Genomic DNA, 72,089 nt, shown 5'->3' on the forward strand with positions numbered 1-72,089 from the left:
CTTCCATTTAAACATTTTTCCATGTAGAAAAAAAAGATACTTGAGAAAACACTTATCTTCTCTCAAAAAACAGTGAAATTGTTATGAACATCATTTGGGACCGGTCACATCTTATCGCTACTCCCTACAGAAGACAATTAATGTTCAGTTGCTCTGCTTGATTATTAGTCACCTGCAACCTGTTGCAAGGTTAAGCGCAGGAAAAAACGAAACAGTAACACTCTATTATAAGCCCCATTGTTTTCCCTCTCTTGAAGACCAGGGCTAAGAACACTTTCTTCTGAGTATTCTGAGTGTTGCATTTACATATTTATACATATGTCTGTATACACACACACAAACTATGCACACACATTACACATTTCATTAGAATGTAATGTATATATAAAATATATGCAATATATACTTAATTTTATTTGTTAGCCAGCAATAGATTCATTTACTAAAGGCATGACATTATAAATAATTCACAAATTCTAAATACAGTATAATACATAAATTCATTAATGTAAACTATAAACAATTATCATTATTTCACTTAACTTATATTAACAAGGTTTCTTTAATCATAATTTTAACATAGTGATAGAGTGATTTATTCAACTGATTTTAAAAATATTAACTCTGGCTTTTGTAATTGGTATTGTGGTAAAAAAAATTACACACAGAATTCACCCATTTGGTTTCTTTATACAGCTCCTGTGACATGGCTTCAGATAGTCACCTGTGACCTCTAATCTATCTTGTAAGAGCCAAAAGAAGTGTATTCCATCTACAGTCCATTGTTAAAATCCATTTCCATGTTGGTTTTAATCATTTTACACAGTTAGAATATTATTCTCATTTGTTTCTAGCATTCACATTGCTATATAAAATTCAAATATTTCATCTTCATTAGTAATCCACACACTTGAAAGCTAGCATACTTGGATACACAAGGAAGAAATGCTTGGGATAAGTAGGTTATATTTTGGACTATAGCTGTTCTTTGAGATCCAAGATGTTTCTAACATCTTAGGAAAAAAAAACAAAAACAAACCCTTTTTTTCATGGAAGTGGCATATGTATATCATGTTAACACCATATTGACTTTGCAACTTTGTACATGCCACCTCCCATACTTGAAACAGCCACCTTGCTTTAATGGCCAACTACGTTGCAGCTGATCCATCTTTAAAATTAATTTATTTTATTTAGCCTTAAAACCATCCACCAGCTTTGGCTATTTGTGCTCTCTCTTTAATCATTTATTCACAACTTGCTAAGTCATTAAGCTTGTATAATTATAGCCACACCTTAATGGTACTAGTCCAGTGATTAATAATACAGATAGGGTGTAACAGAAGAGAGAATAATTAGGAGAAATGTAACAAATACATGCCTTCTGCTCTCCTTGCCTCTTCTGGGCTGTTTGGAAGAATTGCTACTTTAATATCCAATATATCATATGGATTTTTCTTCCAGATAGGTATAATAAATGGGTAGAATTAAGATATGAAAACTTGCAAAATAAATGCATTTTATTACCTTATGATTTCTCTGATACACTGCTTATCAGATTTAAGTTAGTTTTGCCATTCTTATTATAATCAAAGACATTTCACTTTGTCAATGCTCTTAAAAACAGATGAGATAAAATCCATATTGAAATCTATACACAAGCAGCCTGATTTCAAAACATGTCAGCTAGTACTGGCTTCTATGGGAGATGTCAGGTACCAAGAAAGCTTGAACAAAAAAGTCAGAATTTCAGGTCTTATCTTTGTCCCATCTTAAAAGGAAAAGTGGCAATCTCAAGTACTTATTTTTTTCTAGGTATAAAAGTTGAAAGAATTGCTTTAGAAACTTCATGAGATGAAGCAATTTGATTCTAATACATTTTTTGTATCCTCCTATTCTCCTTGATAGAGGAACATTTAGGGAATGTTAAACGAACTAGATACACACAAGGCCATGGGGCGTGATGGGATGCACCCAGAAGCGCTGAATAAAACTGGTTGCTGTCATTGCAAGGCTACTCTCAATGTTTGAAAAGTTGTGGTGACTGGGGCAGGTTTCTGAAGCCTGGAAGAAAGAAAATGCCACTCCAGTAATCAAAAAGCTCAATGCAGGAAACTACAGGCCAGTCAGCCTCAGTTTGATCCATAGGAAGATGGAACAACTAATCCTGGTGAAGATTTCCAAACACATGAAGGACAAAGTGACTGGGAGTAGTCAGCATGGATTTACAAAGGAGAAATCATGCTTAACCAAGCTGATAGCCTTCTACAATGCGATGACTGGATTGGCAGATGAGGGCAGAGTGGTGGATGTTTTTAGGCAGGCTTTTGACACTGTCTCCCGTAAATAAGATCCTCATAGACAAGCTGATGAAGTGCAGGCTAGATAAAGGGGCAGTGAGGTGAACTGAAAACTGGCTGGACTGCTGGGCTCAGAGGGCCTACAGCATCAAGTCCAGCCGGAGGCCAGGCACTACAGGAGTACCCCAAAGGTCAGTGCTGGGTTCAATACTGTTTAACATCTTCATTAACCTGGACAGTGGGACAGAGTGTGCCCTCATGGAGTTTGCAGATGATACAACATTGGGCAGAGTGGCTGGTACACCTGAGGGGCTGTGCTGCCATTCAGATGGACCTCGACAGCTGGAGAGATGGGCAGAGAGAAACATCATGAAGCTCAACTGAGGGAAATCTTCCTGGTCTGCCCTCCCCTTGCTCTCGCTGCCCATTACACTCAGGCCATCCCAATCCTTTCAGTGAGGCCACAGGCGGTGCCGGAGCATGGGGTCAACGCCTGCTGGTTTCCTTCTGTTGTTCCACGCTTCTTCTTTTCTCCTGCTGCTCCTGGCTTCTGACTTGGCTCCTCTGCTTTGGCACGGGTTTCTCCACGGGCTGCAGTCCCTTGGAGTCCCTCCTTGCAGGACCGTGCCTCCAGCCATGTCCCCAGCAATGTCCCCTTCTTCTTGCCTCCTCTGTCTCATTTCTCCAAACACACCTCATCACACTTCTCCTCCTGTGTTCCCTTTGGTGTCCTCTCCCATGTGTGCCCTCACGGGCACCCTTGCACGTCTCCTCCGGTATCTCCTGCCCCGAGCCGCTGTGGCCGTTTCTTGAATACATTTGAGCAGGGGCGCCATGCTCTCCCCTGGATGACCTCTCCCTGGCATGAGGGAGTTGCTACCAGCCGTTGTGGGGCCGGCTGGAACTGGCTGTGACCGGCCCGGGGCAGCTCATGGCCTCCCCACACACAGGGCGCCCTGCAGCCCCCACCCGAAACCGGCTGTTCATGCCTGGCACGTTCGGCCCCTCACCTCTGTGAAACACACGTTTAAGAGCTGCTTGATTATACATCAGTTATAAACGCTGCTTCCAGCATGATCGCAGCCACAGTGCCTGCATTATAAATGCTGCCCTTCCCCCCAGGCAGCAGGGACTGTCACTGCTCTCAGTAAAACTGCCCTCCCCTCGCCCCAGGGAGCGGATTAGCTGCGTTACCTCCACTGCAGGCTGAGCACCTCTTCCTCGCACACTGCACCCTGGCAAAAGGAGGGGCAGTTTCAACCACTTCCCCATATCGTTCTCCTCATCAGCTAGCTAACAAAGGAGGGAGAGGCTCAGGCATTGATCTGAGTGCCAGCCCAGAGCACAGCCGGCAGGGGCAGCACTTTGGGCAGCAGTTTCTGGGCTGTGCTCTGGCATCTGCTAGCTCCTGACACAGACATCCATGAGGACACCAGCCCGGGATGGCTTATCTCCAGCCTTCCAGCACCAGGGTTTTTGGAGCTCAGAGGGTGCCCAGGGGGAGCTCCAAGGCCATCTCCAGTCAGCTGCAGGCCTGGGTTGCTGCTGTGGGGCCTGTCCCTGTGCTGCTGTCTGGCACCGGTTGTGCCCCGGTGGTGTAACTGAGGTCTCCTGAGGTCATGCGGGGCCCCAGTGCTCCCAAGGGGTCACCTGCAGGGAGATCCTCCCCTCTGACCTCTGCTCCTTCCTTACTTTGGGCCACTTGAGCACCCAGCTGGGGGCTCACAGGGGAGCCCTGTGCCCATCCCAACTTTGTCATCTCCTCAGGGTTTCTCCCAGGTCCAGAGAGGCCCAAGTGGCGGGCCCGCGGCCACCCCCAGCAAATGCTTGTTGCTCAAGAGTCACCCAAGGCTGATCACAAGCTCTCTTTCCCCCTTCCCCCCTCTTTTAAACATGCCATCCCCACTCAGGTGCACTGAGCACTTGTCTGAGGTCAGGTCCGGCCTCAGCACTTGGCTCCAGCATCCCCTGAGATCAGAGCTGGACCTCATTTTCTGCGTAGGACTCCCCTGAGGTCAAGCCCTGGCTCAGCCCTCTCAGTTCAGGTCCCCGCCATCCCACAATGGTTCAGGACACAGATGTCCCCTCTGAGATCAGCCTTGGCCGACTTAGCTTGTGCCCATCCTCCAGGATCAACCCCAGGCTCTGTGTGTCCTGGGCGCCTCACGGGACCTGTGGCCTTTTCCATGACATCTTTGGCCTCAGACCATAAGCAGATGTCCAGGGCAGGCGGTGGCACAGGCACAGGCTTCTCCTTCATTTCTAGACTCTGTGGGGAAGTAAGAAGGGCATAGAGAGCAGGAAAGAGAAGCATGCCAGGGAAAAAGAGCAGTGTTTCACTGCCCATACATCTGGCCACTCTAAGATTTGCCTGAGAAATGAGAAAGCCAAAGCAGTTCTGCCATGGTGGGCAGGGACCTGGAGGGGGAACCTCCATGGTGAAGCAGCAGTATGGCAACGCAAGGGACTTGAATCTTTGGAGTCCTGATCACTTGTCTTTAGGGATACTTGAGGAGGCCATGGAAAACGCAAGGCTCCTTGCAGGGAAAGGGGGGTTGCCTGATGGATCAGGAAAGAGAAATAGAAGAACACCTTGTCTCTGTAGTGTTGCTGGGCTTGTTGTCCACATTCATGGTGAGGAAAGCAAGTGCCTGGTCTGTGGGGTCAGCCAGGGATCAGAAATGGGCCAGCATCCTCCTTGGCATGCTGCTGTTGTTCGCACTGCAGCTTTTGTCTTCTCTGGGAAACAATGTGATTCTCTTCTTCCTTTTGGATTACGGGGGTATTTTTGTTTCCTCTTGGGATTCTCAAGAGATGTGAACTCAAGCCAGACTGCGGGGCTTGAAAGATACAGCCCCTTGTGGTTGGTTTATTGGTTTGCTTGTTTGGTTACAAGCAGTAGTGGCCATACAGATGAGTTAAAAAAAGAAAAAATAAGCAACCCTCCCACAAGAAAAAAAAAAAAACCAAACTGCCTCTCCCACTCCCATCCAGAAAGAGTTCTTCTCTTCTTCCTGTGGCCATTCATTTCCCCAACTGGACTCTGCATTAATCCTGCCTTCCACATCTCACAGAATCGTTGGGGTTGGGAGGGAGCTCTGGAGAGCATCTGGTCCAACTCCCCTGCTCAAGCAGGGTCAGCTAGAGCAGACTGAGCAGGACTATGCCCAGCTGGCTTCTGAATATGTCCAAGGATGGGGACGTCACCACCTCTATAAGCAACCTGCTCCAGTGTTGAACCCCCCACACAGGAAAGAAGTGTTTTCTTGTGCTCAAGTGGAATTTCCAGTGTTTCAGGTTGTGCCCAGTGCCTCTTGTCCTGTCCTTGGGCACCAGCAGGGTCTGGCATCCTGACACCCTCCTATTTAGACACACTGAGAAGATCTCCCCTGAGCCTTCTCTTCTGCAGGGGGAACAGTCTCAGCTTTCTCAGCCTCTCCAGGTAAGACACAGGCTTCAACCCCTTAATCATCTGTTCAGTGCTTCAGCGGACTTGCTCCAGTAAAGCCATGTCTCTCTTGTACTGGGGAGCCCAGCACTGGACACAATCCTCCAGGTGGGGCCTCACCAGCACTGAGAAGAGGGGCAAGATCTCCTATCAGGTTGGTTAAGCACGACTTCCCATTCATAATCCTATGCTGAGTGGTGCCAATAACCTCCCGGTCTGTCATGTGTCTGGAAATAGTCTCCAGGATTAGTTGCTCCATTACCTTCCCAGGGCTCAAGGTGAGGCAGACCAGCCCATAATTCCTTGCATCCTCCTTGCCCTTCCTGAAGATGAGAGGGGTGACAGTTGCTCTTCTCCAGTCCTCAGAACACTCTCCTGATCACCATGACCTTTCTCAAACATAATCGAGAGTGGCTTTGCAATGACATTGGTCAGCTCCCACAGCACTTGTGGGTGCATCCCATCAGGGCCCAGGGACTCAAGTCTGTCCAGTTTGTTGAGGTGTTCCTTAACCTGATGCTCCTCCACCAAGGGTAAGTCTGCCTTGCTCCAGACTTCCCTGCTGCTCTGTGGCCCAGGAATGCTGAGGATTGATCTTACCAGTAACATGGAGGCGAAGGTGGCATTCAGTACAGGAGCGGGACCACCTTTTCCCTATCCTTTCTTTTGCTGCAAATGTTCTTCTAGCAGCCTTTCTTGTTGCCCTTCACATCCCTTGCCAGTTTCAACTCCAAGTGGCTTTAGCTCTCCCAGCCACCTGCGTGCATGCTTGGGGAATGTGTCAGGGTCACTCTCCTGGTCACCTGTCCCTGCTGCCACCTCTTGTAATCTTCCTTGTTCTGTTTGAGCTGAGGCAGGAGCTCCTTGCTCATGCATGCAGGCCTCCTTGCTTGATTTCCTGTTTGTTGGGATGGTTCCTTCTTGAGCTTGGAGGAGATGATCCTTGGTTATCAGGCAGCTCTCCTGGACCCCTCTTCCCTCCAGGGAAGAGTATGCCATGGGATTCTTCCAAGCAGATCCCTGAACAGGCTGAGGTCTGCTCTTCTGAAGGCCAGGCTTGTGATCCTGCTTTCTGCTTTGCTCCCTCCTCACACGATGCTCAACTCCACCATCTTGTGGGCGCTGCAGCCAAGGGTGGCCCTGACTGCTCTGGTGTAACTCACTGCAACGCCTGCCTGTCACAGGCGAGATGGAGCTGCAGTTGCTGATGCTGCTCTCACTGTGCCCAGCTGCCCTGGGACCTTTTCTCACTGCCCATGTCAAAGGCGGAGCTGGAGTTGCAGACAAACATCACTCAGTTGGTTTCCTCACTGGGTATGGGTCTTTGCTCACCACCAACACTCCTGGCAGAGCTGGAGGTGTGGATCCCGATCCTCTTTGTCTGCATCCTGGCAGCGCAGGGATCTTCACTCACTGCCAGTGTCCTCAGTGGGGCTGGCAGCGCAGCTCTTGTTCCGGTCTTCTCCTTCCTCATGGAGGTGTAAGCTTTTTTTCATGGCAGGGTCTTTTGCATCGCCACAAGACCCAGAGGTGCTCAAACTTTCCACCTCCAGGACACAGCTGGAGGCACAGCTTTCGCTCTTCTCCTCTGCATCCTCCCAGGGCAGGGAGCTGCAGTCCTCAGAACAGCTCTCACTGTCTGAACTGGCCCAGCTGCACGGGGAGCTTATCTGTCTGGCCATGTAAAAGCAAAGGGCGACCATGTGGGTCACCAGTACAACCTGTGTTTTCTTGCCAGCCAGGCAGCTGCTGTCCTGTCCTATGGAGGCAGCAGACTGCAGGGTGGAGGTGCTGCCAGGGCCCAAGGGGGGATGCTCCACCTCTTGCCCTGAGGTGGGGGCATCCCTAGGCCTTCTTGCCAGGGCGGGTGACAGAGGTGGATTCAGGGTCCTGCCGGCCTCCTGGCACCTCTGTCTGCAGCAAAAGCAGCCCCGCACTGCCTTCCACCAGCTCTGAGCCTCAGCAGGGTGCTGCTTCTTCAGCTGCCTGCCCTTGTGGACCATCTGTCACCCTGTGGGCTTGCATGAGGCCTCCCTGTCCCCTGGAGCTGCTCTCTCCGCTTTCCCTTCACAAGACAGGCCTTCTCCAGCGGCAGGCTGCATGCCATCTGCCCCTGGCCATGGGAACACCTTTGCTGTCCTCTTCCTCATCCATATCTTCCATCTCAGCTTCTTCATCCTGCAAGTGAGGGAAGCAGGCGTGGGTGTGAGCTCAGAACCACTTCTCCCAAAAAGCCTATCTCTGCACTCCCCAGCCATGCCCAGAGACCAGGACCTGCTCTACGCACATGCATCCACACATACGCACAGAACCGCACATGCCAGAGGAAGAAGCCACAGCTCCAAAAGAGCCCTCTCTGGCCACCCCCAGCCAGGCTCCTGCAGAGCCAGCCAGGCACTCACGCAAGTCATGGAACTGCCTGGGGATGCTCGGATGACTCTTGTGTCCTCCCCTCCTCCCCAGGTGCCACCTGCTGGGTGGCAGAGCTGCTCTGTCACAGTCCCTCTCTCCTGCACTGGCCGCAGGGACAGCGGGTCAGGGGATGATGCACGTGGGCTGTGAAAACAGAGGCAGCTCTCACTCACAGGGCAGAAGGGCTGTGGCTGCTGGTGCTGCATGGGGAAGGGTGCCTCCCCCAGCACCCAACACCTTCCCACAAAGACGCCTAGTCCTGGGCTTGGGGCGCCGTGAAGTGGGACCAAGGGTGAGACGCAGGCCTGGCACACATGGGGGGATGCCCTTCAGGAGACTGCCCCCAACACTGAGGCAACAGGAGCTGAGAGGCACAGGGGGACTCTTGCCCAGCACTTCCCCGCCACCTCTTGCAGGGTCTTCCTGGTGGAGGCATGGTGCCCTGTGTTGCCAGAGGCATGGGAGGAGGGAGGCAGAAGAGGAGGGAGGAGCACAAGGGAGAGAAAAGGAGAAGGCAGGAAGCATGAAGAAGGCAAGAGGATTGAGGACAACTGTCCCTGCTTTCAGCATTTCTAGGGAGGGCAGGGGCAGATATGGCTTCTGCCAGCTTCCCCCAGGGCTTTCCCCACCCACAGTGCTTGGCAGCAGCCCAATGTGCTCCCAGCCCCAGGAAAGCTCTCATCTGTCCACTGAGGGATGCAGCTCCAAACTCCAGAGGCGAGAGCTCTGCAAAGGCTACTTCCATCACGCTCCCGCCCTTGGATTTCCACCATCTGCAAGCCCAGCAACCAGGGAGAGTGTAGGGGCAGACAGCGAGGGATTGGACAAGACAGAGTTAAGGAGCCAAAAGGCTTGGGAGGAATAAATAGCAGTATGTAGATAAGGTAGTAGCCCCATGGAATGAGAAGGAGTGATGATGGGAACATGACCTTCGAGAAAGTACCGATCCAGGCTAGAGCTTATATAAAGGGCTTGCTTGCTTGAATAAAGTTGATTCTGATCCAGCACATCGGAGTCTGTGAATCAGACCGCCACAAATGGCGCCTGAACAGGGACTTGAGGACTGACTTCGTCCAGGGCTGTAGAGGCAGCGGTTAGCTGAACCGGTGGCAGAGCCTGGCTGAACAGAGAGCTGCTGAAAGGAAGCAGAAGGGGAGCCGCTGAAAGGAAGCGGCGTTGTGTGCAACAGGGTACCTAGCGCTGGATGGAGGTAAGCAGCCAGGAATGCGTGGGAGTCGTGGGAAACGGAATCTCCCTGCAGGATAGGTCCGTGCTAAATGTAATGCAAAAGACTTCGAAACAGCACGGCACAGAGATGCCCCCCCAAGATCTCAAAATGCTATTAGTGTGGGCACGCTCGAACTGTCCCGAGGTGAATTCCAGTACGATTTATAGCCTTGGTACGTGGGGCTCAATTGAAGTTAAACTCTCGGACGCGGCAACAAGAAGCGGTAAGACGGCAGCAGGACTTTTAGCCCCATGGCGTATCTTGCTTGAGACCCTGAAAGAGCATAACAAAAAGAAAACACAGGGACCGGCGGCACCCGCAGCCCCCACAGCACCTCCATCAAGCGACACGGTGGTGGGGGCGGTGGGTGGACGGGACTCCCCAGGAAACGACCCAGACAATCCATTTGACCCAGGGCCGATCGATCCGGAACAGGAGCCGGACCTCTATCCGCCCCTTAATGCGCCTTGCTGTGTCCATCTTACGGCCCCTTTGGAACCACCGCCCCCTCAAGAGACGGGGCTGCCCGTGAGTGCGGACTGCTCACAACCCCCCCCACTGACCCGGCCTTCTGGGAAGGATCCATTGCCCCAGGGCCGCTCGGCGGGGCGTGACTACACCGGCCGGGTACACCCACCACCTTCCTTCTTCCTTCCCTCCTTTCCTTCCTGCCTTCCTTCCCCTCCCGCCCGGCCCTTCCTCTCTCCACCTGGTGCCACCTCCGCCCAATGCCACTACTGCCGAGCAGCAGGAGGAGGAACGTGGTGAAAGCGGAGCAGGCCCTCAGCCTCAAACCGCATCACGAGCTCAAATTTAAAGAGCCTTTCACAGATGTTGTCACCACAAACCTGAAGCTCGGCAATCCTACAGATGGAAATATGTGCTTCAAAGTTAAGACCACAGCACCATGTAGATACTGTGTAAGACCTAACAGTGGAATTATTGATGCAGGAACATCAATTAATGTTTCTATGATGCTACAGCCTTTGGACTATGATCCTAATGAGTAAAGTAAACACAAGTTTATGGCAAAAAAAACCAAAAACCAAAAAACAACAACAGTCTATGTTTGCTCCAGCTGATACTTCAGATATGGAAGCAGCATGGAAAGAGGCAAAACCAGAGGAACTCATGCATTTGAAACTTAGGTGTGTGTTTGAGCTACCAATGGAAAATGATACACCTTATGACATAGAAATGAAATTGTATCTACAACTGCAACAAAGACAGATTCTTCTGTAATGTCTGAATCAATAAGTCCCTGTTCGGAGGCACCCAGCTCGAGCTGTAATTACTGCACGTGTGTTATTAAAATTTAATTATCTAATTTGCTTTGATTTGGCTCTGAACTTTTCTGCGGGAACCTAGGGTCGGGCTCTGTTATGGTGGCTGACAAGCCTAATTTCCGTAACAGTTTGGCAACCCAGGTGGGACCCTAGGCGACCATTGTCAGGGCCTCTCATCTCCGAACGATCATCTGGTGCCATCGGGTGAGTTCACCTGGGATCTTTGGCAACGAGAGGCACCGAAAAGGTGAGTCTTAAATTCCCGTCTAAATTCTAAATTCTGGTCTGGTAACAGTGCACTATAAGGGGTACGCGGGCTGGCCACCGTAAGGCGTACCAGGGGATGGGTGCAAGTCCCATCCCCAGGGTTTGAGTGGGTTTTAAGTCCCAGCTCGGTCCGGCCGGAAAGGGGAGTGTGCAGCCTGATCAGCATAAGGCGCACTGCAAGACTGTAAGACAGAAGTCTAGAGTCACTGTGACTGGTGTGAGTGTGAGCAGTACTGTGTGTGCGAGTGTGTATAGCCTGGGAACTGGCTGGGGCACCCGTTGGCTGAGGAAGCCGCCCGCTTCAGCCTCGGGTGGTTAAAGCCCCAGGTGGTGTGAGTGCGGTTCCCAGAGAGTGAGAGAAAGAGAGTGTGTGATTTAAAAAAAAAAAAAAAAAAGTTGGTCCAACTATGTCAGGAGGATTGCCCATTCCTGACAAAGGAGGAAAACCCAGCAGAACCCAGCAAGGGACTTTTGATCAGCAGGCTAAATTGTCCCATGATTTCTTTTTTTTCTCCAAAATGCAAAAGCGCTGCAAAAAACTTATCATAAGAGACCAAGCCCAAAATATTATTCGAAGTTGCCATGGCTCACGTGACTGAAATTCCCTATTACCCAACTGGCTAGGCAATAGTGGAACGTACCCATCGTACTCTAAAAAACATGCTTGAAAAACAAAAAAGGGGGAATAGCCCCGGTGCCTTCCCACAAGAGCAACTATGGAAAGCCTTACATGTTCTCAACCTCTTAAACCATTATACAGACCAAAGTGCAGTTAATAAGCATTTCTCATGCCCTACGTGGTGAGAACAGCCTCGGGTTCACTATAAGAACCTGGAAACAGGTCAATGGAGTGAACCGGTAGACTGAATAATATGGGGGAAAGGTTATGCTTGTGTCTCTACAGGTAATGGGCCTCGTTGGATGCCTGCACGGCTGATTCGACCTGTTGACGCATCCCTCGAAACACCAAACGAGGACTGAGAGCCAGTTAAGATGAGCCCATGTCGGGACATTTACTGGCAATACCTGCCTGCCTCGTGCAGGGTCAATATCTATTCATAAAAGCTTACGGCGACTACACGACCTTACTAAAAAGTTGTAGATAGAATCAGAGTGGAACCCTTTTGAGGGATAGGACTGGACGTTAGGTTTGGGGTTGTGGGTTAAGAAGGTACTGGCATGTGGATTGGTAATCTTGCTAAGATTTTTAGCTCTTGCTATCTATCTCCACTGCTTAATAAGCCTTATGCAGAGAATGACTCGAAGGGCTTTGCATCAAGTACTTGTTGTACAAATACACACTGCATTGGCAATATTTGGTTTAGAAAATAAAAAAGGGGGAGATGTAGGGGCGGACAGCGAGGGATTGGGCAAGATAGAGTTAAGGAGCCAAAAGGCTTGGGAGGAATAAATAGCAGTATGTAGATAAGGTAGTAGCCCCATGGAATGAGAAGGAGTGATGATGGGAACATGACCTTCGAGAAAGTACCGATCCGGGCTAGAGCTTATATAAAGGGCTTGCTTGCTTGAATAAAGTTGATTCTGATCCAGCACATCGGAGTCTGTGAATCAGACTGCCACAGGAGAGCAAGAAAAAGAGGGGTGATGCCAGCTCACAAGCTTCACTCAGCTCCCTCCCTGCCCCAAACTGTTTCCCCCTTGGGTAGCTTTGGAGGTGATTTCACAGCTCCCAGTACCTCCCAAACACACTGAGGCCCCACCAGTGACCCCAAGGAAAACACCATCTCCTCCTCAGCAAGCTGAACACCAGCCTGCTTTTGGATAGCCATAGCACAGACAGGCACAGACAGCCATGGCACCGGGCACTCTTGGAAAGCCGCAGCCTCCCTCCACCTCGGGAACATCTTCACTGGGAAGGCAAAGAGCACACCATGGCCAGGAGGCCAGGAGTCTCCATCCTTGGAGATACTCAGAACCTGTCTGGACACAGCCCTGTGAAACTTGCTCTAGTTGACACTTCTCAGAGCAGGAGGGGTGGGACTAGACAAACTCCAGAGGTCCTTTCCAACCATAGCCATTCTGTATAATTCTGTGTGAGTTCAAGAACCAAACCAGAAACAATCTAAAATGATTTCAAAAGGAAAAACTTATAATTTTTCTCACAGAGAAGAGCAATAAATAGAAAACTGAGGTTTCTGATAACACTATTGGTGCAAAATTCACAATCAGATTTAACACTTCTCATGTAATTTCATTGTTCAGTTTGCACTATATTTCAGTAGTGCAGTTTCCAGAAACTTGTCAAACCTATCTGTTCATATATAAAATCCTCTTTTGCCATGTCTTTTGCAATTTATGTATGTGACTACAAACATAATGTATCTTAAACTCTTTAAAGTATCTTAAACTCTTTTCTCTCCTATATCTTTATAAACTCCTTGCTATTCCAACTATACTAAGCTTTAATATACAAAGTAAAATTTATTTGATTGTTCTGGAAAGCTAGAAAGGCTTCTATTTTGAAGCGAAGGAATAAGGTTATTAAAGCCCTTTTTCAGGGTGATCAAGGGAGGCAGACCTATAATTTTTTTAAGGCATAGCCTGCATTTAATAGTCTCATTTTCCATGCATTCATCAATCTATTGTAGTCTCAATTTTGGTTATTAATTCTTAATCTGATCTTAAAAGATTTTTCCTTGGCTAGCATATTGATTTCAGTTCTTTGTAGACATTTCCTGAAGGCCAGACACAAAACTGCAGCTCAGCTCTACGTGTAACACTTGCTTTCTGCGAACTACCTCAAGACTTGCAATCTTCTCAGAGGGAATGACACCCAAATGATATCTTTCTTCTAAAGGTGGAAAATTACTTTTAAGTTAACACTACATTTAATTACTCTAAACTACATTAAAAAAAAAAAAAGAAGCTTCTGGAATGTGCGCTGCAGTTAATATGTACCAAGCAGCCTTTAATTCTTTTAATAATACCTTTAAGGATACAACTATCTTACTATCGGTAACTAAAATCAGAAATCATCCTGATATTTTATTTCAATGGGAATTTTTTTTTGTTTTCTCTTTTAAAAATGAAAACAAATCTTACATATCAATAAGAGATAGAAGCATTTAGATACAATAGCATCATTTCTGGCTCCTACTCATAAAAGCTTTTCTAAACTCTGCTTTTGATTTTATGCTTCTCTTGTATTTCTATTAGGTGCAGATTCAATGACAAAATGATTAATAACATCTTCATGGGGATATGTCAAAAATACCAAGAATGTGTAGTAACTGTAATAGCACATGCAAGGGTGTAGCTCTACCCTTTTGTGTTCAGTCTTTGTTCAATATAATTTTTAAAAGAAAGATTACTTTACAAGCCAGCTAAATTTTAGTGTTTGCATTAACATTAGTGTCCTTATTTCCCAATTTCAACTTTTTTTTTTTTTTTTTTTTTTTTTTTTTGTGATGAGGACAACTCAGTTGTGATGGTCCTGTAAGTAGCAGTCAAATAACTAAGCTGTCATACACAAATTAATATTGGGGTGGGTGGAAGAGAAAATTAGTTGGTAAGGGTGTTGGTTCCAAAGACTTTGTTAAAGGAGATTGCTACAGCCCATAAGCAGCTGAGTAGAAGGGTGCCATATAACAGTTATATAGCTAAGCAGCTATGGATATTGTACAGTGTGTATGTAAATACACTTGTATTATTGATAAGAGATTATAGTTTAAGGAGATGTTAGATAGCAGATCATTTTTGTTCAGAGATTATTTTGTATGCTGTGACTATCTGTTATTTGTGTAGCTACAATATTTGATACATTCTATATTGAGATGATTAAAGATGTGTTTTTAAAAGCTTGGGTTTTTTTTTATTTTTTGTTTTTTAACCTGAAATCATGTGCAATTTTAGCACTCATTGCTAAAATTTCAGCACTTTTTTCTTAGTTTTACTTATTGGTCTGAGCAGCCTGAGTGATCCAATCAGGCTACAGCAACAGAAGTTTACAATTAAATGAGTAATCACAGCATGGGTAATGAGTAGCCAAAAGCTATACCAAACTAGTTGCAAGAACCCTACAGGGCACAGTTTACTTGTCAAATCGTTTGGCATTTATTTAAAGTTAAGAAATAGGTTTTGATGAATTGGGATTGATTTGCAAAAAATCAAGTGAATTAGGTGATTTATTTTGTGACAAGCCATGTGATTACTCCACAGCTGAAAGTCTGCAACAGGATTGTTGCTTCTTCTCTTAATCAGGGTATACCTCATACCTTCTCTTTTGCTTTGTTAATGGCCAAAGCAAGATGATATCTAAGCCTACATCTATGGAATGAAGGGGTGTTCTTTTACATTAACTAACAATGTAGTGCCTTATATCATACTAAGGATTTTGCCTTGGATTAGCAACTGTTTTGCAAGAGCTGAAGTCTACAAAGAGAAAATGTGATGTACCTTGACCTTCTGACTTCTTTGATACCTACACATCACAGGCAGGCTAGGGTTTTACTTTGTGTTAGTTAAGTTAGCACAAAATACAATTTCACTTATTTTATGAAAATATAAAAGTTGATGAGATTATTTTTTGGCTTGCTTCATCAGCTCTGTCTTCTATGTGTTTGATGTCAATCTGACTGTATTCACTTGACTGGGTATGTATTCTACCATAGTCTTCCATCATCACATTAGACGTTTAATATATTCACTGAAGAATGAAATTCTGAAACTATGAGGAAATACAGATCATTCAGTATTTTTGATCAGAATTTTAAATACAATTTCACATTTAATAAGTAAAGTATAGATACAGAAAAAAATGGTTAACAGTCAAATTAAGATAATTCTAAGAATACCTATGTGATGCAGGTCTCCACTCCAAGCCCCTAAATATTCCTGCCTTATGACTGAGTCACTTTTAGAGATCTTTGTTACAGCTAATTTGACTATATATGACTATGGCTTAATTTTTGCACTCATTAAATGAGTTCTAAGTATGTGCTAATATTAATTCTAATCAGGAGTGCTTAGTGCTTAATAGATATGAATACATATTTATAAGGTCAGTGGTAGGCCAAAGTGGAATGCAAACTGTAGCTTTTAGGTCACACATGTATGACATATTATGGTTACTTAGCTGTGAAGTAAGGACACACATTTTAAAAAGAAGTATTTTACTTCATTTTATTAACACTTTAAAACAGTAGTTAAACATATGGAAATTGCAGTCACCTTTCTAGTCTCTCATTTCAGCCAAAGATAATGCAGAAGTATCCTCCCCGTGCTTATAAAGGTTAATAAGAAATCTCTTTTGGGACAGCCATCTTCAAAAAGTTAGAAAGATGATAGTCAGTAATTACTGATTCTCAAAATTCATTAGAAGTTTGCAACTGTGGGGAGAGGGAAGGGGGGAAGTAGATAGAGTGCTTAGCTATGCTGAGGTAAAACTGGGCTTTACTTTTGTATTCGGTGTCATTTGTTTTACTGTAATACAAATTTGAGCAAAATTTGGTCCCTGATTCTTTAGGAGCACCTACTTTGCAGCGTCTGTATTGCTGATAACCTAGTCTGTCCTTTTGTGGACAAGCACATAATCAGTGATTTCCAACCAGTAATTATAGTGTCTGATACAATTTGAACTGACTTCAATTATCTTGTGTTTATACTGTAAAACGTTATAATTGTTCCATGTGGCTAACTCTGCTACCAACCTGTCCCACCTGCTTCTTCTGTTTGCATATTATGAAGCTTAGAAGTGAGCTCTCTTCCAAGCAACAAATAACAGAGTTAAACAGCCCTTCACAGCCACTGTGAAACAGCACAATACAAAAAATAACATTACACTTTTATTTCATCCTGGATCTAAGAATCTTAGGGCACTTCATAAAATTTAATTAAATCTCACACAGAGCCTCTATAGTGAAATTGCTTGCTTAGAGTTGCACAGGAAATGTGTGGCAGAATTTGTAACAGGACCCACATCTGGCTGCAAGTCCCATGCTTTTGAAATGTCACCGAAGCCATAGCCTCCTGAGAAGTTCTGCTTATTGAACACAAGCAAACTGTGATAAAAAGCCCCAATCCAAACAAAGCAATAAAACCTCATTAACATTCAAACCAAAGAAAATCAAAACCTGTTTTCCATTATAATTACACAGTGCAACAAAATCACTCATCCCATCCATGACCTGTTATTTTCATTTCTGAAGTCTTCTCAGCAGGCTTCCCAAGGGAATGAAAATGCACCCTAAAAAATGAGGCAGTTGAAATGCTCTCATGGTTGTCTTTCTTTACAAAAATCTTTTGTTTTTCACTCTGCTTGCCCGAGTTAGAGAACTTCCTTTGTCTTGCTCCTGCTATCTTGAATTCATTTCACATTTTTCCTTCCCATGCTGCCTTCTCCTCTTGTAAATTGTACTACATCAGCGCTTTTCCTCCTCTGATCACCAGCCTCCCTCCCTTATTTTGTCTGCGCTATCACACATTTTCATACCCTTTACTCAACTAGCTGTATGGACAGTTCACTTTGTGTGGTAGAATAGTTATCTGTGTATTTCCTAGTTCTGCCATCTTTCATCTTTCCTTCTCTCCAGGAGGAGCATACACCTGACCTCATCTTCACCAAACATTACTCTCTTTGTAATGTCTTTGTTGCTTGGTCCACCTGGACCATCAGTTAAGTTCTTTCTGCATTATCTATTGAGTCATCTTTTGAATCACTGATTTTTTTCAGTATCATTTTTTAAAACCTTTGCTGAGGAAAAAGATTAGATTATCACAAAATATTCTTTCAATGCAAAAGCAAAAATTCACATAATTTCATTTGTAGCCCTTTCTTTTAATAAAAAAGTGCCAATGTTTCCCATCTCAAAATGGAAACATAACTCTGAAGAAAATCCCAGATGTTTAAGAGATGTTTTTTTCACATATTTGCCTTGCACTAGATTTCTCAACATTCTTTATTTTTGGTACAGCTGTCCTGATGACTTCTTTTCTCTCAGTCCTCTCCTATCTTTGCCTTTTTTTCCATTGATATAGCTGATTCTCTTTATAATTAACTATTCTCCATGCTTTGACTATCAGTCCTCTTTTCCCTTTACAAACTTGTTCTGACAAACTCATTTTCTCCAGGATTATCTTTCCCTGCTCTAACAGAACTCCTTCACACTAAAGGCCAGATAAATGTGTGAACAAACTGACTCTACGTATTTGTTCATACCTTCTTCAATGTTGCTACTTCAATGCTGTACTAAGTTAACTTGATGGATTTCTATATCCTTATCCCCAGCTGTTTTTCTCTGCCCTTTACTCATTCCTTATAACTCCTTCTCTCTTCTTTCTCTCTCTCTGCACATCATTTTTTTCCCTCCTGCCAACACCCCAAATACAATATGATCCTCTCTTTCCCTTTTCTCTTTAATATTTTCTTTTCTCCTGGCTCTTTCTCACCCAGTGGAAGCCTGTTTTAGTTTCTCCATTTTCCATCCCTAACTATCAAAACCCTTTCTGGCAGAACAGCCTGACCTCATAAATATTTTATCAAATTGTCCTCCAGGTAGAACCTGCATTCTCTTCCAACAAATTAATCCATGCCAAGACTGTATTGTCTTATTATGCAGTTAACAAAAATGTAATGCCTTCTTTTATTCAAAGAGGAATCATGGTTGTTCTTTTCCAGACAAGACAGACCTCTCAAGAACGCATATTCTTTTTACTTGCATTTTGAGACTTGCTAAAATCCTTAAGGTGGTGAATACTTCCTTTCTCTTCCAAACTTTTTTTCATCTTTACTGAAGCACAACATAATTTCAAAATTTACAAATCGAACTTCTAAATAGCAGATATTTGAGGAGTATTGAAGTAGGCACAGAAAGAGAATCCAACCAATTTTCAGTGTTTTTTTTAACGAGTACAGAATTGCCAATTTAGCTTTTAACGTTGATGTAAGTGGGTAATAGAACCACTCGGAAATGAGGAACCTATTAGCAAATTCTGAAAAAAAAGCATATCTCTATATACCTTCAAATTCCTAGTCCTGATTAAATTGCACTATGTACTAAAATCATTTTGCAGCAATGGATGGCAAAGCAATGTCTGAAAGAATAGAAAAAACTAATGAAAAATCAGAATACCACATGTAGCTTGCACCATTTTGACTCCTATATGACTTTGTTTTTGAGTGACTACGTGAGTGAGAGGAAAACAACTGAAAGCAAAGAGAATTACACACCTTTTCAGCCAGGAGAACTTTGGATCTCATTGGTACAGTGGCTGTAAAATCCTGAACCACTGATGCATCTTATATCCATTGTGATGTATCCTAATGTGAAGTGAGATCATAGCTCAGTTTTTAATCTGTTGACTAATCCGGGCCCCAGTTCTCATGATTCTTTCCATATATGACCATTTTTTTCCTGAAACGATTGTAGATATTAGTTATTCTCTTGGATATATTTCTCCCCTTATATGCTCCGTTTCATTTTTCTTACATTTAATGGTTAGCCGTGCCATCAGTATATAGGATAATGTTTTACCTGCATCTGAATGCAAAGTGAAGCTGATTTAGACTGCCCTAACTTACATGCGAATTCTCACTAGTTGCAATTTTTCTTTAAAGACCTTGCCTATTATCAGTCACAAGAGCACTAAAGTAGTTCACCATCTTTGACCAAGCCACAAAAGCAAATTTTCTTCTTTTCCTGCTCCTCCACAACCAGAGAAATTCAAACACAGGTTAGCTCCACAGAACTGAAATACACCCTGGAATATCTATGGCAAATAAATCTCAGAGAGTGTCGAAACACATAAAATTGGATATTACTTCGATCTGAAGACATCCTTTTGACTGCATGATTTCGCACTTGACATATGGTGTGAAAATAAAAATATGTTCAATCCAAGCACTTCAGAATTTTAATGACTAATCTGATCTTGGCTATAGAAATCAAAGCAAAGGACAAGGGTGAAGATGTTGTGTAAAAACATGTTAACATGTGCTTAGGTACTATGAAGTGGAATTGTTAAAAATTAGATGCATCTGTTGGGTAACATTGCTTTAACTTGATAGTCTGTGTATTACATTAAGAAAATGCCATTAGAAATAGCCATTAGCCTGTTCCTACCTCAGTGCAGTGCTGTATGCTGAACAGAAATATGTCTGTTTTATATATTCTCTCCCTGAGTCAGAGGGCAAAAAAAAGGAGGAGCAATAATTAAACTGAGAATAAAAAATGAGTCAAATGATGACCTCCTCAGAATGCTGTCTATTCACATTTATATTTTACATTTCTGACTTGTTATGAATGAGCTAAGTTACTTAAGTTAAATTTGCCTGAGCTAAGCTCAATGATTCTGCAGCTAGGCAGCTCCCATTCCCAAGCAAGTTCATTTAGTTAATATATACAAAATTCTTTGCATCTTTGTAGTGTTCATTGTGTAAATACTGTGCTTGTCTAAACATTCATCACTGTATGAACTCAGCTTCTCCTAAGGATTTAAAGACAGACGCAAAGGTTACAGATGATGTGCTTGTCTTTTGTATCTTATTTTGGCTGACAGATAAGACAATAGTGGCTGTGCAGTGGAGCTTTTATTAATGCATCATCAGGTTTTTCTGCTCTCTATTCCCTCCTGCAAACCAAAACCATGTAAGATCAGGCCCTCTGTTATTTTTGGTTACCTCTAAATTTCCTAGTTCTCTGCTGAAAACCTCAAGAGCTGAAGTCGTTTTGCTTAAAAATGAAAATTGCCTATGCTGCCATAATTGTAAGAAGTCAGGGCCTTAGATCCCTAAGCTAAGTAAGCTACATTCCCACTGAGTTACACCTTCTGTATGATTGAAAGTGTGCTCTTTTAAAATAATGAGTGCAAATCCAATTGTGGTTATATTTGATTTTCAGATAGCATATTTGCTGGGTTGCTGCATGGTCTCTCTACTGTCAGAGACCTGTATGCCACCGGGACAGACATCATTCATAATGCAAATAATGAAACATGAAAATGAGTGGTAACATCAAAGCTGAGTGACATAGATAAATTGGGGTTGTTTCTAATTTGAAGATTTAATGCAAAAATATCTTTCAAAATATGTTATGTGTTTTTCAATCCCATAACAAGGAGGAAGCAGTCTAGTAAGATGGAGGAGTAGTTAAGCAGTGACAGATGAATGACCAAGGGGAAGCGATCAAGGTACTCAGGAGTTCCTTTGGGTTTGCAGTGTGCTCTTGTCTCATCCAGCAGCTTCAGGTCTTTGCAATGAACTTCCTCAGCCTCTGTGCCTTCCTTTTTTTGGTTTAGTCCAGGCCTGAATTCAGCTCTCTTAACTCCTCAAAGCTTCCATGAACTGTGAATACATCCTCAAATGTTGTAGTCTTTTCTTATGAATGGGCCAACTTCTGGGATGAGCTGGGACAGCTAAGGTGACCAGCTTCAAAATCTTTTCTATCTAAAGGCTCTTACACTGGGAAATGAAGGGGAAAACAGGAAATTACCAAAGGCTCTTTCACAAAAAGGCCAGGCAACAGCAGTGGCAGCCGCACAAAAACTGGTAATGGGTCATTACAGAGTTTGAAGAAAATGGTATTGCTTGAGAACTGTGTTGCTGTACAACAATAAGGGCAGACAGAAAACATTTAATGGGATTATTTTGTTTTCTTTGGTAGCAGGCTGGAGGACCTCAGAAAAACTTTGTGTATGTTGTTGTATATCCATTCATTAATGTATTTTGGGGGATGTGATCACAAAGTGTTGTCAAGCAGCTTGGAACATATCCAGTGATGAGTCTGAATGTCACACCAGACTTAAACTAAAGATTTCTCCCAGCCTCCCCTGTCTCCAGCCAGCTGCATTGAAATGGCAATATGGCCACTTCAGTACCAAAAGTAGAAAGATAGCGTTTCCAGTAATATTGCTCCTTTCCCTGACCTCAGTTACAGAAATGTCATGTCTGAATTGTGATATCCTGATGGGTTCCCTTTAACTTATTGTTCCTTGTAAAGCTCAACTACTAATGTGTATGATGCAGCATCCCTGTGTGTCAGCAGGAACACTGCTTTAATAATGTTCAGGGAAAACCTTTCCAACCACTTTGTTCACCCTTCTTTCATTCTGCTCCCTCATACTGTATTCATTCCCTGTTCTCACTGGCTCAGGTTACATGCTCACCCTTCATTCATCCTTTTTTCCTTGGCTATATTTTCATCCGCCCTCCATTCTGCCTACTGAAGCTCTCTTGTCATCTGGCTGGCCAGTAATCCAAACAAGATAATTTTGTTTTCTACATCATTCCTCAGAACTGAACTATTTCAGGATAGCAAAAATTGTCAGTGGGGCATGAGGAATTACAGCTTCTCAAAATCCACTTGGAGGAATGGGACCAGTCATAAAATTTTCCTTTTTGTGTTTTCTTTTTTACTAACTTAGTCTTGTCTTTTAGCATTTGCATGGCTTGTGGTATTTGTCAGCTAGCCTTAGTGGTTCTGACATTGTTTCGGTGATATTAAAAGCTGGCTGAAGGAGTTTGCAGTAGGATCCAAACATTCAGGTTAGAACTAGGCAAAGCAAAAAAAAAAAAGTATATATTTCTCATGAAATGTACTGAAAAAGAAGCTGAGATTTTCCTTTTTTGCAGGCTTAATCTAACTCTCCAGTGCTGAATAGACTTTCAGACAGAAAACAGGACCATGGTTATCTGAGCATCTCCTGAGCTGATATTACAGGTCAGCTCCTTAAAGAGCCTGAGTATTTGTATGAGCAATGTCTGCCACAATATGCCTCAATATGCCTGTATCAGGCCTTCAGTTTTTAGTTCTTCAGATTAAAAGAACAGAGCTGTTTTGGTCCTTCCTCTCATTATAATTACTCTAATTATTTTCACTGTTTTACAGGGAACTAAAAAGAAAAAAGAGAGAGAAACAGTGTACGTCTCCCATCTTTCTTTTCTTTCTTTTTTTTTTTTTTTGCCTTATATATTAGGAATATGTAAAATACAGATATGGCAAAAGTAAGGAGAAAAGCTTTTAAAAAAAGTAGAGATCTAGTGGTCATTCAGAACAAGCTTGATTCCAGAATAAGGTTGTAGAAGGCGAGTGCATCTCTACTATTTAAAAATTTCAAACATTCATCCTTTTTAATTAATTTTTGGGGGGAGTCAAAAATGGCAAAAATGAAAGGGAGCAAGGTGCAAATCTAGGGAGAATGATAATGAAAATTAAAATGTCTCAAGGAGAAAGACAGAGAGGTCAAGGCCACTTACAGATTTGAGATTTGGTGCAAAAATAATAGAAAACTATTATCATTTGTCCTGACTGAAAACATTACAGCCATTTCATAGCTGTAGTAGATTTAAGCTATTCCACTGCAACTAACCTACAGCAAAAAGAGATAATTGGCTATACATACTAAGTGGAATCAGGCTGATTGGCTTTACAGTGATGAGGAATAGCTCAAGCTATACAATTCTCAATGTATTACTTGCTTGAGAAGCAGCAAGACTTCTGTAGTTCATGTACAGAATCTAACAGCTGAGCAAACCTCTTTCTTCTGCGGTAAAGCACATTAAAAAAAAAAAAATCTTGCTCTCCCCCCTCCTTCCTACATAGCATTTCTCATTTTCCTTTCATGGTTGAGAGTTGATAACTGAAGTAGGGGTAAGTAGGACTTACAGCTTAACTTGGAGGTCATTTAGGGAGCAGAGTTTTGGGGAGGATGGAAGGAACACAACTCAGATCTTTGGTCAATGGTGGTGGATCAGAGAGGAAGAAAATCCACCAAAGACAATGCTACTACTAGAAGATGTGGTAGGAGGTCCTAGATGACCATTATTTTAATCTTATTTTATGTCGCTCTGTCTGAATTCTATGCCACAGAAACTATTTTAGAAAAGCTGTAGAGAAGGTAAAACTTACCAAAATAGTAAGTTGTTGTTTTCTTCTGCATTCCTCTTCCATAAAGTCAGAGGTCTTAACTACCATATGTGCTAATATGCCTCAGACAATGTCATTATTATATAGTTGAAATGCTATTGTAATACCACCACAAAGATTTAACCAGAAACCATTCCTTTCTAATGATAGAATGATCTACTTTCAAACACGGCAAAGTGATAGGGGATATCAGATCCCAGCCAAGGAAGTTCTGTTGACATCCTTCTATTTGATGTTACATTCAAATCCTTTGCAATTTTTCTGAGAGGGTTTGTCATGGTTCAGTAGGTGTATTTTTTTACCCACTTGCAAATCTTTTTCAATTCATGAATATTTCTTAAAATGCTTCTAAGATGGAAGTTGTTCATGTACAAATTGCTTGCTGGAAGCTGGAGTATTAAGTACACAGATTTGATTTTCTAGACAAACCTAAAACAATGACAGAAGAAATGGACACTACTAAAAATATCCCAAGACACAGATTTAGTGTGGCATACGCTTATCTGATGAGATCCCTCAGGCACAATATCTGAGGAATATTTTCAGTCTTGACTTTAATGGGAATGATTTCCATTTTGCCATTTCCCATTTCAGTTTTTGTCTCACTAGAAAAGATACCATGTTCTTCAGTCATTATTACTTTTGGCACCTCTACAAGCGATTAGATTGTGTATTGCCTGAATATTCCCTGGAAGATGATCTTAGGTTAAATGTAACTCCATTCATTTTTTTTAATCAATATTTTTTGCTGATACAAATAAGTAAAACTCTGTGCACAAGACCCATTTAAATCAAGAAATAATGTAAATTTCTAGAAGTTCTGTCACCTAGTTTTTAAAAAAACTTTTCTCAGTATTTAAGATAGTGCAGTTTCCTGATCCCTCATTTAAGTGGGTTTCTGTTGATTTTTGATGGTGTGGCAAAATAAAAGAAGAACCAGTCCCACATATTATCTTGATTTAAGAAATACTGTGATAGAGAGGTACCATCTCTACTTGGGAAGCTGAGTCATGCAGGTGCCAGAAGGCACAGTAAAACATTTTTTTTTTTATTTAGTCCTAGGTCATTAAAAAAGTTATCTCATTACTTGACTAGTTTTTCAAACAGATTTCAGGCTTTGATCTTCCTTCCCTTTCACTATATGAACCCAACTGCAGAACTGGTACAAACATCACCATTCTCAGTATGTGGCATTTCTCTCTCGCTTCGTTCTCGTGTAAGCAGTTGCGCAAGGTGCACGACATCGCAGAACCGTGCTATTAATCATACCTCTAGCCTGATTCATGACCTTAAAATCAGCATTTAAGCTGTTTTTCCTCTTCTGCAAAACTTAGGTACAGTTACAATTAAATTGGCTCAAGCTGTGAGTTATAAATTATAAGAAGAGAGAGGCTCATTGGCTAAAATAAGTAAGGGAATGTGTTCTGCTTATGCCACAGTATAGGATGCTGGATATCTCCATCATGTCAGTGTAAATGGCTGTTGCGAGACAGAGCTGCCATGACAGCAGCTGTAACAACTAGCCCCAAGCTGTTGCGTAGGGATCTTGCAGAGCAACTACATCTAGCAAGGCCATGCCCTGGTCCTGCTGCTCTGCTAGACATCTTGAAAGGTGTTTCCTTTCCTGTTTCTCTTCTTCTAATGCTGTTTTTGTGTACTCATTGACTTTTGCCCTGTGAACCATGCTTAGCACAATTTCAGCTGCTTTTGTGAAATATGGAAGGTCACCCACTTATATGTCTGTGCAGGCAGAATATATTAACGCTTCCGAAGCACTGGGGCCACAGAAAATAGAGGTGAAAGGCCAAAAAAAAGGAAAAGCAGGTGAAGCAATTGCTTGCTGGCAAAGTAAGGCTCCTCAGCATCCTGCATGTGCACGCCAAAAATGGGCAAGGCTCAGTCGGCAGGCTAATAGGGCAGGACTGTGCAACACAAAATTCCACTAACTTCATTGCACTGGCTGCAGTTTGGGATTGAAGGCTTTTCTGCTCAGCCCCTGCTTATTTCTGGCCTTCTCTTATGCTTGTTTTTACATACAGCTAAGGCCTCTTTTACAAATTTCTCCAGCAGCAGTGATAGGACCATTACTCCAGGAATTATAAGTGTGCCTGTGAGCCAAATTAAAGGAGATGAACAAAGTCAAAGGACTGTGTCGTATGGTGGCAGGACGCAATGATACGGGAACAGCCTTTTTTTCCAGGAACATACTCCTTTGTTGGCTACTTGTTCTCTGATACAATACTCTCCTCCTTTGGACTTTAGTTTCAATCTTTTTGTTCATATTTCTGGATTTGGCCCTTGAAATATGAGCACATGCACCCTTAAAGAGCCATTTTACAGCTGTATCTACTAGTTGTGTTCTTTACCCAAGGGAGGTAGCTATCTGTCAGTGTGTCATGTTTATTTTCCCTGTACCTTAGGAGATAGTATACTTTAGCACAGAAAGGTCCCTTGGTTTCCTCCAGTGGTTGTCTGCCTGAAAGCACTTTTTGATGTTAAAAAAAAAAAAAAAAAGTGAAATTGGAATAATTTTAGACAGCATTGCCAAAATAATTTCCAGGACAACATCTATGTTGTTACAACATAAGTGATTCTACTCAAGGGATTGATTTTACCTTCTGGGATTGTTAACTACAAAGAAAGTATAGTCTTCCAAAGTCTTCTATGCTGCAGAGATAACAAAGATTCCTGTTTTTTAATGTAGAATCCTCTCTTATTAAATAGTTTACCCCTTCTGGTTAATATTATATTCCTTACTGGGAAAGTATGCTTGCATTAAACATTCACTTGAGAAGAAAGAAAAAAAAACCATAGGAACTACTATAATAATATTGCTGTTAAACTCTGGACTGAATTACCAGTAGATAGTAGGGATATTGCAGAAACCTCACAGGGAAGAATTACGGAAGTAGCTGTCCAGAGAAGGAAGGATTTTTTTTTCTGATTCTTAGCACTTCATGATTTGCTTAAATATGTCCTTGTATTTGTTTAAAAAAAAGACTCTGCAGCAGCAGTTCTGTGTGCAGAGGTCAAGGAAAGGAACTGCTATGTTAGTGAGATGTCCCAGTTCACAGGCTAAATTGGAGGGAAACATTTTTACTCTGCCTCTCCTCTTGCAATTAACGTGAGTCAGCAGCTAATTCCCTTGACTTCTTATGAGCCTAGTTATTTTTTCTCTTTCAAGTAATCACCAGCTGATAAGATGTTCCTTTTGAATGCTAGTCTCCAGTGTATGTGGTTGCATTGCAAATAGCACACAAATCACTCACTATGTTAATAATACTGATAGACTGCTCCTGCTTTAAGGGATGTAGCAGCAGTAGTAATCTCAGGTCAGCTCCTCGCATGCACAGACCAGTCCTAGATCATCCCGTGGGTAAAGGCAAACGCAATGGGACTGTAGAGACATCTGGAATACGCAGCCTAGGACACAAGTCGCCAGCTGCATGAGTCACAGGATGTCCTAGCAGGGCAAGGGGAGGGCAGGCATAAAAGAGCTCACCCTGTCTCAGTCTCCTGTCTTCTGTGTTCTCATCCTTTGCTCTGAGTAAATATCAGTGCAGTGCCAGTGCAAAGGGAGCAATCAGAGGCAAGCAAGCATAAATGGCTTAGAAGGACTCCGTGTGTCCTGGCATGAGAAGTGATGGGAGCTTTCTCTTCCCCATTCCCCACTTTTTGTACTGGTGAGGGCTCAGCTGACCAGAGGGACCAGGATCAATGCAGCCCCATGGGCACCACAGGCATGGCTGAACTGCCCCATCCTGGCTCATTGCCTGAGGAACAGCAAGAAGGGGGTATGCAAGCTGCAAAGAAGGCTTAAACCGCCTAGCATTTTTTGTTCTACATAATTTTCAAACCCAAACATACCAGAGGAAGTTCAGCTCTCACTCCTTGAACTTAAATTCTGTTTTTGTTTTTTTCTAGTTTATATGACTTGCTGAACTTTCTTCTCTTCACACAGTCTAAAGCTTAAGCTCCAGGGATGGCTCTCAGATTCACCTTTTGAGAGTATTTTGCTTTGTCCCTTAACTACAGCTTTTTATTTATTTATTTCCATAGCTGTGTGTGTGGATGAAAGTGGAAAAAGTTTTTTGGCAGCCTCCTGCTCAGGTTTTTTCCTTGTTAAATTGTCAAGATCCATAACTAAGCCACTAAATTCTACTGAGCTTTTCTGATCCTGTTTCTCAGATTGTATTGCTGTCTTGAATGTAATATGAGAAAGGAGAGTGAATTTAAGGAATATTTATATAGTTTATTTGAACAAAATTTTAAGTTAAATAGTTAAATAACAATGGGAAACTTATTAAAATGAGAGATCTCTACACACTTTTTTAGAATTTATTTAATCAATTCCAAAAATTGGCTTTAGTTATTACTGCTCAATTTCTGGGATTTTGAGTGAGCTCTCCTTCTTAAAAATAACACCATGTTATTGCTTGAACAGGTTTAGAGCATATTTACGGACAACACAAAATAAAACACTGTATGTTTTTTATTGAAACTGGCTTGTTCTACATGTTTGTTCTGCAACGTATTTGTTGTAAGATCTCCACTTGATAAACCCAAAGAAATACAGTCCTAACAGGACTATAGTCTGGCTCAAAATTTATCCTGAAGGCTGCATTCTGCTTTCAGGTGGATAGTATATGTGTGCTCATGTGTCTGAGATGCCCATCAACTTTAATGAGCTCAATATGCCCTCTTTTAAGCATGGAATGGTTGAAACCTAAATGGAATAACAGATGTAATTGTGATTTACATTTCTAAAAGTTGTTTAATATGTTTAATATTTCATAAGAGGCTGTGATTTTTAGATATTCTTTATAGTGCCTGCTTGGATTTATTTTGAAACAGGGGGATGCATAATACTAGAATTTCATATCACTCATAACAAACTCTCATGTCCTGCTCCCTTTATAGCAAGCACAGTCTAAATTTATCCTTTCTGTTCTTCTTCTGTAAGGTTTTTGAGCACTTGCTGAGCACTTGAGCACTTGAATGTGAAGTAGTGTAAAGAAAGCAGGATAGTGCCAATAACTGATCAGTTTGTTATTTGGGACCAAACATAAAATGTGATGGTAGTAAATGGTAACTGTATATTAATGCATGAAAACTTTTGCTTGAATTGTGAGTCATGTCTGAGAGAATGTGCCTCATAATATTTCCTCAAATATTGAAGATGGAGAAATTCCTCAAGGGAAGAAATAATACTAGGGAAAAATTTATGTTTAGCTGTTTGTTGTTGAGATTCATGGGCTGAAAAAGATAGGAGAGGTGGCATCATGTGACCTCTTGGCTCTCCGTAGATCTCTCTCAATTCATATCAACAGTCTGAGAACTAGAGGATTAGGCAACACAGTGTCAACAGTATCTGATTTGGGAGAGAAAAGTACAATATGGCAAATGTTCTGGAGAGGGTCCTGACAATGCAGTGTTCCAGCTACTCAGAAGGGCTTCCAATTCTGACAGAACAAGCTGATTTCTGCTTGCAACCAATGATACTGTTGAAAACAGGGCTACCAACTGTATTATCACTGTGTGGGACCACTCACGTGCAGACTTTTGCATCTTGATATTCCACATGAAGGCCTTGCAGAATCAAGTCTGTGTTCAATACGTCAAGAGACTTGGTGATGATAGGCAGTATAGAAATAGTCATTTTATTTTTCTTTCTGATGCCATTTTAAAGCAGAAGATCCTGATGCTCTTCCAGTTATTTGATATAGCTTTCATTGTTGTGAAGAAAGCTTTTTTTTCCCTAAATTAAATAAATAAATACCAATATTCCTAACTGCAGTGTTACCATGTTTGCGACCTTCAGGTTAAGCTTCTGTGGTGAGGAAATAGTTTAGAAACCAGTGTGTTTCAAAGCGAACCTTCTACTATCATTATTTGATTTGAAAGGACAAAATAAAGTCAGGAAGGATTAAGGCATGAAGGACGCTCTTGAAAAAAAGAGGGTGGGTGGAAAGGTTAAATCGTATATACATGCTGTGAAATCATGCCCGTCAGAAGGAGACATTTGGCTCAGGAATGGCTGTTCATTCCAGCAGTGTCATTACCAAGCTTTCAGTCTGATGTGCAAGTTGGTAGGCAGCAAACAACTTCAAAATATATTTGGAGCTAAGAACAGTAACACTGTTTACATTTTGTTTTAGATTTTGCTCTTATTTCTGAATTTTGTGCAACAGATTTAGCTGATATGATTGTTGCTTAATTTACCTTTAGAGTGTTGTAATATTTCATGGATATGTGGTGAGAAGGGATCTGTGGAGCACACCTTGTCCAACCTCCCACTCCACTATGGCCAGCACTAGGTTAGGTCAGGCAAGGCTTTCTCTAGCCAAATCCCCAAAACCTCCAAGGATGAAGACTGTGCAGCTTTTGTGGGTATCCTGCTTCAGCACTGCACTATGCTCCTGGTAAAGAGGGTAAGGCTTTTCTCCTCATGTTCAGGTTAAATGTCCCAAGTCACAACTTACTTTGTTATATTGCCCCGTGCTACTGAGAGTCGTTTTGTTCTGTCATCTTTCTAACCCCCATTCAATTAGCTTGCTATTAAACCCCCTTTTTGACATAAAAAAACAAGTCCAGCCCCTTCAGCCTCCCATTAAATGGCATGAGTTCTTGGTTCCTGACCATATTAGAAGCCCTCCCCTGAGCTCTCTCTATTTTCTCAACATCCCATTTGAACTGTGGCGACCAATACTGGAGACTAGATGTGGCCTCACTGGTGCTGAATAGGGGGGATAGTAATTTTTCTCCATCTGCTCATCTCTTCTTTTAGCATAGCCCAGCATGTGGTTTGCCTCATTTTTGATTAGAGCACACTATTTGCTTATATGCAAGGTGTCCACCACAACTTCCAGGGCCTTTTCAGTTGTTTCCCAGGCTATACTGATGTATGGGATTACCTTGCCTCAGATGCAGAACTTCGCACTTCTCCATTTTGAACTCCATGAAGTTTATGTTAGCTCAGTCCACCAGACCCCTCTGTATTGAAGCTCTACTGTCTAGTATCAGTCTAATCTAATATCATCAGCAGGTGTGATGAGAGCACACTTTGTAACATCATCCAGGTCATTGAAGATATTGAACAACATGAGCCCCATTACTGACCCCTGGTGTCCTCTGCTTGTTAACAGCTCATAACCAGTTAAGCTATTGATTCCTATTCTTTGAGCATGGGGGTCCAGCCAGGCGGGGTTTCAACCCGCCTAATCATAGTCTGTTCCTCCAGCCTATGCAGCCTCAGCTTCCAAACAAGAATGATGCAGGATAGTGTCAAAAGTCTTACTAATATCAAAGCATGTTACATCCTTTGTTCACTCCTCATCTACCCAGCCTGTCATTTCATCGTGGAAGGCAATCAGGTTGGTCAAGCTTGATTTCCTCTACTAAACCCATGTTGACTGGATATGCTTGGAAATGGATTCCAAGAAGACATGGTTTGTGATCTTTCCAGGTAGCGAGAGGAGGCTGGATGAGGGTTTACCAAGGGCTTGCCTCTTAACATTCTTAAAGATGGGCACAAACTTAGCCTTCTTCCAGACATCATGAACCTCCCTCAATTGTCATGAGATTTTGTAGATAAGAAACAGCAGTTTTCACTATCTCTGTCTTTAGTGCCCCCAGGTGAACCCCACTCGGTCCCATGGTTTAACACATCTTCTCTAGGCACTTCCAAACCTGTTAATTCCCTCACTTTTGGATGTTCCTCTCCTTTCCAATTCATGCCAGCACCTCATGTGAGGTCTGGGAGCAAGCTTTGTCTGTGAAGACTGAGGCAGAAAAAGGCAATGAGTACTTCAGCATTTTCTGTAACATTCATCATGGACTGTCTTCCCCATTCAACAATGGACCCCATTTCTCTGTACTTCCTCTTGGTATTAATATGCTTGCATAATCCCTTCTTACTACCTTTTATATTCCTAAGTAATTTTAGCTCTAGTTAGTTTTTGGCCTTATATCATACCTAAGTGTCCGAGCATATGGTGCCCCTTTGTTGTCTGTCCTCATTTCCACTTCTTTTATGCTTTCCTTCTGCATTTTAGTTCATTAAATAGCTCAGGCTTCTTTATGAAGGCTGCTCAAGTTTACAGTCCTTTTTAATGTGGGCAAGACACTTTTAGAAAGAGTGAAAGATCAACTCTTGGAGCTAGATTAAAAAAAGAAAAAAAGTGATTTCCTGTTTTTATGCAAAATGAATGGACCAGATTTTTTCTGAAGTTACAACACAGTCAGGAAGCAGTCCCAAAGAACTTGCAAAATTCCGTTATGTATCAAAGAGGCCTTATTAAACCTGGGGACTATCATACAATGAATACACAATGATACTGTATTAATGTAGAGAAGACAAAACTGGTCATGAATTAACAAAGATAAAATGAGTGCCATTTTTAGCAGGTGGAAATAAGATGCACTTTTTAGATATGTTTTTGTTTTGCAGATGGAACATAAGTGGTCTTCTGCTGATGTTACACATTTTAGTACTGAGTTTCCTGACTCTGAACTGTGTGACACATTCAAGAAATTTGTATTCTTGAAGGTACTCTGAAATCAACAGGAGTTTAGAAGTTTCTTAACTAGAAAGGAACATATGGTAGTATTCATAGTTTTTAAATTTTCTGCTTTTAAACATATGCACTTTCCAGTGGCCCCTTCCAATAGCATTTGATACTCATACTTGATGTATAAGCATTATAGATTATCTGTTGCATTGTTTCCTCTGGGAGTGGTATCCTAAAATCTGTGGAGTGATAAAATGACTGGAGAAAAATAGTTAATTCCTTGCATTTCTTTCCCTTCCTTCTTCCCCCTTCTTTTTAGCAAAAGGAAACAAACATGCAAATTTCAAACAGAAAGTCCCTTCAGTTTTCTTTTTTTTCCCCCATGGAGCTTAAAATTGAGCGCACACAATTTCTTCAGACTTCTTTGTCACCTGGAACCAAAGTGTCTTTTCAAGGTTCAAGTAAGATTTCTAAATCCCTGACAGATTCTTCAATAGTCCTAAGCACCCCAGCACTCCTCCTGAATTCAGCTCAGAGTTGCAGTGGGAGGATTCAGTATATGACATCTTGTTTTCTCTTGCCTTGCAAATTGTGTCGCCAAATACAAGAGCACAAGCCAAGGACAGAGAGGATATGAAATGCCAATTATTCTGGTTTGATGTCTGTTTTCCAGCTGCTGAGTTCAGGTGCTTGAAGACCAGCAGGGTTCAGGTGCTTGAAGACCAGCAGGGTGAAGGAGGGTTATGTACTGCATGTATGCAGAGTATATGCAATAATTTTCTTATTGTTGGTTGATTTTGGTTATGTCAATTTTAGATAAATCTGGGATACTGTGAGGTTTGTGTCCCCTTTCTCTGTACCAACTTGGACTTACATATAACCACTGTAACACTTCCTCTCTAAATCACTTTGTTCAGAAGACTTTTAACATGAGTAAAGGACCTCTGCAAACAGGGAATACACAAAGCAATTATTTAATGGCTAAATCACAGAACAGTTAGCTAGAGCTGATGAGCTATTACACTAAGCATTAATAAGAAAGATGAGTCTTTGCTGTACAAGCAATCATCAGTCCAATGAGAAGGATCACCCTCCATTGCTCCTTGGAGTGGGCTCATCCCCAATATTGCTGATTTGCCATCTTTTTCCCTGTTGTTTCCTGAGGTGGTAACTATTGTTGTCTCCACTCTCCCAAGAGTCTTACCTCCTTTTGCAGTCTTACCTTTCTTATCTGCATACCTGTGGACTATAGACTACCTCACAGCTCTTACTCACAACTTAGTTATTTCCCCAGAGGACAGAGCCAAGGTTACATAACTATGCTGTATGTGAGCTAGGGCCTGATTTTTTCTCTAAGAGAGTAGTTACCTCACTGGTTCCTGAAAAGCCTGTAAAAATGAAAAAAAAAATCACTTGTTTCTCCAAGAAGGAGAAACAATGTGTTAGATGTGTAGATAGCTTTTAAAATGGGTCTCAGGCACCCGTACATTGGTGATACTCAGATTATGACAGGCAGTCCTGCAGGCTTGTACCCCAAACCTGAGGTTTCTCTTTGCTGTCACCCATCCATTCCTCAGCCTCTTCACCAGCTTCCTTTAAGAGGTCAGGGAGCAAACAATGTAATTTAATACAGCTCAGAGCATCAGTAACACATGAAGCCAACAGCAGAACAGTCTCATGTAAGAAGATGGATGATCTCACTTGCTTTAGGTCATATTTCTTTTTCCCTTCCAGGCCCTCCTCCCCCCACGCATAAGTGCTCGGCCAAGTGGAGGGGTTAATGGGGACTATGCTATGGCAGGGGATCTTTATTGAGTGCTAAAAATGCAGCTGGCTTTTAAAACCATAAAGAAAAGCATTCTGTCTGTCCAAGGGAGTCACTTTTTCCGTGATAGTATAGCACAGTTCTGCACAAATTCTACTTATCTGTCTCCCTCTGCACAGAGCAAAGAAGCAGAGTAAATGAGCCATAGAAACTCAGCCAGTTTGGGGAATTTTAAAAATTCTTTTTGAGAAGATTTCAGTGCCCACAGTTTCCTGTGTGCTAAGAAGCCTCACTGACAAATGAATGCTGAAGCATGACCTGTATGACCCTTTTAGGTCATCGGAGCTAGAATGATCTCAACCCATTTAGCTTTCAGGTTATGCGTTGGTCAAGTGAGTGCTTACTTTGAAGTCATTTCAGCTGAGAAGGGTTAAAGGTTGGCATTTGCAGTTATGACTTGTATGTCCCAGCTTTACTTTCCTACTGGCATCATAAAGTCAGTTTTCACCATAAGCAATTGAACACATTTATAAAAGTTAGGAAATAATTATTCTTACTGCATTCTTCTTCTTCCATTTCTTCTTTTTTTCTTTGTTTTCAATGTCGTTCTGCTTCGGTGCCTTTAAACTAGTTATGAAGATTTTCTGTAAACAAATAATGAATGATATTATATTTTAATTTCAACTATTGTAGAATGTTGTATTTATACTCAAGTACAAGATGCATTTTCTTTTCAGCTGGTTTTCATATACCACATAAATCCTACTCTAATGAGACCTTGCACTTGCAGGTAATAATATCAACTCCTTTTCTATGCAATAGTTAATAGAACCACCTAATAAAACAGAAAGTCTTTCTCCTAATCCCCTTTATCAATTATGTGTTCACATAAAGATCCCTCAGACTACTTGGGACCAGCATAGTGGTAAATGACAAATGAAATTTTATTACAGTCTTTCACTGATGCATGTTAAGCAGACTAGTACAGAAGCTGCAAATTTCTGTTACAGTATATCCACTGCCAAACCTTTTAGTAAGCAGTTTTTTCTCTTTTTTTTTTTAATTCAGAGAAGATAAATTATTAACAGTTTTTGGAAGGAAAAAATATTAGAGGAATTGACAAGCTGGGATACTTAATTAACTTTATTCCTCCCTTTCCAACTCATGAAAAAGTTCGTTGATTTACTTTTCAAATTAAGGAAGTATTCTTTAGGGCTGATATGTGAGCAATTGTGTAACCTCAGCATTGTGCAATGTTTATATACATATATATAAAAATGTATGTATTTCAAGAAATTTATAGCTGCCCTTAGATCAGACACTAACAAAGCTCCATGCAGGTACATGAGAATAAATAATGAGAACTGGTTACGAAAAGTAGCCCAAGTACAGTAAACTATGATGTTTGGCAAGAAAGAGAAAATACTTAAATATAATGTAACCTACTTAACAGTATATATATATATATCAGTTATCACTTAACACAAAGCTAAGGTTGGAAGAGCCTTCTATCTTTCTCTCATCTGTATTTAAAATTCAATATAATGAGAGATCCTGAGCACTGTCTATAACCCTCTGTCTACTCAATAAAGTGTGTTTGTACATGTGTGCATATAAGCCATTGTATAAACACTTTGACTTAGCTGACTTCTTCAGAAAGAGAAATTATTTTTTGGAATATTGGAAAGAGTATTTACTGGAAATGCTGTCTAGTCATTTATTATTGCTTTTAGAGCTCTCAATTATCTTACAAATTTTGACAGAAAAGTGGAGAGCTAGGAAGCTAGTTTGCCAGATTTCTTTCCTCTGCAGAAGACTGTAATGGGTGATAAGACCTTCTTATCTCCAGGTCACTAGATTGAATATAGGTCGTACTGGCAGTGATCTATGCTATGCTGGTAGTGGTTTTCATCAGGCAGCCTTCCAAGTGAGTATTTTCAGTCCAAAAGTGTTTTCTTTCAAAATCGAGAACTACACCTTTGTGTGTACAGTTATAGCTTAAATGGACAAGGAGTCTAGCTATCCTTTCATTTTGTAAGCTTGTCCTTCAAGGTAGGTTTTGAGGTATATTGCCATTGCGGACACAGCCTGTGTTAGGTTTTTTGCCGCATCTGCATCTAATATACAGTAGTCTAGATTAGAACTAGACTTTAGCTTGTTCAGGGAAGGGTCAGTGCTTCAGGAAACTGCTTAAAGCCAGAATTGGAAGAATTGTTTGGATCTTAGATGTGCAACTCTTTTGAATTGTTTTCTGCCTCCTTTTGGCTTCTTCTGCACTTTGAATTACAGTTTGCTGAGAGAACAAATAAAGAATTGCCCAAACCTATTGGAGCCCTACACAGAAATCATCAATGAAAGATATTCTATAGATGAGAATCAGATGTTATAATTACAGTTACTTACTATACTATTCAGGACAGCAACCTTATTCTGGAAAAAACACATTAGTTTATCAGAGAAGTGTAAAAAATATAATGGATGCCATCTATGAGCACAACATTGCTAATTTAGAATAACTGAAAATATGCATTTCTCAGGCCAGTCCTATAGTTTAGAATTCTTGTCCTTAATATTTGAAAAAAGGTCTGCGTTTTGTCTAGAATTTTGGATATGTAATATGAGGCGATTATCATGTATGCCTTCTGTAGCTGACACAGGATTTTCCCTGCCCTCTTTCTGTTTCATGGTGTGGCCCTGGGATACATTTTTTTTCCCAACGCTACCACAAAAGGAGCTCCATACCAGCCAGCACTGCTCCAGCTTGTCATGTGACTTGGGGCCCCAGCCCCAACAGCCCTTTTTTTTTTTTTTTTTTAATTAACACTTGGTTGTTACACAGCTTGCATTTACTGTGTTTAGTGTTATTTGCTGATGTACTAACGCATGCATTTTTTAAACAATTTAAAGCTAGACCATGCCTATAAGGCAGGGACCACAGTAGAAATAAGTGTAAATTTAAACCAATCAAAGGATAGTGAAGGAAAAACAATATTTCAAGTAAATTCAAGTTTAAGGAAACTAAATCTTCAATAGCAGACAGTTTACCTCAGCAGTCATCTCTAAAGGATCATCAGAGGTACGACGTTTACCTATGTGCTCCACAGGGAGAATCCCTTTAATCAGATAATTTATACTTCCCCTCCCAGCACTGTGGCACTCAAAGCGCTAGCAGTGCAATGTGACTGCATTCAGAGGGCATTTCTGATTGCTGGGTGTGTTCTGCAGAAGATGGTCGCTGTGGTGATGGAGCAACGCAAATGTTCTTTCTAAAATGCTCTGAAATGTAAAAGTCTTTCTTTAGAAAGAATGTTTTTCTTCCCAGAGGTTTTGCTAATGTCCAGCACACAAAAAAATCAAGCATTGCTGCAGGAAATAACAACAAAATAGCCTCTTGGCAATATTCACTAAATGCCCAAATCTCATGATGAGAAAATACAGTCCCAGATTTTACTGCAGGCAAATCTTGTTTTAAAGCATGACATTTATGAAGAAGTAGCTGTGACACAACATTTTATTGTTCATAAAAACTTACAAACTAAACAACAATATCAGAAAATAGCAATTTTAATATATCAAATTTTGTGATAAAAGGCAAAGTATGCTTCAAAGACTAGGAGCGAAATTACTAGAGCATTACTTTTATAAACAAAGGGACTAACCCAAAACCCATTGAAGTCAATGGTTTTCTTTGGTTAACTTCAGTGGCTTTTTGATCAGGCCTTTACTGTCAGAGATTTAAATACTTTTTGCTTTAATATGAGTTCAAAAATTTGTATTGTTAATGCACAGAAACTAGTTTTAATCCATGACAAACTGTTCTGTATCTTAGGCTGTTGATTTTAATTCTACAGTTTTTTAACTTTTTTGGTTTTAGCACTTGGTTTATACAAGTAATTGCAGATAAATCTGTGAACTTTTTCTCTCTGGTTTTTCATATAGGTGAAACCAAATACTAACTTTGAGGATCTTGTCTATGGAAAATGAGTGATTTGCATCAATGTGGGTCTGGGATGTTGAGCTGTGTTCACGTTCTTGATAGTAGCATCATAAAGGTTATTGAGTACAAAATAGTTCAGAACACCTGAACGAAAAGATGCTGTCAGAGTTCAACTCCTTCAGTGGTGATTTAAGTTTTTCTTTCTTTCCTGGCTGTGAGTGGTATAATGAAGAAATTAGGGGAATATTTGGCACACACAATTCAGGGCAGTAGTGTGGATGCATGTCATCATAGTAATGCGTGGTTATAGTATACCTATTATCTAACGGTCAGATGGGCACAGGCCAGAAGCCTATATGTACATTATATAGGCAGTTTTCTGGCCAGAAACTGCAAGAAATAAACCTCAAAGCCAGGTCTCTTCTGCTTGACTTTCTGTCTGTGAGCTTGTACCATTCCCTCGCCCTCTGCCCCAAACGCTGCCTGTGTTGCTGGTGCTTGAGGTTTGCTCTGATTTTAGCTAAGCAAATCTTTCTGTTTCCTGAACTCTTTGTGTGTTGTCCTTATTGTCTGAAGAGACAGTATTTGAGCTAGGGATTAATTTACTCTATGTACATATTTAGCACAGCAGAGCACCTCTACGAGCAAGGTCCCTCCAGCCCCTTGCCTTTAGGCAAAAACCTGTTTGTCCAAAATATGTGTTACTGTTAAAGGGTGGCACACATTGCTTGGATAAAGGTCACATAGTTTCCTAACTTGAAAGCACTTCTCCAAATGCTTTGCAGACTGCTTGTCCTTATTGTTCAAACTGAAAAAGACTTTCTGATTTCTTATTTTCTGGTTAAGACTGTCTGCAGAGCAGCTCAATATAGTCTGCTAATACTTTTAAGGAACACGGTACTGCTGTCAATAGAATTTCAAGGATCATGGATAGGTCATTGATGAGTACCATAATTCAGACACTCAGCCTCTGACAGTTTGGAAAAAAAGGTAAATATGAATCTGGGGTTTTTTAGAGAATAAATCTATCAATATCTTATATAGACAAAAAGCAATACAATAGTAAATGAGAGTCCACAGGAATTGTTACTTCTGTAGTTTAGAACTGGGCAGATATATGAGAACTAGAGTGGGAAAGAATTAAGAAATTCTTGGATGGATTGTAAGGTATTTTTAAGGCTTGTGAAATGTTGATGACATTTTAGGATGTGGTTATAACAAAAATGGGTAACCTATTTGGTCGTCATGAATGCTGAGCATGCCACGTGAAGTGTTTGTGCTACTGTGTTGGAGAAGACACAATGTGGAGAAAAGATAAGGGAGAAGTTCCTTGTCATTGTCTAATTTTGTACTTAATTCTTTTTTGGATATCAAATACGTTGGGATTTTTTGAGGTTATTATATTAATCACTTTTATTTTATAATGTTATTTCTGAATCCTGTACTTCAGTCCTGAGGTAAATTTTTGCATTAGCATTGGTCTGCTTTATATTCCTGTCCTAATAGAAATCACTAAACTGTTCAGAACTCAGGTGATAGATCTGAATAAATGAACTGGTTGTTATTATAAAGGTAAAAATTTTCTGGGGAATGAATGTCCCAAAATTTTTCTTAGGTATGGAAAAAATCTACTGAATAATACCGATGGAGAAAAACATTTCCTCTCCATAGTTTTGCCTCTGCAATAAACTGTGATAATTCTACATCCTTCCCTCTTATTTACTGCCCAGAAATCTATATTGTCCCTTCAGGGAAGCTGAGCCCATGGCTCCCACTTTCCAGGGAAGGTGTGCTAACCCCATATGACAAGGTTCTCCAGATGAGGTTTCATATTCACTCCTGTTGCACTATGGTCTGTTTTGCATGAATTGTTACTGCATCCAATCTGGCACTGGAATATCCTATTTTCAGAGAATTGTCCTAATTCTGAGGTTATGATTCTAATTTTTTCTATCACCTGAGTAAATGAGTATTAAAGTATTTTAGGTAATATAACAGCTAACAACAGAAGAGACTGAGGGAGAGTCCATTCTGAATACCCAAGGCCTGGTAAGGTACTCTTGTAGAAATATCAACTCCTGACCTTGGAACAAAGTGGATTTGAAATATTCTGGTTACTAAGAGAAGATATTTCATTCTTTTCAGCTAGGAAAAAAAATGAAAAACAAAAAACAAATGAATAAAAAGGTGGAATTAAATTTGGTTTTGATTAACTTTATTATTATTATTATTACTTTTTAATGCAGCAACTAACCCCCCCCCAAAAATATTATTTAATTGCAAAAATAATGTTTCTTTTTCTATGGCTCTGTATTTATAGCTCTGTTTACATTTGCATATGTTTCTATCTTCCACTCTAGTCTCTCTCCCATGCTGCCAGAAGCTTTCTTTCTATAATGTATTTTGCTGTTAAATACACATGCTTATTTTCATTCTTTCTTAAGAATGAATTATAATGCTTGTCAAAGGTGTCAGATGTGTAAGAATAGACATTGACTCCTTCACTGGTGTTCCTGAGAACTATCTAAAATGATTCTCACTAAGCTCAGAGTCTGAAGTGTGAAATACCACCTCCTCTTACCTATGATTTATGTTCTTTCCTAGTGTTGTTTTTTGCTCTCTATGTGGAAATATTGTTGTATGATATAGTAATGCAGAGAAACATATGTAAATGATACTAATAAAATCGGATAATGAATAGATTTCTTTTCCACAGTAGCACCTCTTCATCATAAAAGCTCTCTTCAACTTCATTATAATAGGGACATAAACCATTATGGGAGCCAGAAAAAAACTCTTCCATTATATGTTCTTATGAAATAAAATGCTGAAAATTCTTCAGCTGAACAAACATTCTAACACAAAGTGGAAACTCTCAGACATTTCAGATGATGACCACCAATACATGAGCCTTGGTAGGTAGGCAAGAAGAAGATATTATCCTTCACCCTTTACACAAAAGCTTTTCAACACTATGGTTTTCATTATGTCTCTAAAAAACATTAAATGAAGTAAGTAAAAAGGCTTGTCATCTACCAGTATGTACAGAATTCAATATGCCAAACACAAGACAAACTGAGTTTGACATTAAAAAAAATTGAGTGTGACAGCTGCAGCAGTTACATCTTGTACAAGGATGTGTGCGCTTGCAAAGACTTTACATCAGGTCCTGGTTGGGAGCTGGCATTTTCAAAGGTCATGAAGCTCCTTAGCACCAGTCAATTACTGCACAAAGGGTACCACTGACAGTTTTAACACTGTGGTTAAATTAGCCGAGCACTAGCTGAGACAGTCAAACTTTTGACAGCAATGGTTGGATAAACTCCAGACAATATCACCAGAATTTTCAAATATCTGATCTCTATTACCTACCACCCATCATTATTTTCAAATATCTGATCTCTATTACCTCCTCCCCAAAAAATCATTATTTCTGAAAGACAAGGAAAATGCCGGAGAAAATGACAAAGCATGTAGTTGCCTTGCAGCTTGTGAAGCTATCAACACTTGTGTGACCATTCTGAGCTTGACAATATTTATACTCACCTTGTAAAAGTATATTTAATGAGATACAAGGCAAAATCTTGGATTTTAGCTGCTTTTGATTTTATTCTTCATTTTAACTTCTCTCTTCTGAATGAATAAAGTAATCTGAGTCAGTAACATTCTTGTTCAACCTGTATTGACATACCCATACTGCTCAAAAAACAGAGGAACCAACATTGTTCTGTTGTTTACAAAGAAATAAATTTGTGATGGCTTGTCTTGCAACTGGTTTAGATCAAATGAGGATTCATATTCATTTTTGCATGTGTAATGTTAGATTTACAGGGATATAAGTGAGCTATCAATCTACTTCGTATGTTGTTAGCATCCTTGCTCAGAAAGCCATCCTGTGCTATTACAATTTTCCATAGTAAATGCAATAGAATTACAAAGGCAGAAGTCAGGCAGAATATTGTTCCAAACAAAGGAGATAAAGAAATGTATGGAAATGATATACAAAAGAAACCTGTGGTGGTTGCTACTATATTGTACTAGAAGTGGCACAAGATGATGCTACAAGTTAAAACATAGATCTTTGCATCAACATTGATATATTTTTCTTGAAGTCTCTTTTTACTATCATTTCTCACTACTAGCTGAACAACTGAATGAAGAAACTCTTATTACCTAGATCATCTGAGCCTGTGTAGTTGGTACAGAGAGGTAGAGTCAGGTTCTATCTTTTAACAATGTTTGGCTGACTTTTGCTTTGTGGGTAATATGAAACACCACAGCTTTATTGAGCTAACACTGGATGTGAATATATGTTCATAGACTACATTAATCATAGCCTATGTGCACATTTTTGCTTTTGTCTTGAATATTGTTTATATGAACTTACATTCTTGCACCATACATTGAAGTCACATAGAGAGGCATAGATGAAACTGTTAAAGTAGATGCTAAACATAGGCATCATAGTGCAATTACTGCCTCTGGGTATTTACACAACCACACTTGCTTCCTCTTTTCCATACATACCTACAATATATTATGTATGCTTATATTTATAAAATATACACTCATACATTTACAAATCCACACACAGTACAAATTATAATCAACACCTTGAAGATGAGAACAGCCATTTTTCAGCTTCTCTGAACAGTGTGTACATATAAAAAATTAATATCTTGTCTAGGCAAACTGGCTCCTTTTTTCACATGTGTTTTCCATTGTCAGTTTGATGATTTATTTTGGAGGTGTTTATGTGCATCCAACTGTATTTTGATTTTAATGTAACAAAACCAAATATACACACAGGTTGGTGGTAGGGCAGAGTATTTTGATAGGATTTATAGTATCAAACCTAACCATTAAAAATATTTAGCTTTGGTGTTTTGAAGTTTTATATTTGTAAATGCTGAGAAATGGAGAGACTTAAGGTACCATAGGCCTGAACAGGAGCTTGACCTGCTTTGAAGTGAATCAAAATTGTATTTCAACAAATCACCCCTGTCCTTTGTAAATGTCTTTCCTTGCACATAGTATCTTTCTGTCCTATACTCTCAACAGGTCTTGCTGACCTGAAAGCTCAAAACTTGTTCTTCAAGAGCAAAACTTTGGTTTCTCTTTTGTAGCATTTGGGGTTCTACCTGATTATGAATTCTGTGTCCATTTGTTATATGTTCATAATTCCTTTCTCCATTTTGTGCCTCCTATCCACATTTTACATAACTGGGAAATAGGAAAAGATGTGTCTAATTTCACTGTTAGCAGCTTAGGTTTCACTACAGGTAGAAATGTCTCAGAATGTTTCATGAACAATGACCTGGGCTGCTGAAGAAGCTGAGATTATCATGGAAGCTTGAGAAGCAATGCAGTGGCTTAGTTTCTGTGTGAATTCTGTTTTTCATTATGTTTAAACAGGTTAAAATTTAAGTTTATTAGGCATCACAGGCGTGACTGTCTTGATTTGTTGCAAGCTCTCTTTTGAGTCTGCATCCTTTGTTCCTAATGCATGAGTAATCCCTTTGTTGATAGGACTTCATGATCTCTGTAGCAATCACAACTATACAGGCAGTGATGTTTCAGAATGTCCTTGTTGGGGATAATATGTACATTTTGCTAAGAAATCAAGACAATGGCATAAAAAGGACATAATGCATTTTAAATATTTAAGACACTAAACTGCAGAGAAATATAGAAGGATGTCTGAGATGAAGCTTTGCTCTAAAAATAGACTATTGATATTATTTTTGCTAAAACTTTTAACCCCTATCTGCCTTTCTTTCTGCTACAGCTTTCTGTTATTAGCCCTATGAAACAAGAAAGTTCTTAAGTTTGCCTAAAATTCAAGCCATTACTGACAATACAGCCATTTTTTTGAGTTAGAGACTGTTCCAGGGAATTCAAAGTTCTCACTGCTGTCAGTATACAACTTAATAGTCAGATAGATAAACACATATATCCCTTTTTCAACATTGTGCCAATTCAGTATCATACTGCATCAGGCTATGCAAATCTCAACAGTTCCTAATCTGTAGGGATATACATTAATCTCCTCAGTAAGCAGAACAATTTCTCATTCAGCAGGAAATATAGGCATAATAAAGAGCTATAGCACCTACTGTGGAGAAAAGCTCCAACCAGCGATCATTCAGATACAGTGCTTAGTAGATGCTCTGTAATCGTCCTCTGAAGTTCATCATACCCAGTAACAGAATATTTAAGGTTCAAAACCAACTATCTACAAAGGGTCAGCTTGACTGTGGCTTTGAACACCAGCTGAGATCCTGTCTTTTTAAAACTATGACATAATGCTGAATTTTTATTCAAGAAAAATATTTTAAGGGAAATGGTAAGTTGTAGCAGTGTTTTAAATACAAGATGTTTTGACTAAGAGAAAAACAAATCTATTTTTCGGAACTTGTTGTTCTGATACACCTTTATGAAATGCATTCTGTTCTGAAAAACAGACAATACCACCGTGATTAGCTGCATCATAGAAGCAGTGAATGGACAAGAAATGCAGGAGATGGAAGGAAATAAACTGTCCAGTGGCAAGGATGCTAACACAGTGCGCCAAGAAAAGCAGCCTGTTACTATGCTCAAGTATTCAGATTTGCTAGCCTGCTCTACCAGTCTTTCTAACAAATGGAATTTTAAAATAAAAGAAATTAGACTTCTGAGCAGTAATGTTGCTGACAAGATCAACTGGTAACCAAGCACAGTGCACTTAGATTCTTATGGGCAAGCAGTCAAAGATAACCCATTTTTTATTCTGTATCTCCTAGCAGTGACCTTAAACCCTAATAAGTGTATATGACTCTGGACAACTTGCTGTTACCAAAGATAGATAATCTGATAAATATCTCTTTTATGAGCATCCTAGAACTCTTGAATTTATACTGATATGTCCCATTGCAACCAGATTAGATGGGACATATTCCGAGTGCCAGAAGAATCATAATTCTTGATTGTTGTAAAGAAAGCAAACCTATATTAAGAATTTTGGTGTCCTTGACACAATGTTGGGACTTCTGTCCTCTGCACAGGATGAACAAACTATTTATTATGTGAAAAGTGTGAAAGTACAATTGGTTTCACTGTACGTGCTGCACGTTCTCAGATCTGTTATGAATATGTGTACGTGTGTTCAGTAGTTGTTTTTCTGGAAGCGTGAAAATCTGCTCTGCTAGATATTTGGCAAAATGCCCAGTTACAACAAAAAATACAGAAATAGCGGTGTCCCATAAGACAGTCTTAAAGGATGTGGAGTTTGATGACATACCAGAAATCCCATTATATGTGAAAATTAGCGATGATGACATTGGCCAAGGAGTCGTGAAGGACCTTTCAAGTGGTGGTGGTGGTGGTGGGGATTTCATTTGGTTCCTTATGGCCATATTTATTGGGAGTACTTAAAAGAACTAAAGATTTTGGACAGGGTTTCAGACACTTTGTTACTTTCCAAAGGCTGCTTTAAAAATTATATTCTGATTTATGGAAAAAAATAATGTCTTTATGTAGGGACAGAAAAATCCAGCATTACCAGAGATTTCAGAGATATTCTGTGCATATTACCATAAACCACACCACTGACTCGATGATACAAAAGGCATTAACTTTCAGCACATCCACTCTTGGCTCATCACATATCCTCAGAGAATCAGCTGGCCACAAAGGTATGGGTAATAGTTAAGAAAGCAACAATAACCTTGAAATCTCTAAGGAGATTTGGCTGTTCTAAACATCATGAAACTTGAAAAGGTACACTGTATTAAACCTTCCCATCTTTTATGAATAAGTATGAACCAGGTCTCAGTTGAAATAAACTGACAGATGCTTTGTTTTTTTGAGTTTTTTTTTTCTTTGTCATTTGAAAAATTGACATTCTAAAAACTTACTCAGTGTAAAAGTAGTTGATGTCCAGGATATTCTTTTCTTCGTGAAATAATCAGATAAAATAATCTTGATATAATAAATAGGCACTGCTAAGTCTGTTATCTGTAAACTTGAAGACTAGATATTAGTAAACACGTACACTTTGAAATTTGCTTATAATGAAAGTTAACACAGAGTAAGTATGAAGTTATTGATTCTGAGAAAATCTCATACTACATTCTGGGTGCTGTAAATAATATTCCTCCAGCCTTGGTCCCAGGATGCCGAGAATCACTGCAATGTGTCCTAGCTACACATCCTTGCCACGTGTGGCTGTTGGGAAATAAAAGGTAATAGAGTGCCTCACAGTGGGAGAGACCTTCTGCATTGGGATAATGTCTTGGGATTTAATTCGTTGCTTAAATCCACCAGAAGAACTCATAAGTACTGCTTAACTTTTTGGCAGTGCTAGCAATATTTTTACTTCCTACTGTTGAATAGGTAATCTGAAGAGAAGACCCACAAAACTGCTGCATTCTGAACAACAGCAACAACAACATCCCCACCATTTTCTTTTTCATTTTCTTTTTTTATCCCCTAGCACTTTGGTAATATATGCAGTCAGTAAAGGGGAAAAAATCCAGAAATGACTGACTGACATCAAACATAACTCAATGTTCAATCAGTGATACACCATGCATATTGTGTTAACATAGATTGTAATTACTTTCTCACCAAATGCTATGCCAGATCTTTTCACTGATGTGCCATCCTTCTATCACTGCCAATGTAACAGGCATCTCTTTTGGAGAGAAGAAGAAAAGGGAAGGTAGTTAACTCATTTCTTTGAATTTGCACAGTCAGTATTGAATAGCTATGTTTGCTAGGCAACACACAAGTTTTTATTAAAAAGTTTCAGAGAATTAACCTCTAAAATGACAACGGATAGGAGGCACTGAAGAGGAAGGAAAAACAGAGACCTGAGACCTGGGAACCTCTGACAGTACTGGGATGTTCAATTCTTTTCACTAGGAACATAGAAGGAAAAAGAATAACACAGACGGGATGAAGCTTGCATTCTCAACTCATCCTTTTCTTCCAAAATAAAAAGATAATTGATGCTCTGTCTCAACTCAGTACTCATTTGTGTGTGTGTGTGTGTGTGTGTGTGTGTGTGTGTGTGTAGACTGCTGCATACTGAGTTTGCTCAGAATCCCTGCTCAGCTGATTATCCTATTTTCGTTGCATGTTCTTACTGCAAAATAATGGTCGGAAAGCTGTGTAGGTAAAATGGTATTCTAACACTTGATTCTGTGAGCTAGGAGCTGACCACTTATTGATGTATACTACTGCACATTAAAATGTACTGTGTCCACAGTTACGTACATCAAGCGCTATGAACAATGTGACGCTCTGCGCTGTGAGAAGGAAGTAAGGGAGTGAAAATTAACAAAAGCAGCAAAGACAGAATACTGAGTGGAATACAGTGAGCCATGTTGCTTGGCATGTTATAAGCTACCAAAGAGCAAAACTGAGCCACCTAGGAGGCAAAGAGCAGCAGCAGCTGTAAAGCTGCTGCACACTGACAATTCCAAACTGCTGCAAAAGCACTCCCAGTCCTGGAGCCCCTGGCAAGGGCTAGGGGAGGGATATCAGTTTTCTGAGAGTTTGCAAACTGCAGTGAAGAATTCTGAGCAGGAAGGGAGCATTCCTACTAAAATGGAAAAATAAAAAAATTAGATTTATACTGAAAATAGGTTTTATTCAACATGAAACAAGGCTTGTGCATTTTATTTCAGTGACTTTCAATGAAAGGAAAAGTAATGGAAATGAGGCGTCTAGATCTTGTTCTCATTAGAGCAGTTTTCTGGGTTTTATCTGTTAGTCTAGCAGTTTGGATACCCACTCAGGTTGAAGAAAACATATTTCAAATCCATTCTCCATCTGAATCCCACAGAAGACACTTAGATTAGAACACTTTGGGATATTTTGGAATTAAGATGCTCTCCATTTATTTTGTTGAAATTGTTCATTTGTGCAGAGTACTTAAAGATCTTTCTAAAGCAGGACATGCAACTGAGATGTCTAGTTAGGTAAATGGCTTATTCATTACATTATAAAGCTAGACCACTAAAAAAATATTTACATATTCCATGAAAAATAAAACTGCATCTAAGAAAAACAAATAGTACTGTCCCATACACCAAGCTGCTATTTAGATTTACAGCATTACTTTGGGAAGGGGTGATTTGGATTCAGATCTCGGACAGCTGCAATAATTGAATGCAAGTCACCCGTGACTAGGTCAATGCTTAAAATACTGGACTGTTTGTTGTTTATGTCCTTCTCATGAACCTAATCTTCTGCTGCTGTTGTCACTCATTCATCAAAGTTAAACATGAAATCATAACTAGTTGCATAAATATTCACAACTGTATATTTATTATATATGTATATACATATATATAGTTTTTTTCCTAAAAACAATTTGGATTGTTCTCTCCTACACTCTAATCCTTAGGTCTGACCAGTCCTGGAGCAGAATCGCCACTTGCAGTCTTCCTTAAGGGTGGAACTGCAGGGCAATATGTGAGCTTACTGACACTTTAGAAATATGCCTTTGCATGAGTTTTTGAAGAAACCTAAATGCTCTGTCTGAGCTTTTTTTTAATATCCAAATAAAGATTTTGTGAACCATATCTCCTCTTTTGTCTTTTCTGAGACAAGATCAATATATATTATGGGAAACTTAGTGTGGTTAAGAATACAGTTTTGCAATGTATGAAGACAGGAGAAAGCCTAGTTTCACTTCCTGCAAGGAACTACAGGGTACATCCAGTTAGTATTTCCAAATGTCATTATTTCATGACAATTTTGCTTTTTTCACAGAAAAGTAAGAATTTTCAAGAAGGAAATTGTAGGAAATCTGAGAAAGGAAAGAATACATTTTCCAGTCAGGTCTAGCAAAGGTTTACCTAACTCAGGGTTTTGAGACGCCATAGTTCCAGGCAATGAAGTGCCTGAAGAGCCTCCACAGTTTCCTCACTTTCTTTGCATTAATTGCCCTGAACTTTGAGAATCCTGGCAAAAAAGCTCTGCTTCAGGAGTTCCTTTAGTAAGACCACAACATTCTTGAGGATTAGATCCAAAAATATTTATTCCATAGAAGAAATACTAAATATATTAAAAAAGAAAAAAGAACAAAAGAGAACTTTGCATTGAAAGAAGGCCACAAGAAATGAAGAAAATTTCATCAACATATAAGGAGCCAGCATATGAGCAACAGATAAACAAACATTAGGCATGCTAAAAAAATACATTCCAACCATGAATCAAAGCAAAAACATAAATGGAAAAAGAATGGAATTATGAACCAATAACTTGAAGAGCTATATTTCAGAAAGCAGGAAGATGCTTCAGTGCAAAAAAATTACCCAGCCTCATTAACCAACAATATGTTTATAAGAAAAATCCTGAAATCAAAACAAAAAAAAAGGTAGATCAAAAACAGAGAAATGCTTTTAAATATTATTGATATTGATTTTGACTAGAAGACATAAGTTTTTTTTTAATTCTTCTACTTAAACTAGACTTTTTCTAATGAGATAACTAGTACAGTGCTTCCTGTTTTCACTATTATTTTTAGCATAAGCCATTTTCAGGGTGATTAACTTTCTTTCTCATTAGTCTGTATTTTCTTTCCAATATTATTCTTCTTTCTAAATGAGTGATGTTCTATTTATATCCTTTAAGGAAAAACCTGACACAAGTTGGAATGTTCTAACTAGGTACCTGTGAGCCATATGTAAATAAAGAAGCCAAAATAGATAAAAATAATCTTTTAGTCCAGAGTTTTGTCTGTTATTTATATAAGTGCAATGAAAGGATCAAATTAGTAACTGGATAAAATTAGTCCTTAGAGTATACATTCACTTGTTCAAGAAACTTTATTTCATTTAGTACTCTCTGAGTAAAGTTAAAAAACAAACAAACACTAAATTCCCATTGAAATATAAACCCCACAACTCACACCTAACAATAATAATTAATAAAAACATAAAATATACTCGAGATTCGACTGAGAAGTTATTCCACAATTCTTAATGTTTATACCCTGAAGGATTCACTGTAAACTTATACCCATTAAATTGAGACTGAAAACACTTATTCTTTTAGCTCTCTAACTTTTCTTGATGCTCAGCTATCAGCTCAATCTTTATTTTCAGGCTTAAGTCAGCCTTTATTTATTTATTTATTGTCTAAGGAAGCTTGTAAGATTTTTTAACTCTTGGTAATTGATAAAATAGCAATCATTTAAATACAAATGAATATTAAGTGTAAAAACTTAGGTAGAATTGCAAAGCCTGAGTAATTTTTCTCTTTGTACTTCATATCAGTAAATGCCAATGGAAAATTTTTTAACTGCAGAACCAAGCAGTGTAACATTCAGGATTAAGGTTCAGCTATATCTAGAGCAAAAATGTGACTTTGAACATCCTTCTTTCTTTTGATGCAGCCTGGTATGTGATGGCCAACAATTTGCATGGCCTACAAAGCTGCTTAAGTCAAAATAAGGAAGACTGGTCTTTTCCTCTGATGATCAAGAGGAAGAAGAAAGGTGAACTACTGGACTACATTCTGATCCCATAGTATTATTTTAATTTATTGCTGCTTCATTTGAATATTGAAAATTAGGTTTTCAATATTCTTTTCATACAATTGTTGACCTACACATCTGACTATAAAATCGGCTCTCAAAAAGGTCCCTTAACTGTTTTTTTAATGTTGGGGGTCTTGTCTTCTAAGATTTTGATTGCATAAGCCTTTCTGAACCTTTATATTCCTCCATAGACTTTTCAGGTTTTAGTCGACCTCTTTTTCTTCCACTGAAGTTCCTTACCTATATCGTACTATAACATTACATTTTGTATGTTTTAAGTCCATTTAGAACTGTTATGGCAAACTAGGTAAAAATAATTAGTTGAGTAGTAAATAAGCTGTTGTTGTCATCTTTGGAAATACTTAAGATTTCAAGCATGTCCACCTTTGCTTTTTATAAAAGGCAGTCTCAGATGTTCAGAAACAAGACTACAGATATATTTGAACTCCAAAGATTTCCTCTGAGATAATGTCAGGGCTGATGATAAATGTCTGTCCTACTTTCAGAAGTCCTAGTGAAAGAAAATAGCCTAGATTCACGTTCCCTTCAGGAACAAAGTGAGCATTCTTGCTATATTTAGATTTTTTTTTCCACATGAGCTTAATGTTGGAGAAAAGTTCTTGTTGACAGTTCCATAGACTGAAGTGTCCAATGCAGTTGCCCTAATAATGGTAATAACGACGTTAACACTATTGTAAGCTTAGTTGTGTATCAGCCAGTTTAAGTGTCCAGTTGCTGTAGCTGTAGTATAACTTCATTAAAAATCAATCAGCTGATGAGAGGGGGATGTTATCTCTTCCATTTGCAGATAAGAATGCTTGAGCAGTCAGCATGAAGCTACTTCTGTGGTTTCACAAAAGAAATCTGTGGAAGATCCAGGGAATGAACCTGTATCTTGATTTCCAATGCAATGGGAATTGATACGGGCTACAAAATCTTCCTGCGATCCTGAGGAATTATTTAGGCAGCTGAGCCCACATTGTGCCCACGCTGCCAGTGCTAGGTTAGCTTGTGTAGAGTTAGCTTGTTGTATTGATGCGGGGCGCAGTTCCTGCAATCCAAAGGTAAGGAATCACCTTCATAGACTCAGTGGTAACAAATAATAATGGATTTTGATCAAACACTGTTAAAGATTGCTGAGAAAAGTGTTCACCAATTAAAAAGTCCAAAGATCATGTAATCAGGTCTTTATGATTTTATAGGAGAATGGTCAGAGCTCCTAGGAGGTAAGGGACAAATCACAACAGGGTACACTGATCTGATCCCCAGCTGTACGGCAATGAAGCTATTGATTTTGTGGTTAAGATAATAACGATGTTTTTAAAGAAGTTAGGCACATATTCCCCCTACCTGATATCGGAATGGGGTATCTTAATCTTATAGGCCCTTTGAAAAAAATAGCCACTGACTTTATTTTTTAGCATCATATTTTTGAATCTGTCCTGTTATAGTGATTACTTATTCTGATTGTATAATCTTAAAAATGATAAATATATAATACAAATAAAACCTATCATGAATTTTGCTGTACTGCGAAGTGAGCCAACTGTCTGTCACACCCTCCATAGGCACTATTTTGTCATCTTCTCCTTTTGATCTCCCTATTCTAAACTTTTACAGCAAAAACTGTCATAATTGTCTGTTGTATGATACTGAATAGGTTGTTACACTTCAACAAATAATAAAAAATCTGGCAACCCCAAGCTCTTGCAAATGATTATTATGACATAATTCATTAAATTGTTTGACAAACATTATTCAGCCAGGTCTTATGATAAGCAACATTCATTGCCTGAGTCCTAATTATTTCAAACGTATAAGAAGCTGAGTTTTCCGTGGCAACAAGGGAACAATTATACAGGTGTCATATAATGAAGCATTTGTTTGGGGGTTTGGGACTTTTTAGATTCAGGAGCAAAGAAAACATTTCTCAATGATGGGTAAAAGAAGACATATCTTGATACTAATTTGGCACAAATGGAAAGGTTAGGCTTTTAGCTGGCTCAAATAACAAATTGGACTGATACAGTAGAATAAAAGAGCAGATCCTCAGGGTGCTGCTGCAAAGAGCAATACACTCACCAACTTTGTATTAAGCACAAGTAATCAAAGGAAGTTTAGATAGAAATCAGCATAGCTGTGAGCAAGCTGTTTCCACTTGGTGTGCTTACACTTTAAACCTCAATCCACTGGAACGGGTTTCGTGTGATAAGTATTTTAGCGCAAACACACAGCAGGTGCTGTGTGCAGCATATTTGTTGCAGTTTGAAGAACACTTTTAAACATCCTCTCAGCAGAGCAGCAAGTTTTGACTCTGCCCTGTGTTGGTTTGTAGTGTGGGAAAAAAAGAAAGTGCAAGAAATTTGCCTCGGTTTCTGATATTGTGTATAAGAGCTAGCCTTGGGTGCTTACCTTTTCAGGTATGTTTGTCCAAGCTGCTTTTAGGATGAGTGTTACCTGAGAGGGGGAAGAACCTGCGGCCTTTGCGGCTGTGCTCAGGCCAAGTTGGATGGGATGGTGAGCTGTGGGAAAGCTGTTCTTCTCCAGAAGTTCAGGAGGTAGCACAGCTCCTTCCTAAAATGCCTTTTATTTATTTATTTATTTATTTATTTTTAATTCTTTTGAGCTCTCTTTCAAGCTTCTTTGCTCAACTCTTTAGTTCAGGTCGTCCCTTTCTAGAGCATAATAGACTAAAATCAGAACGGAGATGTCCGTATGTGCTTTGTTGCTGTCTCAGGCTTTTTGCTGAATGTTATCTGTTCTGTTGCTGAATGAATCAGTTATGCTGGACAGAAAGATATATCAGGTTCTCACCTCTATGTAGGATAGGATTGAAAAAATTAAATTTTGATGAAAAATGAAATTTCTATTCAATGCTATTCTCTTGTAAAAAACTTCTTTTTTTTTTACTAAATTATAGAATTATATCTTGTGAAAGTGCTTGTTTCATTGGAAATTTTGGAAAAACATTTGTGAACTGAGGAAGAGGTTTTTCTTTTAACTTCTCAGGTGCATTCATTTGCTATCTCATTGACTTAACAGGAATTAGGTCCATTGACTTACTGAAGAGCTAAGCTGAGGAATGTATTTTCTCTGCATCTGTGTCTTAGTAGAGAGAGATTGTTTGTGCAAGATTCAGTAGTTACAAGTCTATCTTCAAATTAATTGTAAAAAAATAAATTTTATTTGGCAGTCAGTGAAAACACAGATTAGCATTTGGAACGTCACAGACAGCATGCTAAAATTGTCCTGGACTGCACAGCAAGATAAGTGAGGTGCTTTGTTTTGAACCACTTGCAGTCTTTCAGGGCTGTTCTTATTCTTGAAAACCACGTGCTGCAGCAGCCATGCCTGTGCTTTGCAAATGGCAGCCACGTAAATGTTTACCAAGGAGGAAGGCTGTTGCCTTACCAAATGTAGATAGGTGGATCGGTGGCTGATTGCAGGCAGTGTTACAGTGTAAAAATCTGAAAAAAAAAAAAAACCCAAAACAAACAGAAAAGCCCACCCCACCTACCTAAGATCATGAACTCTGAGCAAAAGATAGCCTCCTTTAACTGATATAGTTTGAGCTCAATTATAAAAATATTTTTATATATATGAAATATATCTTTATCTTCTTCTTACAACCAGGAAGAAAATTTTGCCACCTTTCTTCAGCGTCATTTAGCGGGGCTTTAAGGCCTTGTGTATACGGAGCAGTTGCTGCGGCATTTGTGGATGCTGTTGATTGATATTCAGATACAGCAGCGGCTGCCTTTGATCTACTCTTGATGTCTTTAAAAAAATGCAGACTTCCTAGTCTTTTGTATTGAAGAAAGGAAAGTATATGAGAGAAATTGGATGCAGGGTAAAGTAGAAGTTTGTTTTTTCGGCTTGTGTAATACGTTTATGGTGTCCTTTGTAAGAGTTGTGGAGCTGTGGATGAAACATCTCCTTATCAAGTTCTTGTTTTAAAGCTAGTAAGTGTGTGTAAAACTAATGAGCGTAGTGAAGTTTCACTCATGAGTTGGCATGGTGCTCACTTTAAACTTCCACCTACTTGTTGCTTCTCTTGTTAAGTAAGGCAGATAACTAGCTTGCTAGAGGTCCAGCAGGGTGCTTACTAGTGGCTCTAACCACTTGAAATCCTTCCTGTTCTGCCTTAGTTATACGACAAAGTCATGTAGAGATATTCAGTGCCCTAGTTCCTCAGCTGCAAGATGGGAATATCACTGTTTTACTTCAGAGTGGTGTGAAGACAAATCTGAAGTACTGAGATCCTATGGTAATGAAGATTCAGGAGCGTATGGAAAACTAAGACAGGAGATTTCTACTTTCTTTTTTTTTTCTTTTTTTTTGAAAATAACTCATTGACATGAAAGCACATTTATTATTCTCTGTGTAAGGAAAAGTTAGCAATATTCACAGATAGGTGTTTGAATAAGCAGAAAAAAACCAGAAGATCATCAAAGATTAACCCCAGGCTATATGAACCTAAAATAAAGCAGTACCATTTGACCTGTGGGACTTGTACAGAGACACTTTAATAACGTGAAGTTACTTGCCAGTAAAGCCATTAACCCCATGACACTACTACAAGTCCTTTTATATTAGAAGAAGCAATTTTAAACTGAGTGATTGCTGAAGGAACTGACTATACAAATTACAGTCCTAACTCCCTTCATTAGAGTCGGTCCTATCAGCCTAGCTTGTTTTATATCAGAAGTATTCTTGGTTGCAAAGATATTTAACATGCTATGGTTAATGCCCTCCTAATAGAGCAAGACAAACTTGCTTTACAAGGGACCCTTCTTGAGAAGGTGCCTCCTCTGTCTTAATCACATTTTACATGATAAAGGATTAATGATATTACTGCTTTGCCTTAGACAAAGTATATGTCCATACATTGTGATGCAGTTACGGGAAATTACGCTTTGAGGCCTGTTAAATAAAAGAACAAACTACTGCCTTAAATTTGAAAGAATGAGGCAAAAGAAATGCAAAGGAGTTCAAGGAGACAGATGAAGGGAAGGATGGTAGCTGAAGGAAGAGGATTGACGAGTATGAACTTACCTTTGCTGTTTATCTGTAATGAACCCAGCAATACAATGAGACTGAAAAGGTGTCTCTTGAGTAGAGTGAAATTATTTGGGGAAAGTTTGGCACTAAGCTATTCTGTTTGAAATAAATACAGAGGTTAATCAATTATATAAAGAATGGGGAGATAAGACACAGATCTTGCCTATAGTGTATCAGCATGGTGAAAGCCTTGGAAGGGATGGGGGAAAGTGTGGTCCAGACCAGATCCCGCAGTTTGTTCTGTCTCTTTAATGAGTAATGCAGGGGATCACATGTGGATAGTTATTCAAGGCAAGTTATTTTATTATGTGATCAGAGAAGAAAGATGCTGCTGATAACTGAGGTATCGGATGTCTAGAAGACTGGTTAAAAAAAAGGCTTTATTCTGGCTGTGCTGAGGTTGTCATGCAAGTTTTCTTATGCTCTTTTAGGTGACCTGAGTCTAAATCCATCATGCTTATTGTGGATTGACAGATGTGACATAGAAATATCAGGTATAGTTCATGCCTTATACCATGATGGTGAAGTTACTGAGGACTTTGGATAGAATTATGCACTGCAACATCTGTAGGAAGACTGCCTTTCCAGAACGACAGAAATTCACAGTTACAGTTGAAACTATATTATTTTTATATAATATATATTTTTATAATATTATTTTTATACTTTACCATTAAAGTTATATATTTTAAACAGTGGAGATAAAACTTTTTTCATTGTATGTTTTTTATTTGGTGCCATTATTAGAGGTTTCAGGGATAATTTGGACTTCCCCAGTGTGCATAAGAAATTGCCTTAGGATGGAGCAAAGTAATTTTTAACAGTTCTTCATTGCCAATTTTTTCCCTCAGATTATATTCTTGCTGAATAGATTGCAGTGTTGAGACAGAGCAAGCCCCTGATTCACAGAAGGGACATGCTGACACCACTGCCAGCTCACTTGGTTTCATCTGCCCTGCGTTTACCTTCCACTTCTCACACTGAGTTCCTGCACCTCACTTCTTTTATACACTCATGAAGCTTGAATGCTGGAGTGGGAGGCAGTGCAAATTTGAATGGGGGGGGGGAGGGGAGAAGTAAAAATTTCTTAAGGTCAGCTCTTGAGAACACTCATTTTGTACTTGCATCTGATTCCGGAACTGTTTGCACTGAAGCAGCATTGTGCTCTGTGTGTTGTTTTTTGGTACTTGTCAATGCTACTGTCACATAAATATATCCATCAACATTTTGGTATACAGAGTTAATTTAAGCAAAATAGTATTTTCTACAATATAGAAATACATATATTAAAGTAGACAGGTCATCAGATTTATAGTATGCAATTGTGTAACCTGCTGCATATTCTGAATAATACAGTTTATGTAAATTAATACAGAATGTCTCTTTTCCTTTGAGATGTTAGCAAACTGAAGTGATGCATGTTATCTATATAGCAGAACTGTGTTTGGGATCCCATTACATGAGAAAATATTTCATTCTTCTGTCTTTATCAAGACACCAATAGTCAACAGAAACTGGTAAGCTATATTTCAAAATGTCAAATTAATTTGTGGAAGGGGTAATTTGACTGTGTTACAGGCTAACACTTTGAAAATTGAATCTCTAGCTTGCCTGTTTTATTTAATAAAATGTACTTCAGGCTTTTTCCTAAAAGGTCTTCTAGATTTTCTGCCACATAACTTATTGGCTACTCATCTGTGACTTTTGGATTTGTTCATTTATTTTCTAAGGGAGTTCTTTAAATTTCATAAATTTGCTTAGAGATACTTATCTGCCTTTAGTGTACATCTAGAATTAGGTGTGAAACTGCTTTAACATGCTACAAAACTTTTGAGTTGCAAAAATGATTTGCATCAAGACTGTTCCACTAGGAAAATCCAGAAAAAGTTACTGAAATCAGATTTCATGCATTTTTATGTGAAGTTTCTTTCTTCAGTGGATCCTGGCATCTTTGTATTGAAGTGTTCCTAACTAGCTCCTATGAGAAAAATAATGGCTCTAGAAATAGGAGAACTGTACTTGAGTAGCTTGAAGGTGATAAACGCTGTCTAGTGAGCCACTAGATAGATACCTAGGTTGTAACTGTAAGATAGCTGAGTGCTGGGCTGCACAGAGAAGTTGTGTGTTAGTGGCAGGTGTTACAGGCTTTCTGGGGAGTTTTCATAAGCAGTTTGTTGCTCTCAGAAGTGGGTGAAAACCTTTGTTGTCTTGTCAGTTTCCACACCTGCAAAAACTTTATGAAATTCCTTTGAAGAAACTCTTTGTTTATAGTTTTGACATAGCAGAAAGGGGGTGAGAAAGCAGAGGAGAGCACGTCAGCCATGGAAATGTTTAGTTCATCTCCTCTTGTTTTGATGTCTGTCTCTGGGATGGCTGTTGCCTCCTTCCTTGCTGCTATCAAGAGCTGTAATGCTTGGGTCACTGACAACTGCACTGAAAAATGGAGACAAATCTCAGTTATCCTCTTTGGTTACTCCAAGGAGGTTGATACTGCTCCTATGATTCTGCCTTTTGTGAAGACTATTTAAGTACTATTATTTCAGCAACTTTGTCCCAAGGCCAGTTTTGCTCTTGTTTTGATACTAGATCTTAACCAACACTTCTGACTTACAGATAAGACTTGTGATTATAATGATTAACCTGAATCTAAAATTTTGGATGCATTAATATACATCACCAGTTGAACTTAGCTTGTGACCTAGTGATTTTTCATAAGAAAATAACATTGATGATAAGTTTTGGTCTAAAGTTGTGCTGGCATAGAGATATTGCCACTGTGTTAAATGATCTTATTTCTTATGAAATCCTAAATAGACGATGTAATAATGGCAAAAATATATTTACATAATCTTGACAAACAGCTTATTTGTTCAAGAAACTAGTACGTTAGCACTTTTCTTTTTTTACCGATTGCACATTGTTTTTACTGGGTTTCTTAAACTGTTACTGTGCTTTCTGGCAGCTTCTTACTGTAGAAGACTTCCTGGGAGGGGGTGGAATTTAAATCAGTGATGAAAAATCTAATGTAGTATATAACAAATTGTTGTGTGGTCTCTTTCATATTACAAGTAAATAGATTTTACAAGAAACTAGATTTTTTTGCCTTGTATGCAAAACAACCTCATTGTAGATGTTTAATTCAGTCATAAAAGCTTGAATGTCAGCTCAATGACTATGCAAATTTCCTGGAGTCAGAAGTTGGAAACACTAATTATTGGCCTTTGTGCTTGCAACTGACTTCAAAATTGTCCAATTCATTATGCTGCTTTCACAATGAATCCCCATTAGCAGAGATGTTACCAAGGGACTTGTCATTCAAAATGGTATCAGGCATTTTGTCTTGATTAAGATGAGGAGTCAAGAAAGCTGATCCAGCAATGAAAAACCTCTGCAAACCTCTGTTTAGAGGTCCTGGCAGTTCTCAACTGATTAAGTCCCTCTGTAAAAGCCATTGTAACAAAAGTCTGATTCTGCAAGATGTTAAATATCTTAATTCCCTTTGATTTCTACAGGGTTCCAGTTTTACAATATTAATGCCTCCCTGTAAAAAGGAGGTGGTGGATCATAGTGGCTATACTGCTTGCTGTGTCCTGCCCCACAGGGTGCATTTTGCATCTGTTAGAAATCAGTGCCACTTTCCTGACTGATGTATATGGTACCTTTTCCTCCATCTCTTGCAATGGCAGATTTCCATAACCAGAGGGTGGCCACAGTATTTGTGCTTGCCCCATCATAAATGAGATGTGAATCTGTAGAACAGTAACAATACATATGTTTTAAATAATTTTCCATCTAAATTCAAAATGTCTGATTCATGGCTATATCTGATATTTTTCAGGATCTTTCCTTCTCCTGGACCCTGGTTTCTTCAGTGAGAATATTACAGACAATTTTGGTATTGCTTACCTCTGCATGCTTGGGAAGAAACAATTCTGCCAAATGGAAAATTCTCTATGAAAATAAACACTAGTAAATAAAAGCTTGCAAGTCAAAATATCAAAATTAATCTTTTTAATGACTACTTCTGTTGCACTAAATTTAAAGAGTAGTCTACACATCTGCTTACTTTCAGGTTACTAGGGCATAATAAAAGTCACAAGGTAGATTTAAAACAAAAGTTTTTAATGTTTGCTTTTGAGTGAATGTTAGCTTTTTCTACCTACTTCTTGGAAGCTTTCTAATAGATTCTAACCACATTTTGAAGCTTTTCTCTGCAACCATAAGGACTAAAACTTATTTTTATTTTAAATGAGATTTTCGTGCAAGCACTTTTACCATGAGCTGAGTTGTTTTAGGAATAACACCAAATATTTTGAGACTTGCAATATGAGAATTTGGGATATGGTAGTGAGGTCTAAATGTAGCCCTCAGCTGCTGTCAAATAGTCATCAAATATGCATTATACACAAAATCAGTGATAATTTCACAATGCACTTCAGTGTCAAAGAAAGGAGTTTTCTAGAAAATGAAAATACCATTTCAACAGCTACTTGTGGCCACATAGAAGGGTTTCTTCCTTCTCCACTTTCCCTGCTTGAGACCTGTGACAGATTTAAAGCAGTGTGTGTGCGTGTGTGTGTCCCCTTAATGAATAAGCTTTCTGTCTGAGGCTGTCACACTTTAAAAGGTAGCACAAGAATTTAGCAAAAATGCCGTGAAGCAGAGCAAGAGGTAGAATAAAAAATGGTGTTATGATAACAAAATTCTTTGTCTTATGGTAATATAAGGCACCATTTTCCTCTTCTTTTTTAATTAACTTTAGCACATTTCAAATGCCCCAAAACTTCTGTTTGAGTTAACTTTTTGACTCTATGCCAAACATTTGCCTTTTAACTCTAATGTTATCAGCTTTCTAGTTAAGTATGATCATAAACAGAAATATCACCATCTGTGGCAATGTCAGTTTTGATGAAGATATTGTCAGAAAGGATGGTGATAGATTCTCTCATTCTCTTGTAGCAATCTTGTATGGGGGATAAGGCACGCACTGGGATGGAGGAAAACAGTTCTGCCAGATTCAGGGTTTTAATCAGAGTTTGCCACTGCCATAATGGATTTCAGGTTTTCTAGGGTGGAAATCAAATGGTTTGATTTATCTTTCTCTTTTTGTTTTCCTCTTCTACCTCCTCTCATTTACTTAACACCCCCCCCACCCCCCAAAAAACGGAACTCTGAAAGTGTTGTGTTTTTTCCTTTCTGTTTTGCAAGGAGGTGGAAAACAAAAAGGACTTTTCTTTCAGAATTAAATTTGTTTTCCAGACAGTCCTATTCCTTCATCATCCGTGTAACTTATAGGAATAAATAGTTCTAGCAAGATGTTTTTCATTTAACACAGAGACTTTTTGGGTTTTGTGCTATTCCACCTTTTCATTCAGCTATGTATGCAGCTGTTCTGTAACTGAAATCACAGTTTATGCATTACTGACACTTGCTCTGAGTTTGCAGCCACTGACTTATATAATTTGTGGTCACACTTGCTGGTGCTCTACTGCCCTCTGGTCTACCCTATGGACTTGCTCCTGGGGTTGGGCAGTCTGTGGCTCCCAGTGGAGAGGGAGCACCAGCTCATGAGCATCAGTTGCTCCCCTCTCTGCAGCAGTTCACCTTCACACCTTGCATAATGATCTGAAGGACTGCACAGTTCGTCAGTGAGCAACCACAAAAGTATTCAGTTCAAAGGATACTGTTAAACACAACTGGAATTTCTTCTCAGTCTTGTTAAAGCTGCTCTCTTATTTTACCCTAGTTCAAGCTATGTCGTATAAAGGATTATTAGCAGAGCAGTATTGATTTGAAGGGTAATAATGTGCTTGAAGACTCACCTCTAAAACTAAAATGAAAGCTGAATATCTTTCAACACTTGTGGTTGCCCATAGGCTAAGGGTGAAAGGTTCATTACTTTCTTAAAAAAAATCTCTATGAGAACTTGCATCTTTCAGCTATGCAGAATCAGGGCATCATTTCTCCCTTCCCTTCAGAAATGCTGTATAATTCCTGCACTGTGTGTATGTATGTGTAGGTATGAATGTACCTCAGGAGAACACCTAACCTATAAAATATGATTAAATGTAGCATTATTTTTGCAGTGAAGTCATTAGCTGTAGGTGGGTTATGCTGTGAGCTCTGGTTAAGCTGTGTAACATTGCTTGGAAAAGTGATCATAATGTAGCATACATTTCTCCTTGGTATGCTCTAGCCTTGTACGGTCTATTCAAGTAATGCATCACTATCCCAGCAAGTGTGGTTAAGTATATTTTGATGGGTAGATGTTTAAAAAACATAGTGTTATTATACATAAGCAAGTATATGCTTCTACAATGGCTATACCTATATTGTCCTGGGGCTGCCCAGTCCCACTATGCTCCCAAGATCCACTGCAACTACTGGTTGAAAAAAAAAATTGAAATCCCCTCTGCCCTTGAAACAAATGAAATTGGGGGGCCTTTTCAGGAAGGACTGCTCCCTGTTCTGTTTGCTTGATATCAATCATGTGAAGGTGTTGTCCCGATCCAATATTGGGGGGGTTTCGTTACGATCCCAAGGACGAGATTAAGATGCTAAAACCAGTCACATATCGTACAACCTTTTAACTTTATTTTTCACGGAGTGGGGAGAAAAGGTGGGGAAAGGCAAAGGGGAGGAGAGAGAGAAAGAGAGAGAGAGAAAGAGAGAGAGAGAGAGAGAGAGAGAGAGAGAGAGAGAGAGAAAGGGATATCACCACCCGTGGATCCAGCGGTGTCCTGTTGGTCCTCTTCACTCTGGGTGTAAATTTTAGCAATGCGCGTGCAGTAATTACAACTCGAGCAGGGTCCGACCCTAGGTTCCCACTGAAAAGTTCGGAGCCAAATCAAGGCAAATTAAATAAATAAATTGTAATGACACGCATGCAGTAGTTACAGCTCGAGTTGGGTGCCTCTGAAGAGGGACCCCAAACAAAGAAATCCCTGGGCAATTATACTTTCCAATCTTAAGCTCTCCGCCCTTCACGCAGTAGTTTGGACCAATAGTAATATTTAGGTCTGGGGTCTCCTGCTCCTTATTTGGTCCCTAGGTAGGTTGTTTACTGTTGTGGTTTCTGCTGACAGATGCGTTTTCATTCTTCGGGTCTTGCCCTTATCTCTCAAAGCCCTGACAATTTATTACTTCCCCAGCAGTGACAGTAGGTGTTATTTCCCAAGGTCCAGACAAAGGGAATATGATCTGGACCCCAAGACAGCCCAGACCCCCAATCAGCATTGTTTCCACAGCGAGAGGAGGCCCTGCTCCCCAGGGTCCCCATGCCCAAGGAGGCCTCACTTCAATGCCTTGACATCCTTCCTCCCGGAGCGTGAAGCATGGAAATACAAACTGCTGGTAACCCCCTTGTCTTTCCTGCCTGCCCCAGCTCTGGGGCCCTTTCTCACTGAACTAGGGAGTGTGGCCTAAGGCTTCAGCAAATTTAGCTACTCATGCTAAGCAAGCTTTATAGAAGTTGTGCTAAGCAGCAGTAATTTATAGTCCAGGTCCCAAAGTCTCTGCCCAATCGTGGTCTGGTTCAGCGCAGACTCGGTGTGTCCCGGGTGGTCGCAGGGAGACCATTTCAGGTGTCGCAGCAGCTCAGTCCTGTTCCCGCCGGGAATACATGGCTTGTTTGGGGTTATGGTTTGCTTGCACCTTATGTACCAAGAAATATTTAAGGCAAAAGTTCACTCATCTGTCCGCCACAGGTGTCATGAAAGATGGATAGGAGTATGTGACAATGCAACCTGGAAGCTTCCCTAGCTAAAATGCAAGGCATAGTGAGGGTTTTCCTTTTCTGTGTACAAACTGATTCACATGGAGCCATATCTTTCTTGTGTTTCTGAGGGTAAAAAGCATGGGACTTGACATAAATCTTGACCTTGCTCATGCATGCAATGCAGATTCCATTAATAGGTGCTGTAACTCAGCTTTTTGAGATGATCAAAACTTATCAGTTGCACATGTGCTGGCTTTTCTGCTAGTGCTTCCATCACTGCAGGAAAAAGTAATGCTTTATTTTAATTCTATTTAAGTTCTGTTATGATTACATTCAGGCACTGCTGAATCAATATAATTTGATAGCTCTGAGTTAAATGCTTTGGAATTTCTATTCCATGAGAAATTTTTAAGCAACATGCTTAGCAATAATTCAAGAAAAGCAAAAACAAAACAGAAACCCTTTAATTCTAGCCTTTCCAGGAGATTCATTTTTTCAGAGCAGCTTTAATCAGCAGTGGCATTACTTTAGTTTATGCCACAGATAAATTTTTGAGGGGCAGTGTGGTTTTCTACTTTGAAAAGGATTTTGAGGAAAGCTTTTGCATTTGCTTGCTGAACTTTGTTAGTGTTCTGTTTTCACGAGAAAACTTGCTTTCTCAGTTCTTCCATTGTGTTTTGCCTCAATAAGGCAATTTTTCTGTTTCATTAAGGCAATAGATACAGGGTGATTTCTTCCCTTCTTCTGCCAGTGCAAGGCCCAGTTGGACATCTGTACCTAAAAGGACATCAAAGAGGAGTTAAAGGTTCAAGCTTCGCCCTGCGAAATTGGCTCTGTAGATAGTATGGGATAGTAAATATGCAACAGATGGTCTCCTGCCTGCAGAAGGAAATGCAATAGTCTTACAAGTAAGGAAGCATGATATGACTGGAATATGAAAGCTCTTTTTATGTCACCTTTCTTTTCCTTCTGGTTTTGCCTGTTTGGGTCTGTAGCCTTTTGTGGGTGGGGAGGGAGGGGAACAGGAGGCTTCAAGTGGTTTTTGCTTTGCTGTGGAGAGAGAGGCCAATTACCCCAATTATTACTGGAGGACCAACTGAGGAGAGAGAGCTGGAGGTAAAACAGCTCTCAACTTGAAAGGGAGTAATAATATGTGGAGAGAAGCAAGCTGTTTCTAGCCTGGAAAAGCTTATGTGTCTATTTAATGTTGTGTTGATCCCTTCCCCCTTGCACTTAATTTTTCTCTTCATGTAAAATGTTTTGTTACGCCTAAAAAATAAAAAAATAAAATAAAATCCTGAGCCAGATCTTTTGGTCAAGGTAGCCTGTAACACAGCATAGCTCAGAACTGGGGTTAGAGAATCTCAGATCTTTTTCTGCTTTGCTAAACAGTCTCATGTAGATTCACATCCTGTGGCCTCAGTTTCCCTGTCTGTCAAATGGTGCTGAGATGTACTGGTGAGCAATATCATATAATCCTTATAATGGTACTCTTTGAAGAGCATCCAACTTTTCAGGCATGTGATAGAAGTCCTAGAGAAAGAGATTTGTAAATAAAACTGCCATACAGCCTTAAACATGCCCTGCCTCCCCCAGAGTAATTTGGCTTGTGTTCAATTACTTTCTCATGGTTTTTGTTCTCCCCCCCCCCCCCCCCTTCAGGTACCTTAAAGAAGTTGTGTATAGATTTCTGAGATTTACATGACACTGATACTTAAACTCTAACATTTCACTTGTTTATAATCTGCATATGCCAGCTTGATATAAATAACGTTGATTATGTACTTATCAGTTTAGATAAATATCACTTCAACTGCACTACACAAATTAGGTTCTTTGTGTGCGATAACTGTTTTCATGTTTTCTTTTTCAAGGGATTTTAAGCCTGGCTTCCTAAAGCAATAAGTTTATTTGCTCATGGTTCATGTGTCAGTTTTGAACTCTTGTCTAATTGTAACCGCATTTGGATCTGCTTAGGAGACCAAGCTCTGCTCTCTCCCCCATATCCCCCATTAGCTCTGCTTGGGAGGGAAAAGGCAGTAAGAGGTAGAAAGTAGCTATTACTTTTGGCAATTAGCTGTTGCCAAACAATTGGCATGTGCATATTGGCAAATGCTCACTGGATCATTGCATGCTTGCGCAAGCCATGGCAAGCCTCTCTGGCATGGCAACATCCTTCCTTGTCTCTGGAGATGAAGAATTAAAGCTAAAGCAGGGGAAAGGAAGAGGTAGGAAGAAGATGCCCATGTGTAAGTGAGTTTCATCAGTTGAACGGCTGGTTCGTTGCACCTTCTGATATTCCACCCCCTCTCCCCCGTGCTCTGCATCTCTCTCTTTGCCCCTAAATTCCAGTCCTCCTCTTGCCTAGATTGTTTCCTTCCTTGAGATAATTTTTTTTATAATATTTATTTCCAAAAGACTCCCTTCAATTTTTGAAAAGCAAATTAATTTCCACTACTTCACTTCCATCTAGTATTTGGTAATTCACTTCCATCTAGTATTTGGTAATGCTTCTGTTATTTGTGCAAAACGATTCAAAATTGTATTGATAATACAGTCTGATCAACAGACTGGGGATTCTGTGACCTGACAAGTCCCTAATTACTCCTGAAACATAATTTAGCTTGCCTTTTTAGGGAAAAATAATTTCATAGCATACAGGCTTTATTGAATTTTTTTCACTAGAATTCTTAGTCTTGAACAAGCCTTAATTTTTTTTTTAAACTAGCAATGATGTCAGCTGAAGCCTTACTAACAATTTCTGGCAGGCTTGCACAGTATTTGCATGGGCTTTGAAAATAGATCAGAAGATTCTCAAAGTATGCAAATATTACCTTTAAGGAATATATGCATGAAGAAAATCATGTGCTTGCCATAAGTATTTCTTATGTTTCACTCTTTTCTACAAATCATTGACTAGAATTCTTTTTATTTTCTTCCACTGCAGGTTCAGATTTCATTTTCATTTGTTCCTTTTTATCCTTTCTTTCCTCTTTATCCTTTTGCACTCTTCTGTCTCCTCACTTCCACCTCTCCATTATAAAACCATTCTCTGTTCCTTTATTATATTCCCCTTCTGCTTAGGTAGACAGAAGCTGGAAACAGTTTGAAATATATTCAATTCTCATACAAATGCCCATGAGAAAATATAAATCAGTGCAGGAGTTTGGCTATAGATAATATAGTAAACAGAATTAAACCAACATTAAGAAAACTTTCAAAAAGAAAAAAAAAAACTTAAATTTATCGTCACTGGTTTTGATCATTAGACCTATAAAGGGTAGTTTAATAATAATGGAAATAAGTAAAACATGGAATTTTAATATCAAGGAAGGGGAATGCCTGTTATAACTGTTTATTTTCATTGCTAAGTAGGTCATTGTGCTATATTGTCCAATCTAGTGCAACTAACTTTCTTCAAGAGAATTCCTCACTGGAGAATGTTCCTCATTTAAATAAGGCAAGAAAATTCTTCAAGGGTTCAAGCAAACTTACTTTTGCTCCATGTATTTTATTATCATGTATCATAGTATTTTTTCAATATTTGCTATACATTCTGATCATCTTAATACTGTTTAACAGACATTTCAATAAAAAGCAATAACTATTGCTGTAAGTAACTGCTTCCTATATTTAAAGTAAAAACTTGTTAGTGTATTATTTTTATATATATATATATAATACACACACACACACACACACACTTGCTCTTATCTGTAATTTCAGCATTTGACCAAGGTTGCCTCAAGTGCTTTATTAAGCACTGTTGTAAGAAATGTTGGTTCCTTGCACAAAGGAAGCCACCTCTTCTGTGGGCCAGCTAAGAAATGGGACAGGTCTTGGAATGAAATCCTTATGCTCTGCTTAAGCCTGCTTGATTTTTAGTGGGAGTCACTACAGCTCTTGAAAGGAAAATAGATACCTTTGAGTGTTCAGCAACAAAGCAGCAGCTTCTATCTGTGTGTTACTCTAGTGACAAATGCTGTTGGCTTCACGGCACAAAAGAAAAGAGCTCTTTCCTTAGAGCTCATACTTGCAATTCTGATGCTGCCAGGTTTGACAAGCAAAATCCTACCACCTCCACTATCCTTATTGCTGGCGTCAATGTGGCTCGTAGATAATGAAGCAACGGATATGTTGTGAATCTCGGTGTACGGAGGTGAAAGAACCAGGGCTCAGATTATAAAGAAAGACAGCAATTCAGAAGAGCAATGCAAAAGCAATCATTATCGTATAAAACATTTCAGACAAATCCTATGGAAATAAGAAATGACTGTTACCTAGCATTCCCATATGGTTTCAGCATCAAGCCTGTGTAAATTTGCTAGTTTAATATGGAGGAATTTCTCACAGAAATGTGGAATATGGGAATTGCTTAGCATTTTCCTTTTTAAGTAGTAGAAAGTGAAACAAGTATCATAGAAATTGCTGGATTGAGGCAAAGCGGTGATTTACTTGGTTTATTATGTGTTAAATAGGCTTGGGCAGGGCCTATCAAGAGCATGGGCAGGATGAAGCAAACGTGTCTCCTCTGGCTGCTGACTGTCAGGGCTGGAAACCTGCTCGCGTACAGCCTCTCAAAGCCACTGCAAGGATCAGGGCAGGAAGAAGGTGCTGGGAAAGGCCAGTGGGTACCTACTGCTGAGCAGGGAGGGGACACAGTAAAGTCATAAGCAGTCTCGGACCAGGTGGTCCCATCCCCTCTTAGGAAACAAGGCGGGGGGGGGAACGGGACCTGAGTTTGACAGCAAAAATGGGAGTTTGTAAAATCAATACTAGTTTTGAAAACCATTCACAGGTTTTGTTTGGAAGTGGGAGAGGTAACTACTTCTTTAATAGCTAAAATGAGCTGAAGATTTAGTGTCATGTGTTTTATAATGGAAATATGGGCTGATAACCATGGTTAATCTGGTGGTGTTAATATTATTTAATAGGCTGTTATTGACTCCGTAGATGACTTAAAGAGCAGTTGGAGGGAGAATCATTTGCTGGCAATAATAGTTTTGAATTGGGGAGCACTGTGGCACCCCGGTCATTTGCTTTACCGTTTATATTTGTTGTTGAAAAATTGTTCCCTTTACAGCTAGAAATGAATTTCCAAGCACTTCATCCTGTGCTGGGTCTGAATATAAAATTTATATATAAGCTGAACTTTTTATTTATTTAAAAGGCTTGATGACTTCCTCCTTGTGTGTAAGTACTGAAGAGTCTCTGTTCAAGTCATTTTAATTCTGTGACACTTTAGCTATTGCACAGATGAGACGTTATTCAGGAACACATGTTGCTTTCATGTTGAGTCTCTGTAGACTTTCTGTGTGCTTCTGGTAAATAACTAAATGTTGCTAACAGATATCCTTAAGAGAAATAAGAATCAGCCCTCCATACTGTTATAACGGTTTATGGCTTTTGATTTCTGTTAGGAAGTTTGCGCTTTTTGGGTTTTTTTAACTTTTTGGTTAATCATCATAACAACATCTTCTCCCTACTGAATAGCGAAATATAAAGATTTAGCAAATATCCATGAAAGTCTTACTGGTTCTGTTCATCTCATATAGAACTATATAACTCTTTGAATTACATTCTGTTTGAATGTGACCCACTGCATCTAATTCAATATACCGAAAGCATGTTTCAGAAGATGACATTGCTGCAAAGAAATTCACCTGTAATGTGTGTGTTGCAGTTTTCATTTATGTCTGTCCACTAGCTGTGAAGCATAGGAATAACATCATTGTTTTGCATCCCAGGCTGCAAAATATTACTCTTATCAGCTGCATGTCATATATATATTTGAAGCATTAGGACAAGTTTTTAATTGGTTAATGTGCATGAGGTTTGAAAAAAGATATATACATATAATTTTTAATTTACTAGTTCTCTAATCCCAGTCTGTTTTGCATACTACACCAAAAAGCCACCACAGGTACTCTACATTTAAAGACTGCCATTTTCAGTGGGGTGTGAGTCTGAATATATGGGTTTCTGTAACAAAAAGCACTTAAGCACATAACTCAAACTCAGATAGGTAGCTTAACTAAGAGCCAGGTCTATTGCAACATGAGAGGATGGGCCCTGTGAATATTAAATTTTAAAAGCCTTTTTTATACTTTAGGAAGCCTTTAAAACTATAAAAAATTTAAAAGGGTTTATAAAAACTATATATACACAGTCTTCAAAAGAGCTTGAAATATGTTTGGAAAGATCAAAGAAGAATATCTTACATTATCATATGTGGGGGAAAAGAGGAGGGAGAGAGGAGAGAACAAGTGCTGGAGTTTGGTGTTACAGGTAAAGAGCAGCAATGAGGAAAAAGGTCTGCTTTTCAGTCTTATCTGGCACATGCTATTTGCTATCTTCGCTTTTATATCCATCTTAGTGCTACTTAGAAAATGGTAGAAGGAGGTCGGGTGTGAAATGTCTGAATAACCCATGATGAGAAGAAATGTGCCAATTTTAGTGCTCGAATGGCTCTAATTATCATATTGTGGGCGAGAGTGCTGAAAGCTTAACATTTCAGTGAAGTATGATGGGATTATACAATGCAAGATGTTGATATGTACCTATAACTTGCACATGATATAGTGTGACATTAAAAGCAACAACAGAACACCCTTTGCCTTTAGGCTAAAATGGTATGGGAAATTTAGGCCTCTTCTAAAGGTCCTTTATAAATGTTGCATTATAGAGTGTTGCAAAAGGCTTACACAGTGGCACTTGACAGTTTAGAGTGTTCCTTTGGTTTTACTAGCACAAGCGTGCTTCCAAACTTGACATTCAAATATCCTCCACTTCTGAGCAATTAAAACACCTTTCAGCACATTCAAGGAGCTGTTCATTAAGCTTACATCTTTCTCTCGCTTTCTGGCTTTTTTGTTGTTTGTTTTTGTGTGTGGATTTTTTTTTTAGTGTTTTAAGAGGTGATGTCAGGTTGAGCATTTTAAGCTAACAAAACATTACAAGAGGCAGAAATATACCATCAATACAAAACAATAACCTTGAAGGAAGTTCTTGTGTTTTTGCAACTGAAATACTGCGCTGCTGGTTTAGCGCCCGAAAAAACTGAAAACTGACAATAGTTTAAAAAAAGAAAAATTTGTCTCAGGAGACTGTATCCTTAAAAATCGCAGTCATTTATCCCTGTAACTCACTTCTGCTTCACTTTTGTTTTGCTGCTCTCCTTGAATTTTCCATAACTGTTGATGGTTCATGCTCACATCAGTTGAAGTGATTTAACCCTCAGATTATTTTCCTCTCCAGAGACAAACTCAGTTCTGACCCAGCAAAATCTATTCTCTCTCCAGCACTTGCAATCAGTACCATTTGCTACTCTCTATTCTGCAAAAATCATTGTTGCCTCAGAAACCTTTATTGTTCCTGCTTTTTGGTGTTTGCCATGTTGTCTTTCTAGATGCTCCTCCGCATGCTGTTTTGTGTCCCCTTCAGGTCTGGAGTCTTCCTGCAAAACATACAGGGCCCCCGAGGATGCGCCTCCTCTCCCATTGCCTTCTGCACATGGAGTCCCACAGCAGCTATTACAATGTGCTGCAGTATGATGGTGGTGGATCTTCTAGCTTGGCTGTGGTGCCTGCTTTTGAGTCAGGCTTCTCTGGCCTGGAATGAGTAGCCAGGAACAGCTGAAAAAGCTTTTTGTGTTTTTGCAGGCAATAATTGTCTGAGCTAAATGACTGCATGACCAGTTTTTTGTTAATATGAAATTGTGTGTAAACACAAAATGCACAGGAGTCAGTCAGTCCCACTGTTCAGTGAGCTTTAATGTTAGCAGAGTGTGCAGAGGTGTAATTATGCTTCCTAAAGATGTTCAGGTACCTTATATACTTAACTGCTGCATCCTGTTTTGCCCGTAATCTACAGAGCTCTCCCAAGAGCTATGCAATGCTGTACGATGCTGGACCATTTATTAGAGTGTAATTCCTCTTTTCTTTATCTTTAATGTTACCTTAAGTAGAACTATGGTATTTTTTCCTCCAAAGGATTCTAGCATATTTTACAAACTGTATAGCAATTACAAGATACTTTGAATTCAAATACAATATAATCCTATTAAATAGTCTTGGAAAAGTGTATGTACAGATAGAATTATATATTTATCTACCCTAAGAAGCACACAAGTGCTGCACTTCGTATTTATAATCATATCTTGAATTCTTGCTGCATCTGAGACTCCCACTGAAACCGTCAAGTGTGTTACTTTCACAAAGAAGGCAGGCTCCTACTCAAACTGAATATTTCTTGTTACAGACGAAACCAGGGGATGCTGAAGGAATATTTGGTGCTACCTTTAGAAGTTACTGTAAAGTCTGGAGTTTCTAAACAGTGGTGTTGCAGTAGAAGAGTAAGAGTGTGCAATGCACAATAACATACTCCTCTGTCTCAGCAAGTCCATTCACTTCTATGAATTTCATCAAAAACAAACCATAGGGTGGCTGATTACTGGCACGAAAAGGATGTGGTTTTTCTAAACAAACAATCAGAACAAAGGAAGAAAAATAGTACACTATTTTTGTGAAGGTATGGCTTCAGCACGTCTAGCCTGACCCTTTGCTTTTGAAGCTGATAGGTGAGACATGCTCACTTTTATTAGGCAAGTGCTCTTCCCTACTGAATATCCCAACTACTTCGCCAAAAAAGACTCCTGTCAAGCTCTTCTGCTGAGATCTTTCTGTCCTGAAGTTACAGTTTGTCTCTGTTTTTTGGAAGATGCATGCCCTTTCCCCATAGTATTCT

At 39.6% G+C, this 72,089-nt stretch overlaps 1 pseudogene; it reads left to right on the top strand.

Moving 5' to 3' along the window:
• Nucleotides 1-10,116: 10,116 nt before the first annotated feature.
• Nucleotides 10,117-45,447, top strand: LOC112980914 (vesicle-associated membrane protein-associated protein B/C-like; annotated as a pseudogene).
• The last annotated feature ends 26,642 nt before the right edge of the window (nt 45,448-72,089 follow it).

This window comes from Dromaius novaehollandiae, chromosome 2 (assembly GCF_036370855.1).
Source record: "Dromaius novaehollandiae isolate bDroNov1 chromosome 2, bDroNov1.hap1, whole genome shotgun sequence".
NCBI lineage: Eukaryota > Metazoa > Chordata > Aves > Casuariiformes > Dromaiidae > Dromaius > Dromaius novaehollandiae.